The sequence below is a fragment of the Notolepis coatsorum genome (assembly GCF_963971535.1).
Source record: "Notolepis coatsorum genome assembly, chromosome: 20".
NCBI classification, from domain to species: domain Eukaryota; kingdom Metazoa; phylum Chordata; class Actinopteri; order Aulopiformes; family Paralepididae; genus Notolepis; species Notolepis coatsorum.
The window spans coordinates 74,489,704-74,561,792 of NC_140184.1; positions in this window are offsets into that span (position 1 = coordinate 74,489,704).

The window sequence follows — 72,089 nt, forward strand, 5'->3', positions numbered from 1 at the left end:
AGAAGGAGAGAGGGAGAGATCTGCCTGTGTTTGGAGACGGGCGAGTTTTGTTTCTAACTTTTCTATTTATATTGTGTTTCAAGTTGTGAATTAGAGTCTAGATCTAGACTATACTTTATTTGACTGGTTGTGTGTTGTTGTAGTAACAGCTGAGCGACTCGTTCATAAGAGCTGATTCATTGCCGTGAGCGTGAGTCGAATCGCTCACGTCTTGCCATGAGTCTTGCGTGGTACAGTACTGTACTGTACAAAATATTTGGTATAGCGCCCCTAGTGGCGAAGTACCCACCGGCCGCCACTGAGACAAGGTTGTCATTTCAAAGCACGTTGCTCTCTTTCATGACGACCCACAGCGGCCACTGGACAGAGATAATTGATGTAGTAGTGAAGTATATTCTTTGAGTGAGAGCGCTGGTTTCAGGAGAATTCAGACTGGAGATGGTTTTCAGAGGCAATGGCTCAGTTGGTGAAAAGGTGATTTATTCAGCATACAGGCATATAGGTTCCACAGCGCAGCAGCAACAGGTCCATCTTTGCCACAGCCTCGGTCAGACTGTGTCTCTTACCATGGTCAGACAGGGTTCTTATCTAAATTGTTGACCCCTACTCTCATCCAAAATGAGCTGCTCCAAATCACACGTATTACAAAGGCTTCTTTGATCAACAGGTTTTTTAACATTATTGGTCTTGTGATCAGGGGTGGGTCAGGGCCCCACCCTAGCTGGTTATCTGGGTTTCTGTGTGTGTGTGTGTGTGTGTGTGTGTGTGTGTGTGTGTGTGTGTGTGTGTGTGTGTGTGTGTGTGTGTGTGTGTGCGTGTGCGTGCGTGCGTGCGTGCGTGCGTGCGTGCGTGCGTGCGTGCGTGCGTGCGTGCGCGCGCGCGTGTGTGTGTGTGTGTGTGTGTGTGTGTGTGTGAGTGAGTGAGAGAGTGTCTGTCACATGAAACTAGTGTGTGATTGATTAGGTCAGTCTGGGGGATTATGTCCTCCGGCCCATGGGGTGTGGCAATTTAACAAAATAGTGTGTCTTTCTTAGGCTGGAGACAAATGTGTCTAAAGTCCACATATTAATATTATTTATATAACTATTTTTAATTTAATCTTAAATCAATTGCCCTATGAATCAAATGTGTTACTTCATTCCTCTCTTGTAAATTCCTACATGGGATTTACACAAAAATAAGTTCTTATGTTTTAACCTCATATCCTAATTTGTATTTTTCCATATTGATTACCGTTATTTTTAAGTTATTTTGATTGATTGATTGAATAGTTTATTGATTTAGAATGGAAAATCACACATATACATTTGATCACAATTATGAACAGGTATATATTTCTCCATTTACCAATAGGATTCCAATAAACACAATAAAGCCATAGGCTTGTTTCCATTGTGGTCCTTCATCATTGATGTCAGTGGATTTATGTACTGGTGTGTTGACGTGGGTGTTTGTAGTGTCTGTATGTCAGGTTGTGTGGTATAAAAACAAAAAAAAATACATACAATAATATTCCATTTTATAGACAATAAAAGAATAAAAAGGAATAACACTTATTAAAAACCCTTTGTTCACTACTCCCAGCTTCTGCTACTTATGATCCTGTGAGGATTGGTCCGATTCCGCACGCTTCAAGGTACCAATTACCTTCGCGCACCTGACGTGAGTTCTAATCAGCTCGGTGGAGCCCTTATATACTCTGGTGTTCCTAACGTTCTGTGTCGGGTCGTTTTGGATTACCACTGGCTGCTGCTTGTTTCCTCCCGTGTTGTACCTTGTCTGTTTTTCTCCAGGACGTCTATGGAAGTCGCTGCTGTTGCTTTTCTCTGCCATCCGTTGGATCTCTGACTCATTTGCGCAATTGCGCCTTGGTGAGTTTTGGAACATACTTTTTTTGGATACTCTGTTTTTCTCGCATTTTCCTGGACTCGGGACCTTTCTGTTTTTTGTGTGTTTGGGTAACACTGAAGAGGAGCCGCTTGTTGTTGTTACTGACTCAGCTAAACAATACTGGACTGCCTTATTCCGTTCGCTCGTCTTGTTGACATTATCTCTCTCTCTGTTTCCTTCCCGAGTGGATCGTCAAGTAGCTGCAGAGCCGCAGAGTCAGAGGCGCAACGCCACAGTGCCGTCTCTGCTCTGAAGACGAGCTGCAGAGCCGCAGACAACTCTGCCAATAACATTTCTCCCCTTGTGCTTTTTGTTGTTTTCGCTCATTTCTGTTTTGTAAATAAATACACCCTGGTTTTTGGCTAAGTCTGAACTACCTGTCTGTGCCGTGCTGTTGGGGTTGTTTACAAACCATAACAGATCCACCTCTTTATAGCTAATTTAAAAGTGGAGAAGGGGCTTATGGGCTTCAACTCCATTGGTAGGCTATTCCATTGTACTGCTGCTGAATATAGGAATGAGTTTTGGCCTATTTTTCTATTGCTTCTCACTGGGACAATGTCTGTAGGGCTCCCCCTGGTGGCGTGTCCATGTACATCCCTTACCATGTTAAAATATCCTCTAAGATATTGAGGGACAGTATTCCCGAGTATCCTGTGTGTCATGTTGAGTTTTAATTGAGAGACCCTCTCATCAACCCTGAGCCATTTGAGGCTGTTAAAATGTGTCTGTGTAAGGTGAGTCGTGGGATGGAGTTTTAAAATCATTCTAACTAATTTGTTCTGAGCTCTCTGTAGCCTACCTTTCAGTGCTACTGTGATGCCAGTGTACCAGGAGGAGCATGCATAGTTATAATGACATTGGATCAGTGCCCCTGCCAGGACTTCCATTGCTGACCTGTTAATATATTCCTATATTTAGCTTAACTAAATTCAACCATTAATATCTTTCAATGTATGTAGCCTATCATTAGTAAGATCAATTTGTATCTTCAATTTTCCTAGGCTTTTTTTTTTTTAAATGAAAATTAATATTAACCACAAGAGTAATTTATAAATTAGTAAAAGAAATACAAATAAAAAGAAGGAACTACCTATCAAGTTAATAATAATAATAATAATAATACTGGAAAAGATAATAAAGAAAAGAAATAAAGAAAGAATGTTAACATTATTAATACAAGAAATAATAATCCAAGAAATTAGTAAACGAATTATAGTCCATTTGTCATAAAATTGTGGTCGCTCTTTTGTCGTTCGTCTTCTGGTCATCCGTTGTTCATTTTGTAGTGTTTGTAGTCCATCTGTCCATCTCCTCTCTTTAAGAGAAATATAGCATTGTTTTTCTCTTACATTGTTTTTCGTCATGCAGGGCAATCAAACATCGTCTCATGGTACACAAACTTCTTCCTCTCTTGGGGCAGGTGGGAGAGGTTCGGTGCCTCTGTCTGATGCCAGCCTGATGTTTTGGGCGGGGCTCGGAACCCCGGTTGGATGGCAGCCTGTTGGTTTGGAGGAGTGGACCCTGACTCGATGACCGCAGGCCTCAGTGATGCCTCCCCCTGATTCCTCCGCCTGGTCAGTGTGTTGGCCGTAGCTCTCAATTCGTGGGAGCTGGGCTTATATATCAATATTTCTTTTGAAATATGAAATATGAAATGTCATAACAATATTTCTATATATTTTTTTATTATTTCTTTTGTATTTTTATTATTTTCAGATATGAAATATGAAATTTCATAACAATTATTATTCTTATTCTTCTTATTATTTTCTACCTTTCTTGAGAGGTGAATCTTACCCCACAATTAATAGGGATAGAGGCGTCCTTGATTTTTCTTCAAACCTCGCTGTATCTGCTTGGTCTGCCGCCCTCGATCTCCACCGTTGTCCTCCACCGTCTTTCTGGCTGAGGGCTGCTCCCAATGACAGCCTCTTTGCTGTCATCCGTCGTCTGGCGCCCTCCTGCAGTGGTGCCACCCGGAGTCACAAGGGGTGGTTTTTCCACCTATACGTTCAGTGTTTCCCGGATTACCTCCTGTGGCCCCTGCTGTCGTCTCGGCCACCCGGAGCTTCTGATGCGATGTGGTATATAGCTCCACCTCTGTCGACATTGGCTCCACCTCTCTCGACACTGGTTCCACCTCTCTTGACACACTTTTGTCGTCCCCTGTTGGCGTGTTGGGTCGTTGAACCTTTGTGCCTGGTCGGCTTCTGGTCGGATCGGCTTTGTGTAGTTTCCTTGTGGACCCACAACTTGTAGAGACTTCTTGGCCGTTAGTTGTTCCCTACTCTGTCTATCTACTCTCACTTCCTCTTCATAAAAAAAACAATACTTAACTAACTATATTACAGAGAATTTCATATTTCCCTACTCTATCTACTCTCACTCTATGTTCATAAAAACAATACTTAACTAACTAGATAATTTCATATTCTGATTCAACATTGTCTGTGCTTTTCCTTAATTTGTTTTTCCTTTCTTAAATATTCAGTTTTATAATTTCACTTTTTATTCCAGATTGTTTCTCTTATCCAACAACATACACTGAAAAATTGGATTTACTTGATTTTAATGTGTACATTGGTTCCACATGATCAGAATATGTCCAACTGACATACTTTTCCTCGTTCTCCTTACTTACTTATTGCTTGTGAACCCAACATATTGCATTCACATTAAGATTACTTAAAATAAACATGTTGATTCAACATATTTGTCGTTACAGTTAACACAATTTAATTGTGTAATGTTAACATACTTTAATGATGTTCAACACTAACTCCAACTTGATTTCTTAATGTAAATCTAACTTGATTTGTTCAAAACACAACTTGATTTCTTAATGTAAATCTAACTTGATTTGTTCAAAATACAACTTGATTTCTTAATGTAAATCTAACTTGATTTGTTCAAGTTCATACAATCTTACATGTTTTGGCATTGACAAAAAAGGCAAAGAGTCAGAGTTATGTACCAAAAATGTTAAACATTTTATTGAACATGAGGTAAACAACAGCAGTGGCTATAGTCAATATATAATAATAGATAGTCAATGTTTCTAAAACTGTTCGGGACCTTAAATGGGTGGCAGTTGTATGTTTTGTTTTAATTCTCTTTTAATTTAGTTGTTTAAGAACTCCTGGTACGTTAGTGTGATAGAAATATGTGTGTATTTTGCGTGTATGTGTCTTGGTGTGATCAAAATGTGTGCGTATGTTGCATGTATGTGTCTTGGTGTTATACAAATGTGTGTGTATGTTGTGTGTATGTGTCTTGGTGTGTTTGAAGCTCCGCAATGTAGTTTTGGGAACAAAAACATGACCTGTAGTATAATGTTTCAGTGGTTCTCTATAAAGTGCATATGCTCACTGTAAAAGGCAAATACAAAATACTGTGAACTGTTCCCCCAAACAAATGAAAATAAGGGAAAAAAACTACTGTTGATATACATCTGGTGTAAGATTAAGTAATGGATGAAGAGAAATACAAAATACAACAAGTAACTTGAACTTACTTGAACAACAAGTAAACCCTGCATCGACAGCATATAGGTAAATACTTCACCTACAAATAATAATAATAATAATTTAGGACCTGCTCCGAGGTCATCAATTGGCACACATGCGATGCATGCATGCAATTCGTATCTGCGATTAACCCATCCCGTCGTCCTTCCCCCCCAAGGGCAGCCGGGAGCAGACAGGCGTCAACGTGAGCCGCGCCAGGGGACCAATCCAAGTGCTCCTGTCCGTCTTCGTCAAGGACGCCACAGTGTTAGCGATCTTGTTGTTGTGCATGTTTTTCCATTGGGTTTATCTTATCGGGTGGGAAACCCTTGCGAGCACGGGGAGAACATGCAAACTCCACACAGAAAGGCCTGGGAGATACCCCACCTGGGTAACTGGCATCATGGAAACCTGGTCCCCAAGCGGGAATCGATCCCTGGACCTTTTTTCTGTGAGGCGACAGTGTTAACCACTACACCACCGTGCCGCAGAATAATAATACTGTTCTGACAGCACAATGATGTAATTGTTGGTGTAATGAAGAGATTTGCTGAAAAATAGAAAAACTTTAAGTGCGTATGTTTATAAAAAGCAATGAAATAAATTTTGTAATAACAACAGTTGGCGAGGTGGTGCAGGTTTGATTGAGACATTTTGATAGCAGGTGATCTTAAAGGAAAACTCAAACATTTTGGGAAATTAGCTTATTTAACATCTTCCCTCAAGTTAGACAAGAAGATATATACCTTTTTCGTCTCTCTGCATGCATTGGGCTTAGGGAACGCCTGGACCGTTAGCCTAGCTTAGCTTCATCACTGGAAGTGGGGCAGACATCTAGCCTAGTTCACTACAGTCAGGAAATATACTCCAAATACAATCAAAATACAACTCCCAAACGTTCCTGTAAACATGTTGTGACCTGTGTATTTACCACGTCTCCCAGTCACACTAGTCACACAAGTCTCCCAGTCACACAAGTCTCCAAGTCTCCAAGTCACACAAGTCTCCCAGTCACAAAGGTCTCCCAGTCACACAAGTCTCCCAGTCACACAAGTCTCCAAGTCACACAAGTCACATGAGTCTCCCAGTCACACAAGTCTCCAAGTCACACAAGTCACACAAGTCTCCAAGTCACACAAGTCTCCCAGTCACACAAGTCTCCAAGTCACACAAGTCACACAAGTCTCCCAGTCACACAAGTCTCCAAGTCACACAAGTCACACAAGTCTCCAAGTCACACAAGTCACACAAGTCTCCAAGTCACACAAGTCACACAAGTCTCCAAGTCACACAAGTCACACGAGTCTCCAAGTCACACAAGTCACACAAGTCTCCAAGTCACACAAGTCTCCCAGTCACACAAGTATCCCAGTCACACAAGTCTCCCAGTCACACAAGTCTCCAAGTCACACAAGTCACACGAGTCTCCCAGTCTCCAAGTCACACAAGTCACACGAGTCTCCCAGTTACACAAGTCTCCAAGTCACACAAGTCACACGAGTCTCCAAGTCACACAAGTCTCCAAGTCACACAAGTCTTCAAGTCACACAAGTCTCCCAGTCACACGAGTCTCCAAGTCACACAAGTCACACGAGTCTCCCAGTCACACAAGTCAAAAGGTCTACTGCACTAACAATTCAAAACATTATGGAAATGTACTAGTGCTATCAATTCATAAATAATGGATATATCTTTAAATACAAGGACAAACACTAACCAGCTAAATGTGTTTTAATGTGTTATGATGCTGTTAAAGAATGCCTTAATAGTGATGCAAAAGCTTGGGACCTACTTGATAATTTCTGTTACATTCCCAGTAGGGATGCACCGATATGAAAATTTGCCACCGATACCGATTGTTCAACTAACACAATCGGCCGATACCGATACCGATATTTGTAGCAAAATATTCTTTTTAAATATTTTTTAAATATTTTTTTTTTGTAATATCTTATTATTTTTTTATGACACTACTGTATATTTATCTTACAAATTGTGCTCACCGATATGAACATAGGCCTCTTTACTTACTTAAAAAAAGGAAACATCAAGAAATAGCACTATCTCTCTACCAGTATGTTCTGCAGGGCTGCAGCTAGATACTAGTTCTCCCAGCATGGTCTACCTGCCGGGCTGCAGCGAGATACTATTGTCTCAACCAATGACATTTTGATTGACAGTCGATTCTGCCAATTACGTCACACACCGCTTGCACCCGCCTCTGCTGTTACCACCAATCGGCAAGCGTGTTGCATTTTTTACTTCTGCTTTTGTCCGCCATTGATTTTGACGACAGAGGTTTTCTAGAACAACAACACGTTACACGGCGCGGCCGACGTTTAGCTTTTAGCTCCGCAGGATGACTTAAATGAGGCATAATGATTTTACTGCAACTAATGTTATAATAAAACAAAGCCTTTCTATACATGTGTCTGATTGAAAACGTTATTAACAGATTGCAGAATGGGTAAAACTCAGGGCTCTGTGAGCAACGGAAGGAACTGAGCTAGTATGAACGCTTGCTACGTTCGAGTAAATAATATGCTGATGTTATGAACGTGTAACACTAACTATATAATGTTAATGCCACAAAACGAATGGCTTGTTAATCATAAGTAGTAACTTTGATGCAGTAGCTTGTGTGTGTGTGTGTGGGGGGGACTAGTGGGGACGGCGTAGTGCAGGTCTCGAGTGAACTTTTTTTTGTCTTGACGCTACACAAATTGATGGATATTTATCAGCTACTGCCATCGGCACATTCGAGCTTATCGGCCGATAGGCCGATTGCAGTCAACAAGGCACTTATCGGCCGATACCGATACCCGACCGATACATCGGTGCACCCCTAATTCCCAGCACCTGTAACATAAATCAAGACCATCATTAGTTACATTATTAAAGCTCTGATTTCTAGGCCTAATTATAATAAAAAGGTCTACTGCACTAACAATTCAAAACATTATGGAAATGTACTAGTGCTATCAATTCATAAATAATGGATATAACTTTAAATACAAGGAGACAATTTGACCGTAGACAACATGAACCTGAAACAAACAATAATTTCACTGATCACTGCAGTGTTGAGCTTATTTCTATTCATCAATGGGACTTCATTTAGCTAGCTAGTAGTTAGACAATATAACACAGCTAAGTAACGTTAGGGCCCAGTCACACATTCACAAAATGATTGTGACCGGGCCCCTAATTAACCATAGCTAACGTTAGCTAGCTTAGAGCACTAACTAACGTTAGCTAGCTTGTCTATAGCTAACGTTAGCTAGCTACCCAGCTATAAGCATACCTTAGGCTTAGAGGGACTAACTAACGTTAGCTAGCTTGTCTATAGCTAACGTTAGCTAGCTTGTCTATTCTAGCTAACACAAGCTGTACGTGAGACAATATAACACAGTGAGCAAGTAATGTTAGGGCCCCAGGCAGTCACACATTCACAAAATTATTGCGGGAAGAAATGCGCCTCCCATTCTATTTTTCGCACATGTGTGACCGGGCCCTAATTAACCATAGCTAACGTTAGCTAGCTTGTCTATAGCTAACGTTAGCTAGCTACCCAGCTATAAGCATATAGAGGCACTAACTAATGTTAGCTAGCTTGTCTATAGCTAACGTTAGCTAGCTACCCAGCTATAATCATACCTTAGAGGTAGCTAACGTTAGCTAGCTTGTCTATAGCTAACGCGAGCTGTCCAAACATTTTATGCTGTGTAGCTAGCCAGTGGCTAACCCAACGCTTGTCTGATAGACAGACTAATAGAGGAAAGGTCACCCAGTGCCCACTTGAACACCAACATAAATCAATTTGATGAACTTACTTTCAATTCGGGAGTTCTTTCTCAAAAGACGAATTTTCAGTTCTTCTCTCAGAGTCCATCAGACTTTCTGGCGGTCAAATACTATTTCCGGTATACTATTTCCAGTTGGTGACTCTACTCAATTTAACTGAGTTGTCAGTTTTCAATCAACGCGAGAGAAACCAGTAAATTCAACATTCTCCATAAACAACGGAAGTTTTACTTGATTAAAACATGATCACAAAAGGATTATAAATTAATTAGTTGAATGCACTAACTGTATTCGTGTAAATTCAAAGACCTGCTCTTTCCCATTTTTTCAGTGTAGTTTCTCACATGATGAGGGGAGATGGGTTATATTGGATGCAGATTTGGAGGGACAGAGAACTACATTAGCTAATATCTATGCACCCAACATGATGTCCTCAGACTTTTTTTCATGAAGTGTGTGAGGTGATTAGGAAAATAGGGAATAGCAACGTAATCATAGGGGGGACTTCAACCTGGTTGGAGACACCTTGCTGGACAAATCATCTCAACCCAGGAACATTGACAACACAGGGAGACTGGCGGTCGGTGTATTGATAGATTAATTGGGCCTAGTGGATATTTGGAGGGTCCTGAACCCACAGGAAAGAGACTACACGTTTTACTCTCACCCACATGCCTCATACTCTAGAATAGACTATTGCCTGATCTCTAGCACACTGGTAGAACAAATAGCAGATAGTAGGATAGGGAACATTGTAATATCTGATCATGCTCCAGTTGAATTGATAATCACATCCGTAGAGGAGGGGCAGAGGTCCCTGAGATGGCGATTCAATAACCTAATGCTGAATGACGAGGTATCATGTGCATACATTAGAACTATATTTAAGGAATTCTGGGAACTGAATGAGGGATCAATAGATGATAGTGGCATAATGTGAGACACATGTAAAGCAAACATGAGAGGACGACTCATACAATACAGTGCAATACTAAAAAAGGCAGAGAAACAGAAAATGAGACAAAGAAATTAAAGCACTCTCGAAACAGCACAGCCAAAGACCAGACCCAGAAACATGGAGAAAACTGAACAAATCCAAATATGAATTGAACAACATATACCAGAAAAAGGCTGAATATGCTCTATTTAGGACCAACCAAAGATATTATGAACAAGGGGAGAGAGCGGGTAAAATACTAGCGAATCGGGTTAAACAAATGCAAAATCAAAATGTTATATCCTCAATTCATAATAAAGACGACGAAATTATTACAGACAAAAAGGAAATTAACAATGTTTTCAGGTGCTTCTACCAGGATTTGTATACCCCACAGGCGGCGGTGGATCAGGTAAAAATGGACGCGTTCTTCACCAAGATTAAATTACTATCGTTATCGAAACAACAAGTAAAGTCAATGGAGGGGGAGGTCTCGATAGAGGAAATACACGCAGCAATCAGTAGCCTTAAACTAGGTAAAGCGCCAGGAGACGATGGGTTTACTCCCGATTTCTACAAACAATTCAGTGATATGATTTCTCCAAGATTATTAAAAGTATATCAAGACTCGCTGTAAAAAGGGAGTTTGCCCACTAGCTTGAGGTCGGCCACTATTATAGTGTGGAAGGTTAGGAATGATGTAGAGCCTACAGTGGCCTTCTCATTAGACGCCGAAAAGGCCTTTGATAAAGTGGAGTTTGCATTTTTGTTTCACACACTAGAGCGCTTCGGAGTCGGACCATCGTTTACTGGGTGGGTAAAACTGTTGTACACAAGTCCGATGGCCTCTGTCTGGACTAACGGGATCATATCCTCGCCCTTTAACCTAGGACGGGGGATGAGGCAAGGTTCTCCGCTTTCTCCCCAAATGTTCGCGCTTTTCCTGGAACCACTTGCCATCTAACTAAGAACAAATCGAGACATTAAAGGGATAATGGCGGGACAGGTGGAACATAAACTATTTTTATATGCAGATGATATTTTATTGGTGTCCAGCAATCCCCAAACAGCAGCTGGGGTCATTGGAACTGTTATCGAGTCCTTCTCAGAAATATCTGGATACACAATCAACTGGAGCAAGTCAGAAGCAATGCCTCTCTCTAAGTGCTCTCAGGGTTGATATATCTAGGAATAAAGCTGATCCCAGGTCTGAAGGAGATAGTACAAGCTAATATTGCCCCTATAATCGAACACGTTAGTGCTCTGACCCAGAATTGGGCCAAGATGAATATGTCCCTTCTTGGTAAGATAAACTTAGTAAAAATTATATTGGCTCCCAAATTAAATTATATCCTATATATGCTTCCACTAACCCTCCCAACTCAGTTACTTAAACAATATGACAAGGTAATTAATGTATATTTGTGGGGGGGGCAAAAGGCCGCTATTCGGTCGGGCCAAAATGTATGCAGCTAAAGAAGATGGCGGCTTATCCCTGCCTAAGCTAGACTGGTATCACTACGCGTTCTCACTCTCCCAGCTCTCCAAAATAATTAAAAAATTAAATATAAAAAAGGACGTTTTTACTGTTTGGAAAAACTAAACTAGAAAATAAGTACAGTTCAAATTAAAGGGAAAACTTTGCAAATATGTTTAAAAAATACTTAGAAGATAATGAATAACTTAAGGACCCAAAATAGAATAAAACAGATATTCTTTTGTTGATCTTAGGACCAAAAGTAGATAAATTCAGGCATACTAAGTACTAGAGAAATCTGTAAAAGACTAATCTAAAGTTGGTTAATAAATCCAAAAGTAATATTCAAGTTTTAAGTTAATACAATCAAAGCAAAATGCATTATAAACTAACTTAAGTACATTGTTATTTGGTAAATCTAAAACAGGAGGACAGCCTCCTGTTTTTCAAATAAGCTCCTAATTTGGACATAGTCTAACTTCCAAAATGGCGGATCCACAAAATGGATGCTATCCAGAAAATTCAGCCAATCAGAAAAGGCCATACTTCTAGTTCCTACGTCATATGATAAACAGGACTAGACAACGGAACTGGAGAACAGAGATCCAGGACTGCAGACCAAACGACCGAACCAGAAAACTCCGATGCAGAGACGGAGATCCAGCCCAGAATACAAAGATCTTAGATAGAAATAATTCGAAAGTTTGTTGCCTCTCTTAGTGGACCATACCAGGGCCCTCATTTATAAATTTTTCTTAGAAAGTATTCTATTTTCATACGTAAGCACAGAATTTAGAATGTGTGCATGCACAAAAAAAACGGGATTTATCAACCGTGCGTACACAGGTCCTACGCTCCTCCGTGTTGATAAATACCTCTTTGTTCTACCGTCAATGCTCGTGAATGATTATCCATATATGGTCATGAAAGTGATGAAACACCCCCCATGGGATGTGAAATAATGGACTGACCCGAGCGGAACTCTGAGAAACTTCACGGGAGATTGTTCACTGAGGCGCTGCCGAACCAAGACACTGTTATGGTGATGTTATTACCCCACCTGCTGGTAATATGTAGGAACTGCCATCTAGGTCTGGAGACGACCGGATGGTACGTCATCATATGGCGCGGACTGGGGTGTGTCTGAGCGTGAGCTAGAGGCAAGCAGTTGGAATGTATTACTGAGAGCATAACAATAAAGTAATCTATTGAAACATGGTGATCAGAAGTGGTCTAGCCTAACACGCTAGAAAGTAAAGCAATTATGGCTGCTTTCTGAAATATCCCCGCTCCGGAGGGCATGCAGATGTCAGGAGATTCTTGCAAAAACTGGGAAATGTTCCGAGCAGAGTTTGAGGACTTTTCTCTAGCAACAGGTCTGACGGAGAAATCCGCGGAGATACAAGCTGCCACGCTGAGAAGAATAATGGGCAGTGAGTGTCGGCATATTTACATGCACAATCTTACACTGACTGTTGACCAGAAAAAGGACCCAGCTGCCATTCTGGACGCTTTGGAGGACTATTTTAAGCCCGCGAAAAACGTTATATACGAGAGGTACATTTTCGGCTGCTGCAAGCAGGAGACAGACGAGCCGATTGACGGTTTCATCACCCGGCTGCGAGAGAGAGCGGCTACGTGCAAGTACCGTGGGCTACGGGATGAGATGCTACGGGACTGGCTCGTATTGGGCATTTCAAGTGAAGGAACCAGACGCAGGTTGCTCCGGGAACAGGACTTGACATTGCCAGTAGCTGTGGAAATATGTCGCCTGGCTGAGGTGACTGAGAAACGTCTGAGGACGATAGACGGAATACAAATGGACACAATAAATGCAACGGACAAGCAGCGGCGATACAGAGCTCAGGAGAGCTCCACAACGAGACATGAGGTGACAAATTTGCTCATTGACTGTAAATACTGTGGTATTAATCACAAGAGAGGCAGATATCAGTGCCCAGCATATGGCAAAGCATGCAGGTCCTGTGGTGTTGCAAATCATTTTGCAAAAGTATGCCAGGCAGGGGGCAAAATGAGTAGAGTAAAAAAAGTGCATATCGTAGAGGATACACCACGAGGAGCAGAGGGCTCAGACAACGAAGAACTGATCTATACTGCTGAATGCATTAGCACAGTACAGTCCCAGGGCCTCAAATGGTTTGCAATGCTGCAACTGAATGGCATAAAACAAGCATGTCAGTTGGATTCGGGGGCTACATTTAATGTCATGGGCAGGACAGTAAAGGAGAGACTATCGCCAAATACCCCTTTGCGGCCAAGCACTACAGAACTAAAGCTGTACTCAGGGCAGCTGATGCGATCGCTGGGGCGATATCACACAGACTGTGTCATCAAAGGAGTTAAGCACAGCCTTGTGTTTGAAGTGGTGGAGTGGAGACTGAACAAAATCCACTGCTTTCTGGTTCTACATGTGTGTGTTTAGGGCTCATGACTGTCACTATTCCTGCAGAGCTCAACAAAGTTGATCAGTGCCTTAAGGGACCCTTAACCAAAGAGCAACTACTATGTTCATATGCTGATGTTTTCAACGGTGGAGTCAGTGCCGGGAGAAGTGCACTTTGAATTGGACCCGAGTGACCCCAGTTCAATGTGCACAGAGAAATGTGCCAGTGGCATTAAGGGCACGGGTGAAAACACAGCTGGAGAAATATGAGAGCGACGGACATATTGCTTGTGTCACTGAGCCGACACCCTGGATAAGCAACATGGTCGTGGTCAACAGAAAAGAAAAGATTCAACCATGCATTGACCCAAAGTTCCTCAATCAGGCACTGAAGAGATCACACTACCTCATGCCGACATCGGAGGACGTGCTCTACAAATTGCCCAAGGTGCGCATATTCACCCTGGTGGATGCCAGGCAGGCATTTCTCCAATGCAAGCTGGATGATGATAGCAGCTGGAAAACTACGTTCTGGACACCTTGGGGTAGAATGAGGTGGCTGAAACTCCCCTTCGGGGTGTCTGTGGCTCCAGAAGTCTACCAGCGTAAGCAACACGAGCTGCTCGGAGACCTCAGCGGCGTCGAGCCATTCGCCGACGATATCCTCGTCGTCGGATGTGGGGACTCTGATATCGAGGCAGAGCGTGACCACGACAGTAAGCTGCTCGCACTGATGGAACGGTGCAGAAAGGTAAAACTCAGGCTCAGCATACCAAAGCTACAGTTCAAACTGAAGGCGGTTCAGTTTCATGGACACATACTGTCCTCACAGGGACTGAGAATAGACCCAGAAAAGACCAGAGCAGTCCTGGACATGCCAACACCCACCGACGCCAAGGCTGTTCAGCGTTTCATCGGTTTCGTGACTTACATGGCTAAGTTCCTGCCACGGCTGTCTGAGGTGTGTGAGCCACTTCGCCGTCTCCTAGACAAGGACAGTGTGTGGCACTGGCTTCCTTAGCACGACCAAGCTGTACAGGAAATAAAGCGCTTGGTGTCCACCACACCTGTATTAAAATACTATGACATCACCAAACCAGTCACAGTGCAAAGTGACGCCAGCAAGAACGGCCTGGGGTGCTGCATAACGCAGGCGGGACAACCAGTGGCGTTTGCCTCACGTGCACTTACACCAACCGAGCAGAACTACGCTCAAATTGAGAAAGAATGTTTGAGCATTGTTTTTGCATGCCAACGATTCCACCACTACCTGTACGGTAGGGAGACAATCACAGCGGAAACAGATCATAAGCCGTTGATCTCAATCTTCAAGAAGCCGCTGCTCTGTGCCCCAAAACGGCTTCAAAGTATGTTGATGCAGCTCCAAAATTACAACCTGGAAGTCACTCACAAGCCGGGACCAGATATGTATATCAGTGACACTCTAAGCAGAGCAACAACACAGGACGCGTTTATGCACGTTGACCAGGCACAACACCTCAACGTTACTGACCACAGGTTCCGCCAGCTCCTGCAGTACACAGAGGTTGATGAGAACCTACAGGACTTGAAGTCGATTGTGCTGCGGGGGTGGCCAGATATGAAGGAGGACGCACCTCTGAGTGTGAGGGACTATTGGTCCTTCCGTGATGAAATCAACATGCAGAATGGAGTGCTTTACAGGGGGCAATGTGTTATCATACCTAGGGCACTGAGGTTGGAAATGCTGGGCAAAATTCATGCAAGCCACATTGGTGGGGAGGCAGGCTACAGGCAGGCTAGGGACACGCTATTCTGGCCAAATATGAGAGGGGAAATCAAGGACCACGTGTCCAACTGCCCAGCCTGCAATGAATATGCACGAGCACAGCAAAAGGAGTCAATGATGTCTCACAATATTCCAGAGCGCCCATGGCAGACAGTGAGCATGGACCTCTTTTCCTATGCAGGGAAAGACTTTTTGATAATGGTCGATCATTATTCTGATTTCTGGGAGGTTGAGCCACTCCCAGACGTGTCAGCTGACACAATCGTCACTCGTTGCAAAGTCCAGTTTGCTCATCATGGCCAACCAGACTGTGTGATTTCAGACAATGGGGCGTGCTTCGACTCTGCTAGGTTCAGGATGTTCGCAAAAAAATGGGGGTTCACCCATATCACTTCCTCCCCCCACCAACCACAGGTGAACGGGAAAGCGGAATCGGCAGTCAAGATAGCGAAAGCATTATGCAAGAGGGCCAAGCTAGATGGCACGGATGTATGGATGGCTATACTGCAGTGGCGCAACACGGCCACTGAGGGGATAGGCAGCAGCCCGGCGCAACGCCTCATGTCACGCAGGCTGAAGTCTTCGCTTCCGGTAGCGCCTGGTCTGCTGCATCCCTGTGTGACAGTTGGTGTCACTGAGAGACTCAGGCTGAAAAAAGGTGTGGCTAAATTACACTATGACAGGGCAGCCAGGGACCTCCCTGACTTGAACATTGGGGACCAAGTCAGAATGCGTCCGTTGCCTGGCGATCGTACAGGGCGGTGGCGGGTCGGCTCTTGTCTGAAGAGGGTCGCACCACAATCTTTCTTTGTTGATGTTGAGGGGACTCTCTACAGGCGTAACAGAGTAGACCTTCGGATGGCAGAACGGGCAGCACAGAGGCGGGAGGGAGTTTCAACTCCTCAGGATGAGACACTTGAGCAGAATCTGCCCATACCTGACTGTGCAGAAGGCATCACTGAGGCTGGGGAGGAGAGACTGATAGATTGTGGGGGGGGGCAGACAGGTGAGCCTCACAGCCCACAAACTCACCACTCACCTGCAGCACCGTCAAGCGCCGAGAGGCCCGCTGCCCGACTGCGTAGCGGCCGTTGGTCGCGACCACCTGTAAGACTCAATCTGTAGGCCGCAGGTTTCACCGACCCAAGGCTGAAGGCCTATGGACTTTTGGGACTTACTGTTATGTTAAAAAAAAAAAAAAAAAAAAAGGTCATTGTCATTATGTTGATGTTAAGGAGAAGGAAGGGAAGGAGTGAGTCGTTACACTACTGTTACTCTATCTGTTATATTACCAGCTGTTACATTACTGGTTGTTAAGGTGTAATGATTAAGTTCTTTGATTCGATTAAGGTCGTTCAGGTTATTGTGTTTGTTAACTTAACCATTTATAAGAAGGGAGATGTTATGGTGATGTTATTACCCCACCTGCTGGTAATATGTAGGAACTGCCATCTAGGTCTGGAGACGTCATCATATGGCGCGGACTGGGGTGTGTCTGAGCGCGAGCTAGAGGCAAGCAGTTGGAATGTATTACTGAGAGCATAACAATAAAGTAATCTATTGAAACAGACACAACACGTGTTATGGGATAAATAAATGGCTGACTTGTAAATGGTGATGTCAGATATCAACGGCTCCCTAAGACCATTGCTGCAATTCTGCCTGGACAGCTCAAAATACTAATAAAGACCGTTCGTTGACCACTGTTTGGCGTTGGTGGTTTGATTGATTGATTGAAAAGTTTATTAACAGATTGCAGAATGGGTACAGTACAGTACAGCTCAATACATACAATTGTTAAGGGGATGCAGACCAGAGAAAGACTTTCGTCTTGTTTACATCAGGGTCCCCCATTTTCAATTCATCATGTGTCTGTCATTATAACCGTGCTGTAATATGAATGCCTTTATTAGTTGTGTTCGATTGGCTATAATATGATTTTTAGAGGCATCTATTTTGAATGAATGAATGAATGAAAACTTTATTTAACAGATTGCAGAATGGGTACAATACAGTACGGCTCAATACACACAATTGTTAAGGGGATGCAGACCAGAGAAAGACGTTTGTCTTGTTTACATCAGGCCCCCCCCCCCCCATGTTGTTGTCGGTATTAGCCTAATACCGACAACCAAATAGATGCCTCTAAAAATCATATACTATTAGGTAGCCTATATGAATTACATATAATAGCAGCCATAGCATTATGCAACAGTAACTTGTGCATACCAGTGTATGCGACGGACCAGTGTATACCTTATATCATATCATATTCATATAATAGTTTACTCTATCAGCATACCAGCATGTAATATGTTCTGAGTGTGTATCTACCTCAACTCCTTATTATTTTGCGCATATATTGCAGAAATACGGGAATGTTTTGATTTATATTAAAAGGCTTTGACATTGTAAAACTAAATATGTGGAATTCTGTAAGCATAATACAAGTCATATCACCCACACGATATATGCTCTGCGTCCAGAGCATGTATGCTTTTCATTCATTTAAGACACATTTATTGCAAGGGTTTTGTAATACACATACACCCATAATTCATGCTATATTATGTTATTATGTTATTTGATACTATCTTGTCTAGCACAGTCTCTGGAGCGTAACAGTAAGAAGCATTTTGTATGAAAGTATTCTGTACTTCTGTATGACAACTATTAAAGAACTTGAACTTGAACTTGAACTTGGTCTCATTGCAATGTGTTTTTTATTCTTTCTTATACAGTAGGAAGGGGGAATAACACTATATCATGGGTGTTCATATGACTTGTATTCTGCTTACAGCTTCAAAATTCCACTTGTTTTGTTTAACGTAAAGCCTTTTAAATATAATCAAAACGTTCCCGTGTTTCTGCGGTCTGTGCGCAAAATAATAACGAGCACAGTCAGTCAGTACACCCCGTATATTCCGATAACGCTATATAAACCATGCTGCATTCATTCTGAGAGAAAATACCTTTTTTATAGGGTTTTGACCATAATTACACTACTGTTGCTATTTTACAATGAACTATAATGAATTACGGTTCATACAGAACATGCCAGTGTTGGAACCAGTAGCGGAGCCTATCAGGCCGGGGGGCGGGGCTACATGACCGGGCCCTAGCCAATAAAGCTTGACAATATATCGGGAGTCCGGGGTGGTAATCTGACAAAAGTCGCAAACAGTCTAAGATTACAATTTAAAATAATGTTTGAAAGAAAACTAACCAAAGAAAAGGTGTAATATTTAAGATTTCGTTTCTACAAAGGCTATAGAAAAGAAATATATACAGATAATGATATAACATGACATAAAGCCAACAAACTACAAGAACAACGAAAACATAGCCTAATAAAATTACTAAATTTCTCACACACCATTCACCACGGACCAAGAGAGCAGCTGGCGGCGATGTCCCGACTATGTGCTCTCCTGGGCAGCTTGGTGTAAACTCATCCTTTGCTTGCAGTAGTAGTGTGTTGGGGTGAATTGCCTCAAACATGTTCACAGTTGCATTTAAGTTGGTGAATCTTTGGGACAGTTGCTGGATGATTATATCGAGACATGCATTGAAACGTTCACCCAAAAGTTTCTCTCTGCGTCAGTGAGGCGGCTGTCTTCAGAAAGTTCATCAAAGTGATGCTTCCTGGCCCTGCGTTGTTTCAAACTGTGTTTGACTTCCCCATTTAGTAACCAGGGCAAGAGTGGCGGACTTTTGTCCCCTATATAGGCTACTCCACCAAAACACTGATGGCATTTTGCAGTAGAGTAGATGCTTTGAGAATATCCGCGTCTTTTGCAACAAGCGCATCATGGCGAGATGACCAGCGAGTGGGACATAGATGTTTTAATGTGATACTACACGAAGTAACAACAACCATATCAACATTTACCACAAACTCACATTTTCTTGTTGACAGTGTGTGTCCGTGATTGTAGCCTACCTGTACATCTGGCTCACCCCCACTAACGTTGTTGGCGGGCTGGGGCTCTTCAACAACTTAAGGTTCCTCCCGCAGGAGGAGAGTAGGGTGGAAAAAATATACATCTTTTTTGTATTTTATTTTTTTATTATTTTTTAAACAAACACATAAACAAACATGACAACACACGATAAGATACACAAGCATTAGTTGACAGTGCACATCCGATGAAATCACATTTTAGTTAATTGTCATATATAGGATATACCCTTAATACCTGTTATCTAAAAACCTACACACATATGCTCCAGCTCGTGCCCCCCCCTCCCGGACCCCCCATTGGATAATCCATCCATTTTCCCTCGCTCCTAACCAGACATTACCATTATATGCTAGCTTTTATTTTCTCCACCACTGCTAACCACAATGTAATTTTGGATTCATTGAGACCCAAAATTCTTGCTGTAGATATTTCTTGATAGATCACATCGAGATATGTAATAATCCAGACCTTTCGGCAAATTTTTTACGGTTGGAACCATCGTGATGCTATCAGCTTTTTAGCCACTGTGATACCCGATAAAACCAATCTCTTTAGCTGTGGATGTACTGCACACTCAAAAACATCATTCAGCAGTAATACAGAGGGGTGTACAGGTATATTCCAAGTTACGAGATTTGATAATTGCTGGGTCACCTCTTTCCAGAATATCTTAACTGGTGGGCAGTCCCAGTACATGTGCATAAACGTCCCCTCGTCCCCATTTGTACATAAAGAGCATTTGGAGTCTTGTATAAGACCCATTAAGATTGATTTGTTGATGGTCCGGGTTCCTTGATGTGAGTCGAACATTTGCCCAGGCTTCTTGCCAATCAAAATCACTTTCCAGGTCTGGTATATCCCTCCTCCAGACGGAGTCTAGGTGGAGGGTTTCATATGAGGACGTTAGTAATTGATGATAAAAATCTGAAACATAGAAGAATTTGCGGTATCTGTGGTGTTCAATTGGTTTCGTTAATGGAACACCTTGAGTCTTCAAACATAACAATAACTGTAAGTAAAAAAGATTTGTGGACTTGGTGAGATTAAATTTCTTCTGTATTTCTTCATAACTACAGAAACCCTGTTTGTTAAAAACATCCCCTAATGAGTGTATGCCTTGCTTTTCCCATATAGGGAATCTTATAGGTCGTTTTCCAATCATGAGTGCATTATTATTGAATAAGGGAGTATGATTGTGCCATTTATGTGGGTTAGGATATTTTTTTTGTGTTTCACGCCATATCCGGATCGCATGAGTAATTATGGGGCCAAATTTCCGTTCACAATGCTTGATTGGTAGTTTAGTGTATGCTATGTCCTTCAGTCTATGTGGGGCTACTATGTTTTCTTCTAATTTTCTCCAGGACACTAATGCTTGGGGATCAAACCATGTTGTCAATGGTCTTAATGTGCTTTATTTCTCTGTGCAGTGGATCTTTTTATACGTGATGGTTTGTTATTCCAAATAAATTTGTATGTGGAGGAGTGTAATCTTTTCCAGTAACCCTCTGGAGGGGGTAACGGTAGCATTGAACTGAAGAAGTTGATTCTAGGTAGTACGTCCATCTTAACTATTGATATCCGTGCCTGTACTGAGTTTTTAAGTTTTGCCCACCTATCAAGGTCGTCTTTGATTTTGTTTTGGATTTTTGTGTAATTGTGCTTCACCGTTTGTCTTATGGTGGGAAATATTTCCACTCCCAAGCATCTAAAATGTTTTACCATAGGTATCTCTCCTGGGAGGGTTATATCTTTTTTTGCAGGGGTGTTAAGTGGAAGGAAAGCCGACTTCGGCCAATTTATCTTGAATCCCGATAAATCTCCAAAGTTCTCAATCAACTTGAGCAGATGAGGCAGTGTGGTGTTGGGGTTTTGCATGAACAGTATTACGTCGTCCGCATATAAACTAATTTTATGTTGTGTGCCTTTGATTACGATTGGTTGTATGGATTGGGATTGTCTTATATATTGTGCTAAAGGTTCTAATGATAGATCGAATAGTCCGGGACTAAGAGGGCAACCCTGTCTAGCTGAGCGTGATACCGGAAATATTCCGGAGGTGATTATACCTGTAGTAATCATGGCCGATGGGTCTTTGTATACTACTTTAATCATATCAATGAAACCTTTACCTAACCCCATCTTCTCTAATACTGCCCATAGATACGACCATTCCAGCCTGTCAAAAGCTTTCATTGCATCCAGGGACAGCATCGCCTTAGGTATGGTGTCGTCCTTGTCGACATCTAGTACGTGCAGTATTCGTCTTATGTTATCAGTGATCAGGCAGCCTTTTATGAAGCCAGTTTGGTCCGGATGAACTAAAGACATCATATGCTTTTGTAATCTGATGGCTAATACCTTAGAGTACAGTTTGATATCGGTTCCGAGGAGGCTTAAGGGTCTGTAACTACCGCACTCGGTGGGGTCTTTGTCTTTTTTGAGAAGGACTGTTATGAGTGCAATATTGTCGTTTTTATGGAAGTTCCCCTCCTTGACTGAGTATAAGATCATATTTAGTAATAAGGGTCCAATTATGTCCCAACAAGAAAGGTACATTTCTGGTGGGATACTGTCTCTTCCAGGAGCCTTACCACTTTGCATTTCGGATATGGCCTTCTTGAGTTCCTCTAGTGTGATCGGTGTTTCTAACTGTTTAGCGTCCTCCTCTGAAAGTTTAGGGAGAATAATTTGATTAAGATATGTGTCCATTTTGTTTTGATCGAAGGTCGTTTCTGATTTATATAAGTCGGAGTAGAATTCTTTGAATGTATCGTATATCTTTTCTGGGTCTGTTTCAAGTACTTGTTGTGCTCTAATGGTAGTTATATCTGCAAATTTTGCATTAATTCTTAATCGCATGGCTAATAGGTGACTAGGTTTAGAACCTTGGGAGTACTGCTGTTGTCTTGTGCTACGTATTTGTATTTCCGATTGTTGTCTGTATATGGCATTGATCTCTTTTTTTAGTACCTTAACTTGATTTTCTAGTCGAGTTGAGTTGTTGTATTTTAAAGAATTAAATAACGTTGAGTAAAGCGTTTCCAGTTCAGCCAGTTTTGTGCATCGATTCTTGCGCATTTTGGAGGAAAAGCTATCAGTGAAATCCTTGATCATTCCCTTTACCGACATCCATCTTATTCTGGGGTCTTGCACCGAGTTTGCATTTTCCCGTAGGAATACTATAAGAGCTTATTTGAGTTGTGTAATGAATTCCTTGTTATTAAGCAGCATCGAATTAAATCGCCATCTTGGGGCTCGGGAAGATAGTATACCAAATGTTCCTTTTAGGAGTAAATAACAGTGATCTGATCTGCATTGGGTATCATTTCCACTTCATAGTTATCAAATAGTCTTGGGGATGCAAAGACATAATCTATTCTGGATAATGTGTTATGTCTCGCAGATCGACAAGAGTACTTTCGGGTCGTGGGATTAAGTGATCGCCATAAGTCATTTACACCTGTAATCTTCGACCAATCCTTTAATGCATTAGATGAATTCTTTTGTTCGCTGTAAAAGGCGAGGTAAGATTTGTCCATCCTTGGATTCCAAATGGCATTAAAATCCGCACCTATTATAAATGAGTAATCGGGAAGGTCTAACATTGCTTTGGTTAGTGTAGTGAAGAAACCCTCTTCGTACAAATTTGGGGCATATACCGCTGCCAATGCTATTTTCCTGTTCTTGTGTACAATCATAGCTATAGTTATACGACCATCTGCATCAGACCATACTCCCTTTAATTCAATATTCAACTTACGTCTAACGACTATGGCTACACCTCGAGTTCTCGTACAAAAAGAAGAGTGACTAATATTATGATATGTGTTGTCCGCTAACGTATCTATGTCTTTCTCTAGAATGTGCGTTTCACTTAGCAGAGCAACGTCCACCTGTTCTTTTTTCATCAGTGTGAGCACGCTTTTGCGTTTGTGTTGGTTATTTATAAAAATATACATCTATAGCTTGGACAAGTTGTCTTTTCCTTGGTCCTTTTTCTCCTTTTCTTTGCGTTTTGTCGCTCCACTCTTGTGTTTATAAGTACTCATGCTTAGGCAGTGGCAGACCGTCAGACGCTCTGTTGAATGACGAGTGATTGATGATGATTGACGTTGGTTTACGTGATGATGATTTTACCCAAAATACATTTGGATTCACTTATTTTTTTTTTATATATGTTTTAATGTTAAATGTGAGTGTGAAAATAGCAGCACAAGTTCAACTCATATTATAGGCTACAATGGTTTATTATACACCTAATATGACCACAAACGTCAGTGCATTCAGTGGATATCTCAGGATCTACCGGGGAGCCCCGCCCCTACAGTCCCCCCTGAAGCTCTATATACCGGGGAGCCCCGCCCCTACAGTCCCCCCTGATATACCGGGGAGCCCCGCCCCTACAGTCCCCCCTGAAGCTCTATATACCGGGGAGCCCCGCCCCTACAGTCCCCCCTGAAGCTCTATATACCGGGGAGCCCCGCCCCTACAGTCCCCCCTGAAGCTCTATATACCGGGGAGCCCCGCCCCTACAGTCCCCCCTGAAGCTCTGCCCCTGGTTGGAGCCCCGCCCCTACAGTCCCCCCTGAAGCTCTGCCCCTGGTTGGAACTGATGCACAGAAGCTTATTTCCTTGTTGTAATAATATATTCTACCAACGGGCGCCAACTACGCATGGTCCGACCTGTGCTTAAATATACGCACAAAGTCAAGCACAAGTTCAAATTGATAAATCCCACACTTTGCTTAGAAATGATCGTACGCACGGGTTACGCACATATCTGTGCGTACGCCACGTTGATAAATGAGGGCCCAGGACGTTCTTGTCAATAGCGGACGTCTCTGGAAGCCAACCATAGATAGAATGCAATAAAAAGCATATATTTTACAACTTGAGCACCTCGTCCGTATGAAGTACTTCATTCAAACTGCAAACTGGGTGAATATTCAAAGGTCTAAAAACGCAGAGTATCCACTAGGGACATATCATCGAACTAGGTCACTACTCAAGACCCTGTGACGATAATGGTTTTGTTGAACATTTGTATTTCACAGGAGAGAAACTGTATTCAAAGAAAGCTATTAAAATAGTCTTTGAATCTGAATATACTTTCTTTGTGTTGATTTTACATTAATTCCATGATTTTACTCAAGTAAATATCTGTTACAAGCTTCGGTCTTAAATAGAAAAATGCGATTTTTAATCTAGATTAATGACAGAAAATTGTGAGATTAATTAGTTTTTTTTTAATCTATTGACAGCACTAATACAAATACATACATACATATGCACATATATACATATCATACATAAATACATACACATACACACAGCCACACCATCACATTGGTACAATCACAAAGCGATATCTTCTCATCCAGTTTGAGATGTGATCTGCTCATACATAAAAGTAATCTAAGATCTTTACCAACTTTATTATCAATGGTCCAAAGTGTTCATTGAACCTTTTATTCATAATTATGTTGTATATTGTATGGCCGCCAGAGGGAGCTAGAAGTCAAGAAAACCATCCACCATCAAATCCATTCAGAAGCATTCCAGCATCAGAGATTATATGGACATAAGAACCCCACAGCTGTCGGGTAACGAGGGATATCACTTGTCTGATGAATCCGTTGTACTTGATGAATCACACATCTATCCTGTCAGTCAGTACTATCCATGGCTTGAAGCACACACAGCAGTAAGAGTAGACTCAATTATTCCATTAGAAGGCAGAATACAATAAAAAACATCCATTTTAACATGCAACCTGCTCATCCCCTGGAGCACAGTGTTGGCTTTCATCTGGTGCTTCCTCTTCAGAAATGTATTTCATATTCAACGTTATGTAGAGGAGGCACTATAGGCTCCAGACACACAGGATACAGTAGGCTGAATATTCAACGTTATGTAGAGGAGGCACTATAGGGTCCAGACACACAGGATACAGTAGGCTGAATATTCAACGTTATGTAGAGGAGGGACTATAGGCTCCAGACACACAGGATACAGTAGGCTGAATATTCAACGTTATGTAGAGGAGGGACTATAGGCTCCAGACACACAGGATACAGTAGGCTGAATATTCAACGTTATGTAGAGGAGGCACTATAGGCTCCAGACACACAGGATACAGTAGGCTGAATATTCAACGTTATGTAGAGGAGGCACTATAGGCTCCAGACACACAGGATACAGTAGGCTGAATATTCAACGTTATGTAGAGGAGGCACTATAGGGTCCAGACACACTGGATACAGTAGGATGAATATTCAACGTTATGTAGAGGAGGCACTATAGGGTCCAGACACACAGGATACAGTAGGCTGAATATTCAACGTTATGTAGAGGAGGCACTATAGGGTCCAGACACACAGGATACAGTAGGGTGAATATTCAACGTTATGTAGAGGAGGGACTATAGGGTCCAGACACACAGGATACAGTAGGCTGAATATTCAACGTTATGTAGAGGAGGGACTATAGGCTCCAGACACACAGGATACAGTAGGCTGAATATTCAACGTTATGTAGAGGAGGCACTATAGGGTCCAGACACACAGGATACAGTAGGCTGAATATTCAACGTTATGTAGAGGAGGCACTATAGGGTCCAGACACACAGGATACAGTAGGCTGAATATTCAACGTTATGTAGAGGAGGCACTATAGGCTCCAGACACACAGGATACAGTAGGCTGAATATTCAACGTTATGTAGAGGAGGGACTATAGGCTCCAGACACACAGGATACAGTAGGCTGAATATTCAACGTTATGTAGAGGAGGCACTATAGGGTCCAGACACACAGGATACAGTAGGCTGAATATTCAACGTTATGTAGAGGAGGCACTATAGGCTCCAGACACACAGGATACAGTAGGCTGAATATTCAACGTTATGTAGAGGCGGGACTATAGGGTCCAGACACACAGGATACAGTAGGCTGAATATTCAACGTTATGGAGGAGAGGCACTATAGGGTCCAGAGTCCAGACACACAGGATACAGTAGGCTGAAAAAGGCCTACAGTCAAAAAGGGATGAAGAAAAATTATAATAATACTTGTACCATAAAAACAAATCATTTCAAAGCTGTGAAATATTCATTAATTCATTCAATCTATTTAAACGGAACAAAGGAGACCAAAGTATTGGTTGGCTTCTTCGGAATGGCTTCTTTTAACTGTTAGCGAGGTGGTCTGCAATATGCCGACCCGGTAAACATCTAGTTAGCAACACAGCAGTGGTGACTCGCCAGTCCTTGTGATGTAGTGGCAAGTAACTATAGCTTTCGGTCGTTAGGGCAGTCCAGCCGAGCACCTGTATAAACACCTCTCTCACAAATAGTTTGCATGAATATACTCGTTATTGGCAGTCAATGCTGTCATAGCAGTGGACATAGTGGGCTATCGTTGATCTCTGAGGACATCTTAAGGCCAATCGGTGGTAGTTACCTGAACGGCCGTGTGTGGTGTGGGGGGCTAAAAGCAGACTTCCCAAATTCAGTACAAACTCGAGCCGCTTTAAGTGAGAGCCAGTCATTGGAACTAGGGATGCACCGATATGAAAATTTGCCACCGATACCGATACCGATTGTTCAACTAACACAATCGGCCGATACCGATATTTGTGGCAATTTTTTTTTTTTTAAATATTTTTAAAATATTTTTTATTTTTGTAATATTTTTATTTTTTGTAATATTTTTTATTTTATTTTCTGAAACTACTGTATATTTGTCTTACAAATTGTGCTCAACGATATGAACATAGGCCTCTTTACTTACTTAAAAAAGGAAACATCAAGAAATAGCACTATCTCTCTACCAGTATTAGTCTAGATGGAAATAGGGGTCCACGCACCCCCCCCGGAACTTTTTATGCCACCTGATTTTTCTTAATCCTTAAAGTGTCTACTTTCAGAATCTGCCAGGTGCCAAGCTGAAATAATGTCCGAAAGTCTCCATTTTTAACCCTTTATTGCACCTAACCCAAAACCCAAACATTAAAATTTGATGTAGCAAGAGGCATAACCTTTGAAGTAAACAACATACAGAGACAAATGAATACATTTTTCCATACAATTCTGACCCTAGGAATTCAATGGAATGGTTATTTTTGACATTTGACAACATTTTGACTGTATTTCTGGACAAAAACAGCAAAAAAATGCAAAATATGTGTGTCTGACCAACTACCTTTTTATTTTTAAAACGCATAGAGTGAATATTTGTTGACAATCAGTTTTTTTTTTCAATCCTCCAAGTGTTTATTTTAAGATTATATTGGGTACCAAGCTGAAATAATGTCCCAAAGGCTAGTTTTAACCCTTTATAGCACCTAACCCAAAAATCGAAAAATGTAAATAGAATGTAGAATAGGCATAACTTTTGAAGTAGACAACTTACAGAGCGAAATGTATACATTTTCCCACACAATTTTGATCCTAGGAATTCAATGGGATGGTTATTGTTGACATTTGACAACAGTTTGACTGTATTTCTGGACAAAAACAGCAAGAAATTGCCAAAAATGTGTGTATGACCAACTACCTTTTCAACACATAGGTAGTTGGTCATATGTTCACAATCAGTTTTTCTCTAATCCTTTAAATTAAATTAAATGATTAAATAAAATCTTGTTGGGTTTATTTTTAACTCTTTATTGCACCAAAATCAAACATGAAAGATTATGTAAGTGTGATATAATTACAACTTGAACAATGAATACATTTACTTTTTCATGTCACTACCAACTTGCTGACCTAAACTACTCATCCTCATCGTCACTGAAGAGATCTTCTAATTCAATTTCTTCCATCTCTAGCTCTTCATCCTCATGCTCGTACTCTCCATCCACTTCACCCACAGACAAGTTATTGTTGGTGTAATCGGTCACCTTGTCAAGAGCTGCATGCTCTTCTGACTCTGCTCTCTGAGCCAGTACCTCAACAAGATAAGGAGGGAGGATGGGTCCAATTGCCCAGACCGGTTCCAACACCTCTTCTCCTGTCTTCTCCCAGCCCATGCACATGCTTACTGAATTCCTCCTCGTACTTCCATACTATAGGACAGGCTTTCATGATGACTCCCAGGTCAAACGTGTTGATGGTGTATGGCTGTCCAACCTCCTCAGTTGCTGCCTCGGATCTCTTGAGTAGCTCATACACTACTGCGTAGTCTGTAATGGGCTGGTTGATGGGGGTGTAAAAGTCGATGGTAGATTTACTAGGAGGCACTTTCCCTGTGCTTGAAATAAAACCACCAAATCCAGGCACTTGCTGCTTGCCCTGGCTGCTCATCCATCTGCTGAGGAGGTGGGTGTTGTACTGCAACATTGAGGCATCATATGACACTTGGTTCTCAGCAGGAGGGGTAAAGTTGGCATTCTTGGGGAATTTGGGGCCAACTCTTTTGAATGCCAGCTCTGGCAGTGTCTCGGGAGGTGTGATCTTAAGGCTTCTCATCTTGGATGACCTGTCATAGAGAGGAAGGGTCCTTTTCTTGGTGCTCACATGGCTCTCCTTCACTTCTTGAATCATGATTCCCCCGGCGCTGTTTACCACATTTGAACCATGAACGTCGGTGGTGATTCTGTTCAGGTTGTCCCACTCGCTGTGAAAAACAGTGTTTCCCTCGCCAGTGATGATTTCAGGGGTCAGGTTGGTGGACATCTCATAAAAAGCCTTGGCCATGGCTGTCTCAAGTTCCATACTGAAGTCATAATGTCTCTGAGTGTCCTAGTCGTGAAAGGATGGTTGTGAGCTGTAAAGATAAACAAATGTTTTTTTTGATCAATATCAAATACCTGTATGAAGCATAGTTGAGCAATGACAATATAGGACCTCATAAGCAATACGTTAGCTGATCACTCATCTGTTTGCTTCGATAGAGGTGCCGAAGTGTGGCACACAGGAGGATTTGCTTTGGGAGTTTCCACTTGCTGTTAGTTGCTGCTCGACACACATCTTGTGTAATCGAATAGACCAGCCTCTGCGTCTTCTCACACTTTTCTTCATCAAGTGTCCCAGTCACCACTGAGCTCAGAGATTGCACAAGATGCTCTGGAAGCAGTTCATCCATTTTTACAGCATCCAGCTCCTGTGCAGTTGGGGGCCATGGTAGCTCCTTTGACTCTTTGAATGCCTTTTTAATGTGAGAATTGAGGGTGAGTGCTGCTTCTTGTAGCTGATCAGATGTTCCAAGTTTGTATGCACATTTAACTGCTTCATCTACAGTAATACTTGAGCTGTATATAAGATTCAACTCAAGACAACCATGGTGTGGTACCTGAGTACCTGAGTGGTACACGCACACACTCACTTAAACAAACAACACACTGCAGCACCCACTCTCCACACTTTAGATCACACAAACACACTTTATATTTATTGATAAAGGATTTGCACTACAACTCGTACACCTACTGTAAATTGTACCTAAATTGCACCTCATCCTATTTCTGCCTTGCACTATATAGTATTGTATATTAGTACACTACAGAGTATTGTATATTATATGGTAACTCAGTTACGTCTACTCTGCATCGAACATTGTACATATGTCTATACTGAACACTGTGACCTCATTTTTTTTACTTCTAATTTACATGCTATACTATGTTATTTTATTTCATACTTATCTTGTCTTGCACAGTCTCTGGAGCGTAACAGTAAGAAGCATTTTGTATAAAAGTATTCTGTACTTCTGTATGACAACTATTAAAGAAACTTGAAACTTGAAACTTGAACTTGAGAATGTGAGTTCCTGAGATATGTCTTTGTCTCCTTGTAAATGTCTTCCCAATTTCTCACTGCGGTATTCAGGATTAGGAAAACCTTCACCTTCCAGTGTCTTCCTGTACAAGTTGCACATGGATCTTAGCTGGACAACTTCTTTGTGTTCAACCACATTCCTAAGAATGTAATCCTTTACTACACAATACGACTTGACATGTGCTGCCATTTTCCGGGCCTGCGGGCTGTCAATGTTGTCTGCTGCCTTTTTCCCTCTCTTCATTCCACGCTCATGGTTCTGGTACTCATTTTTGAAGTTATTTCTGCATATTGGATGATACTGAGCTTCCATAGCAAAGAGGTCCTTGCCCTGCACCTTGCGATAAAGATCCTCTTTCTTCAATTCCTGTGCCCTAGGTTCGATAACTTTCCAGGCTGGTTCTTTGTGTTTCCAACTCTGAAACTTTTTTAGCTCTTCAGTCTTCCCCTTGAACTTGGTTGTTGTTTTGTCACAGAAGATACACTGATCTGGGAACAAGAAGGAACACCGAGCCCCTTCAGTTTGACTTGAGAGACATTTGAGATGGCGTAGGGAGTCCTTTATTGATGACGATGATTCACCAGATGTAGAAGCCTTTGACAACGATCCAATTTCCCTGTGAAGGTTTTGTAGCAGTTTTGATGATAGCCAGTTTTATCCAAAGGCAAGCCTTCTAATGTCAATGGTATTTGGACACAAATATCCTTCATGCGGCATGGTGAGGTGGCTGTTTCGCAGAGTCTCATATCACGAACACTGTGTAGATACGATAGCTTCTCGCTTGCCCCTCCCTTGCATTTGCTGAGCGTGATAAAATTACCATACTCAGAAGTTGAGACATGTAAAATACATGTTACATTCAAGCCTAAAGTATGGCTCGTGTAGGCCTTGCATGCAAAGTGGTGGACACAGGACAAGACAGGAGTTTATCAAAAATAACACTATTTATTGGAACAGCTATTTACATGGACAAAAAGGGTGAGAGCTGGGTGTTCCAGACTCCAAAGGTCAATAACAAAACCAAGGCACATAGGCCAAAATAGAACAATAGCAAAAATAGCAGCAGTGAGAGCAGATGAGACTCTGGTGAGCTGACATCTCTTGTGAAATGGGAGACACTGCAGCCTGCACTCTGCTCTCCTTTGTAGGGCGTGGTGCCTCATCACCACACCTGTGTCAATTAGAAGGGCGGCTATTTTAATAACATGGAACACCAAAAACAGGAAGAAACAGTTTATCAATCAAACCACCAATTAGTGACAACACACTACAACCACAATGTGAATATGCACCACAGACAGTAAGTATCCCTCCACCATGTGAAAGTAATACGTAACACCCCCACACAGAAGATTTATGTTCTTCTCCCAACTATAGCCCAAAGAAACCATCACCAAGAGAATGAACATAAATAAATAAGGGGATACTTACCAACCTTACCTATAAAAAAAAGGCAACCACACACTAACATGCGTAGTGCCTGTACGGTGTTGAGTGTGAGCCCCGGTCAAGAGTCACACTCAACTGTACACCAAAAAACTGTGACCCACGAATTTGGAATTACCGCGAGTCACTACCACAAAGTGATAATGGGTCGGCCCCTGTCGAACACAACCTTCAACTCAACCGAATGCTCCCCACTGGAGAACATTCGACAATGTTGTTCAACATAAACAACACTTCCCCGACTCTCTGGCAAATGAGACCTCACAAAAGGTTCCATCGCAGCAATTGGCTGGAAAATCCCACCCCACTCATCCTCTACTGAGGCGTAAGGCCTAGGATTCCATTCCCACACCAACAAATCACCATAAAACAAATGTTTAATTCGAACAGGCCTCTCCACTGATACAGACCTGTAAAACAGAGACAATGAACTGGAACCAGCATGAGAGCTAAGCTCACCGCTCTCAGGACAGAAAACAGGAAAACAAAAAGAAACACGTCCCGTGGCACCGCCACCGAGTCCGCCTCCCCCACTCCTGGCATCCCCAGTTCAGGAGATAGTAAAGCAGGATGAACCGCCACAGGCAGGTCGTCCTCACCGCTGGAACACAGTAAACCATCACTCACAGAAACCGACATGACATCCCCACCACTCAAAATGGTGGCACAAAAATCAACGTCATGACTCAAAATGGTGGCACAAAAGTTTGCACGGTCATAAGCCACAAACTCTACTTCAACAGGCCGCTCCACCGATACCGACCTGGTAAATAGAGACAACAAACCAAAGTTATTTTCTTGACAAAAGTCAAACTCATTGCGCTCAGGACAACCAACAGGAAAACCATCAGCATACTTCCCCAGGTACCATCACAGCGCTCATCTCCTCCCCACCTGGCACTGTCAGTACAGGAGACCGTACTGAGGGCTGTACCCCCGTTAGCTGTACAGGAGACTTTGATTCACGAACATCCAGAGCAGGATGTACCGCCTCAGGCACATCCTCACCGTCCCTGGAACATAGCAACACATCGGTCACAAAAGCACTTGGATCACCATTCAAAATGGTGTCACAAAAAATAACGTGGTCAGGATCCAAAATGGTGTCACCCAAATCAGAACTGTCATGAGCAACAATGGTGTCACACACAGCAACAGCGTCAGGATCCAACATGGTGGCACACACATCAACCTCGTCATGAAACAAAACGGTGTCAGAAAAATTTGTACTGTCACAAGCCAAAACGGTGGCACACACAGTAACAGTGTCATGACACAAAATGGTGGCACACACATCAACTTCGTCACGATCAAAATGGTTGCCACTCATTAGACTAGGTTGTGAAGACTGCTCCTGCTGTACAGGACACAGGTAACTAGATTGACTAGCATACCCAGTGCCTGGCAGAGAGTCAGTGTGGTCACATGAATCAATATCAGAACCACTAACCGACATACCGGGATCATCACCGCTGAAAAGTGACACATCACGAATGTTAGAGCCACTGTAGGAAGGCTGGCAGCCCAATTCCGGCCTTGTAGCCTCCTCAACCAGAATGGTGACACATGAAATGTCAGAAACGGTGCCACATGAAGTAGCAACATCCTTCCTTTTTCATCCTCCTCATTCTCCTCCTCCAATTCGTCTGTGGCCTCAGCCACTATAAAGGCTGGGAAGCCCCCGAGATACTGCTCCGCCACTTGAGTATCTGGCACGCATGTCACCTCCGGTTTCAGCACCGGGCCTGACACTAGGGCACAAACAGGAACAACATTATGCAGAGGTACATTCACAGTGTGCATTCCAAAATCCTCAATAACAACACCTGCACCTGCAATAACTAAACTATGCCGTGCCATCTCACAATCAAACGCAGCCACATCAATAGCTTCCCGGGCCACTTCAATAGCCTCTTGGGCCTCGCGCTCTCTCTTGGCAGTAGCCTCTCGGGCCTCGCGCTCTCTCTTGGCAGTAGCATACTGAGCCACTTCAATAGCCTCTTGGGCCTCGCGCTCCCGTTGTCTCTCAGCTCGCTCTGCCTTTGCAGCTAGCACTTTAACAGCTTCTATAGCCACTTTAATAGAGCGAAAGCGAGCGCTGAGAACCTGGGCCTCGCCCCCTCGTTTCCTCTCAGCGTGCCATCTATCAAAACACTCACCCATTGCTTGCAGCAATATCTGCTTCTGTTCCTCTAGGCAACAAGGATATGTCAAGATACATGACAAAATGCAAACATCCAAGCAACTGATACTGCAAGTACTCCTTCTCTAGGCTTGCATCAAACGTTAACATAGAATAATGAGCAGCTAATTGCACCAACTCATTGTCAGAACATGCTTTTACCTTTGCCACTGTCGGCCTCGCAACAAAATCCTCCATGTCCAACGTCATCCTCACTATCCACAGTAAATGACAAATGAATACAACAATTAACTGTGCACCACAATAAGGGATATAGTTCAATATCCTAAACACAAGCAACTCACCCACCGTTCCTACGACCTGGGGTTCAAACTCCAATTTGCCCTGTATCCACAAAAAGGTCAGCACGTAATTAAATCACAGTGATTTAAGATACACTGCATAACTTAGCACGCAATTAAACTCACAAGCAGTAGTTTAAAACACACTGCATTTCATGTCAGCACGCAAAACAAATCACACTGTATTTAAGACACACGGCATAACACATACTGGATCAAAAGGTCAAGCTCAATAATGCATACAGATCCTATACTAGAGAATCACTACTAACCACACACAGATCCTATACTAGATAATTACAGCAGACACTGCTACTGGACACTAGCTACAGGCCTCTGCTGAGATGAACCACCCACAAGACTAACCCTGTGGAGTCACATATATATACATTTATCCCAAAAATAATGGAACAAATGCTCTTCAGCAACACAAACAAAGTGAGGCAAAACCTCTTGTGTTACACTCAAGCAATATCCAATAAACAAACTCAAACAAATCCAAACAATTCAAACAGGTGCTCCTTACAATTTGATATGACTCACAAACAGCCTCTAAAACCTACACTGCAGTAAAAGAAGCACTGCTAGGCCCACCACATGTCTAATCTAACAAAAAATACTTACATCAGGTCCTAACACACTAACTATATTCTCTGGCCCCCTAACCTACCTATACTGAAAGCTAATGCACTGTAGACCTAGCTTTCTTCAACCACACCTGCTACCAGCCAAAGATCATATCGACCATATACCCGTCAAGTATATAGTATAGTACAAGACAAATATATGGTACTAATCCCTTCAATGACTGCCCCAGGATTACGTGGTACACAGGAAGCTAAACACAGCCAGAAAACAATGAAAGTACCTACTTGTGGTGTCCACTAAACTAAATATTTAAACAGCATATAAGTGGTCAAATCAAATTATAAATTAAGAGCATACTCACCTGTATGAAGACCGGACGAGCCCCCATGTTACATTCAAGCCTAAAGTATGGCTTGTGTAGGCCTTGAATGCAAAGTGGTGGACACAGGACAAGACAGGAGTTTATCAAAAATAACACTATTTATTGGAACAGCTATTTACATGGACAAAAAGTGTGAGAGCTGGGTGTTCCAGACTCCAAAGGTCAATAACAAAACCAAGGCACATAGGCCAAAATAGAACAATAGCAAAAATAGCAGGAGTGAGAGCAGATGAGACTCTGGTGAGCTGACATCTCTTGTGAAGTGGGAGACACTGCAGCCTGCACTCTGCTCTCCTTTGTAGGGCGTGGTGCCTCATCACCACACCTGTGTCAATTAGAAGGGCGGCCATTTTAATAACATGGAACACCAAAAACAGGAAGAAACAGTGTATCAATCAAACCACCAATTAGTGACAACACACTACAACCACAATGTGAATATGCACCACAGACAGTAAGTATCCCTCCACCATGTGAAAGTAATACGTAACAACATGTTATCGATCTAATCCTCTTTAGAGGCACTTCAGCTGTGTTACAATGTTTCCTTTTCCCCGTCAGCAGTTTATGAAGTAATCAGCCTGAATAAAGAAATTAGAAACATTAGATAGCTACCAACACTCTGAGGAGGACCAAATGATGAAGTATACAATGTTTCCGTTTTCCTATGGTTAGTATGAGTAATCAAACTGAAAATAAAGACAAACATTATCTAGCTACTAACTTAGCTAGCTACCAACACTATAGTCAAGAATACAATGTTTTTTCCCTTTTCCTATTGTTAGTAGTGAGTAATCAGCCTGAAAATGCTGAAAAACATTAGCTAGCTATCAACTCAGCTAGCTACCAACTTAGCTAGCTACCAACACTATAGTCAAGAATACAATGTTTTTTCCTTTTCCCTATTGTTAGTAGTGAGTAATCAGCCTGAAAATGCTGAAAAACATTAGCTAGCTATCAACTCAGCTAGCACCCAACTTAGCTAGCTACCAACACTATAGTCAAGAATACATTTTTTTTCCCTTTTCCCTATTGTTAGTAGTAAGTAATCAGCCTGAAAATGCTGAAAAACATTAGCTAGCTATCAACTCAGCTAGCTACAAACTTAGCTAGCTACCAATTTAGCTAGCTACCAACACTACTTAGTCAAGATTACAGATGTGATTTCTGTTGACCTTTTGTTGAAGAATGACTTGTATATGACTATTAGGTATATCTTAATAATAGTTAATAATAATAATAATTAATAATACTTACTAAGAAAATCCTTGAGATTGTTCCCAAAGAAAGCAGTGGGAGACTGCCATCTGCAGGTAACCAGGTACCAGGTAACCAACGGCAACCAACTGTACACTTCTAAAGTATTAGAAAAAACTGATTGTGAACGAATATTCACTATGCGCTTTAAACATTTAAAAGGTAGTTGGTCATACACATATTTTTGGCAATTTCTTGCGGTTTTTGTCCAGAAATACAGTCAAACTGTTGTCAAATGTCAACAATAACCATCCCATTGAATTCCTAGGATCAAAATTGTGTGGGAAAATGTATACATTTCACTCTGTAAGTTGTCTACTTCAAAAGTTATGCCTCTTCTACATTCTATTTACATTTTTCGATTTTTGGGTTAGGTGCTATAAAGGGTTAAAACTATCCTTTGGGACATTATTTCAGCTTGGTACCCAATATAATCTTAAAATAAACACTTGGAGGATTGAAAAAAAAAACTGATTGTCAACAAATATTCACTCTATGCGTTTGAAAAATTAAAAAGTAGTTGGTCAGACACACATCTTTTGCATCTTTTTGCTGTTTTTGTCCAGAAATACAGTCAAAATGTTGTCAAATGTCAAAAATAACCATTCCATTGAATTCCTAGGGTCAGAATTGTATGGAAAAATGTATTCATTTGTCTCTGTATGTTGTTTACTTCAAAGGTTATGCCTCTTGCTACATCAAATTTTAATGTTTGGGTTTTGGGTTAGGTGCAATAAAGGGTTAAAAATGTAGCCTTTCAGACATTATTTCAGCTTGGCACCTGGCAGATTCTGAAAGTAGACACTTTAAGGATTAAGAAAAATCAGGTGGCATAAAAAGTTCCGGGGGGTGCGCGTGGACCCCTATTTCCATCTAGACTATATGTTCTGCAGGGCTGCAGCTAGATACTAGTTCTCCCAGCATGGTCTAACTGCTGGGCTGCAGCGAGATACTATTGTCTCAACCAATGACATTTTGATTGACAGTCGATTCTGCCAATTACGTCACACACCGCTTGCACCCGCCTCTGCTGTTACCACCAATCGGCAAGCGTGTTGCATTTTTTACTTCTGCTTTTATCCGCCATTGATTTTGACGACAGAGGTTTTCTAGAACAACAACACGTTACACGGCGCGGCCGACGTTTAGCTCTTAGCTCCGCAGGATGACTTAAATGAGGCATAATGATTTTACTGCAACTAATGTTATAATAAAACAAAGCCTTTCTATACATGTGTGTGATTGAAAACGTTATTAACAGATTGCAGAATGGGTAAAACTCAGGGCTCTGTGAGCAACGGAAGGAACTGAGCTAGTATGAACGCTTGCTACGTTCGAGTAAATAATATGCTGATGTTATGAACGTGTAACACTAACTATATAATGTTAATGCCACAAAACGAATGCCTTGTTAATCATAAGTAGTAACTTTGATGCAGTAGCTTGTGTGTGTGTGTGTGGGGGGGACTAGTGGGGACGGCGTAGTGCAGGTCTCGAGTGAACTTTTTTTTGTCTTGACGCTACACAAATTGATGGATATTTATCGGCTACTGCCATCGGCACATTCGAGCTTATCGGCCGATAGGCCGATTGCAGTCAACAAGGCACTTATCGGCCGATACCGATACCCGACCGATACATCGGTGCACCCCTAATTGGAACGTGTACTATAGGGCCCAGACGTCCAATTCCTTTGTTTAAACGGCATTTTATCTCCTCTTCAATCTGGCTTTAGGAAGCATCATAGCACTGTGAGTGCAGCTGATGAAGTAGTTGATGATATCGTGGAGGCTTTGGAGAAGAAAAATCATTGTGCCGCACTTTTTATTGATCTGTCCAAAGCGTTTGATACCGTCAATCATGATATCTTCTGGCAGCGCCTGTTAGGTATTTATTGGTCTGTCTGCTCAAGCCACTGGTTGGTTTTCAAATTACCTCTCAAACTGAAAACCGTGTGAAATGTGGTGATCTCTCCTCCAGTGTCCTTGATGTCACACATGGTGTCCCACAGGGCTCTGTCCTAGAGCCGACCCTGTTTATCATTTATATAAACGATGGAGGTCGTAATATAAATGCCTCTGTCCATCTTTATGCGGACGACACCATTTTGTACTGCTGTGCGATCACTGTTGCCCTTGCTTTTGACTCCTTACAGTCTGCTTTTGATGTCTTAAAGTCACACCTGTATCATCTCAATCTTGTGTTAAAAAGCCATGTTCTTTTCTTTTAAGAAGGTGCCAGCTGTTCTCCAAACTTCTTATAAATATTTAGGTATTTTAATTGACAATGGCCTATTAGACTCCATATTGATTCGCTAGTAAGGAAATTAAGGTTGAAATTGGGTTTCTGTTTTTAGAAACAAATCTTGTTTCTCCTTAATGCAAGGAGACGATTGGTCGCTGCCACCTTCTTGCCGCTTCTGGATTATGGTGATATTCTGTATATGAATGCGTCTGTCTCCATCTGCTGGAGCCTGGTAAGAAGGCGTTCTCCTACTCTGCCCCCTCCACCTGGAACACGCTACAGCAGAGTATGTCTGCCCCCTCCACCTGGAACACGCTACAGCAGAGTCTGTCTGCCCCGTCCACCTGGAACACGCTACAGCAGAGTCTGTCTGCCCCCTCCACCTGGTACACGCTACAGCAGAGTCTGAAGCTGCCCTCTCCACCTGGAACACGCTACAGCAGAGTCTGTTTGCCCCCTCCACCTGGAACACGCTACAGCAGAGTCTGTCTGCCCCCTCCACCTGGAACACGCTACAGCAGAGTCTGTCTGCCCCCTCCACCTGGAACACGCTACAGCAGAGTCTGTCTGCCCCCTCCACCTGGAACACGCTACAGCAGAGTCTGTCTGCCCCCTCCACCTGGAACACGCTACAGCAGAGTCTGAAGCTGCCCCCTCCACCTGGAACACGCTACAGCAGAGTCTGTCTGCCCCCTCCACCTGGAACACGCTACAGCAGAGTCTGTCTGCCCCCTCCACCTGGAACACGCTACAGCAGAGTGTGAAGCTGCCCCCTCCACCTGGAACACGCTACAGCAGAGTGTGAATCTGCCCCCTCCACCTGGAACACGCTACAGTAGAGTGTGAAGCTGCCCCCTCCACCTGGAACACGCTACAGCAGAGTCTGTCTGCCCCCTCAACCTGGAACACGCTACAGCAGAGTCTGAAGCTGCCCCCTCCACCTGGAACACGCTACAGCAGAGTCTGTCTGCCCCCTCCACCTGGAACACGCTACAGCAGAGTCTGTCTGCCCCCTCCACCTGGAACACGCTACAGCAGAGTCTGTCTGCCCCCTCCACCTGGAACACGCTACAACAGAGTCTGTCTGCCCCCTCCACCTGGAACATGCTACAGCAGAGTCTGTCTGCCCCCTCCACCTGGAACAGGCTACAGCAGAGTCTGTCTGCCCCCTCCACCTGGAACACACTACAGCAGAGTCTGTCTGCCCCCTCCACCTGGAACACACTACAGCAGAGTCTGTCTGCCCCCTCCACCTGGAACACACTACAGCAGAGTCTGTCTGCCCCCTCCACCTGGAACACGCTACAGCAGAGTCTGAAGATGCCCCCTCCACCTGGAACACGCTACAGTAGAGTCTGTCTGCCCCCTCCACCTGGAACACGCTACAGCAGAGTCTGTCTGCCCCCTCCACCTGGAACACGCTACAGCAGAGTGTGAAGCTGCCCCCTCCACCTGGAACACGCTACAGCAGAGTCTGTCTGCCCCCTCCACCTGGAACACGCTACAGCAGAGTGTGAAGCTGCCCCCTCCACCTGGAACACGCTACATCAGAGTCTGTCTGCCCCCTCCACCTGGAACACGCTACAGCATAGTCTGTCTGCCCCCTCCACCTGGAACACGCTACAGCAGAGTCTGAAGCTGCCCCCTCCACCTGGAACACACTACAGCAGAGTCTGAAGCTGCCCCCTCCACCTGGAACACGCTACAGTAGAGTCTGTCTGCCCCCTCCACCTGGAACACACTACAGCAGAGTCTGTCTGCCCCCTCCACCTGGAACACGCTACAGCAGAGTCTGTCTGCCCCCTCCACCTGGAACACGCTACAGTAGAGTCTGTCTGCCCCCTCCACCTGGAACATGCTACAGCAGAGTCTGTCTGCCCCCTCCACCTGGAACACGCTACAGCAGAGTCTGTCTGCCCCCTCCACCTGGAACACGCTACAGTAGAGTCTGAAGCTGCCCCCTCCACCTGGAACACGCTACAGTAGAGTCTGTCTGCCCCCTCCACCTGGAACACGCTACAGCAGAGTCTGTCTGCCCCCTCCACCTGGAACACGCTACAGCAGAGTCTGTCTGCCCCCTCCACCTGGAACACGCTACAGCAGAGTGTGAAGCTGCCCCCTCCACCTGGAACACGCTACAGCAGAGTGTGAAGCTGCCCCCTCCACCTGGAACACGCTACAGTAGAGTGTGAAGCTGCCCCCTCCACCTGGAACACGCTACAGCAGAGTCTGTCTGCCCCCTCCACCTGGAACACGCTACAGCAGAGTCTGAAGCTGCCCCCTCCACCTGGAACACGCTACAGCAGAGTCTGTCTGCCCCCTCCACCTGGAACACGCTACAGCAGAGTCTGTCTGCCCCCTCCACCTGGAACACGCTACAGCAGAGTCTGTCTGCCCCCTCCACCTGGAACATGCTACAGCAGAGTCTGTCTGCCCCCTCCACCTGGAACATGCTACAGCAGAGTCTGTCTGCCCCCTCCACCTGGAACACGCTACAGCAGAGTCTGTCTGCCCCCTCCACCTGGAACACACTACAGCAGAGTCTGTCTGCCCCCTCCACCTGGAACACACTACAGCAGAGTCTGTCTGCCCCCTCCACCTGGAACACACTACAGCAGAGTCTGTCTGCCCCCTCCACCTGGAACACGCTACAGCAGAGTCTGAAGCTGCCCCCTCCACCTGGAACACGCTACAGTAGAGTCTGTCTGCCCCCTCCACCTGGAACACGCTACAGCAGAGTCTGTCTGCCCCCTCCACCTGGAACACGCTACAGCAGAGTGTGAAGCTGCCCCCTCCACCTGGAACACGCTACAGCAGAGTCTGTCTGCCCCCTCCACCTGGAACACGCTACAGCAGAGTGTGAAGCTGCCCCCTCCACCTGGAACACGCTACAGCAGAGTCTGTCTGCCCCCTCCACCTGGAACACGCTACAGCATAGTCTGTCTGCCCCCTCCACCTGGAACACGCTACAGCAGAGTCTGAAGCTGCCCCCTCCACCTGGAACACACTACAGCAGAGTCTGAAGCTGCCCCCTCCACCTGGAACACGCTACAGTAGAGTCTGTCTGCCCCCTCCACCTGGAACACACTACAGCAGAGTCTGTCTGCCCCCTCCACCTGGAACACGCTACAGCAGAGTCTGTCTGCCCCCTCCACCTGGAACACGCTACAGTAGAGTCTGTCTGCCCCCTCCACCTGGAACATGCTATAGCAGAGTCTGTCTGCCCCCTCCACCTGGAACACGCTACAGCAGAGTCTGTCTGCCCCCTCAACCTGGAACACGCTACAGTAGAGTCTGAAGCTGCCCCCTCCACCTGGAACACGCTACAGTAGAGTCTGTCTGCCCCCTCCACCTGGAACACGCTACAGCAGAGTCTGTCTGCCCCCTCCACCTGGAACACGCTACAGCAGAGTCTGTCTGCCCCCTCCACCTGGAACACGCTACAGCAGAGTCTGTCTGCCCCCTCCACCTGGAACACACTACAGCAGAGTCTGTCTGCCCCCTCCACCTGGAACACGCTACAGCAGAGTCTGTCTGCCCCCTCCACCTGGAACACGCTACAGCAGAGTCTGTCTGCCCCCTCCACCTGGAACACGCTACAGCAGAGTCTGTCTGCCCCCTCCACCTGGAACACGCTACAGCAGAGTCTGTCTGCCCCCTCCACCTGGAACACGCTACAGCAGAGTCTGAAGCTGCCCCCTCCACCTGGAACACGCTACAGCAGAGTCTGAAGCTGCCCCCTCCACCTGGAACACGCTACAGCAGAGTCTGTCTGCCCCCTCCACCTGGAACACGCTACAGCAGAGTCTGTCTGCCCCCTCCACCTGGAACACGCTACAGCAGAGTCTGTCTGCCCCCTCCACCTGGAACACGCTACAGCAGAGTCTGTCTGCCCCCTCCACCTGGAACACGCTACAGCAGAGTCTGTCTGCCCCCTCCACCTGGAACACGCTACAGCAGAGTCTGTCTGCCCCCTCCACCTGGAACACGCTACAGTAGAGTCTGAAGCTGCCCCCTCCACCTGGAACACGCTACAGCAGAGTCTGTCTGACCCTCCACCTGGAACACGCTACAGCAGAGTCTGTCTGCCCCCTCCACCTGGAACACGCTACAGCAGAGTGTGTCTGCCCCCTCCACCTGGAACACGCTACAGCAGAGTCTGTCTGCCCCCTCCACCTGGAACACGCTACAGCAGAGTGTGAGGCTGCCCCCTCCACCTGGAACACGCTACAGCAGAGTCTGTCTGCCCCCTCCACCTGGAACACGCTACAGCAGAGTCTGTCTGCCCCCTCCACCTGGAACACGCTACAGCAGAGTCTGTCTGCCCCCTCCACCTGGAACACGCTACATCAGAGTCTGTCTGCCCCCTCCACCTGGAACACGCTACAGCAGAGTCTGTCTGCCCCGTCCACCTGGAACACGCTACAGCAGAGTCTGAAGCTGCCCCCTCCACCTGGAACACGCTACAGCAGAGTCTGTCTGCCCCCTCCACCTGGAACACGCTACAGCAGAGTCTGTCTGCCCCCTCCACCTGGAACACGCTACAGCAGAGTCTGTCTGCCCCCTCCACCTGGAACACGCTACAGCAGAGTCTGTCTGCCCCCTCCACCTGGAACACGCTACAGCAGAGTCTGTCTGCCCCCTCCACCTGGAACACGCTACAGCAGAGTCTGTCTGCCCCCTCCACCTGGAACACGCTACAGCAGAGTCTGTCTGCCCCCTCCACCTGGAACACGCTACAGCAGAGTCTGTCTGCCCCCTCCACCTAGAACACGCTACAGCAGAGTCTGAAGCTGCCCCCTCCACCTGGAACACGCTACAGCAGAGTCTGTCTGCCCCCTCCACCTGGAACACGCTACAGCAGAGTCTGTCTGCCCCCTCCACCTGGAACACACTACAGCAGAGGCTGTCTGCCCCCTCCACCTGGAACACGCTACAGCAGAGTCTGTCTGCCCCCTCCACCTGGAACACGCTACAGCAGAGTCTGAAGCTGCCCCCTCCACCTGGAACATGCTACAGCAGAGTCTGTCTGCCCCCTCCACCTGGAACACGCTACAGCAGAGTCTGTCTGCCCCCTCCATCTGGAACACGCTACAGCAGAGTGTGAGGCTGCCCCCTCCACCTGGAACACGCTACAGCAGAGTCTGTCTGCCCCCTCCACCTGGAACACGCTACAGCAGAGTCTGTCTGCCCCCTCCACCTGGAACACACTACAGCAGAGTCTGTCTGCCCCCTCCACCTGGAACACGCTACAGCAGAGTCTGAAGCTGCCCCCTCCACCTGGAACACGCTACAGCAGAGTCTGTCTGCCCCCTCCACCTGGAACACGCTACAGCAGAGTCTGTCTGCCCCCTCCACCTGGAACACGCTACAGTAGAGTCTGTCTGCCCCCTCCACCTGGAACACGCTACAGCAGAGTCTGTCTGCCCCCTCCACCTGGAACATGCTACAGTAGAGTGTCTGCCCCCTCCACCTGGAACACACTACAGTAGAGTCTGTCTGCCCCCTCCACCTGGAACACGCTACAGTAGAGTCTGTCTGCCCCCTCCACCTGGAACACGCTACAGCAGAGTCTGTCTGCCCCCTCCACCTGGAACATGCTACAGTAGAGTCTGTCTGCCCCCTCCACCTGGAACACGCTACAGCAGAGTCTGTCTGCCCCCTCCACCTGGAACACGCTACAGCAGAGTCTGTCTGCCCCCTCCACCTGGAACACGCTACAGCAGAGTCTGTCTGCCCCCTCCACCTGGAACACGCTACAGCAGAGTCTGTCTGCCCCCTCCACCTGGAACACGCTACAGCAGAGTCTGTCTGCCCCCTCCACCTGAAACACGCTACAGCAGAGTCTGTCTGACCCCTCCACCTGGAACACGCTACAGCAGAGTCTGTCTGCCCCCTCCACCTGGAACACGCTACAGCAGAGTCTGTCTGCCCCCTCCACCTGGAACACGCTACAGTAGAGTCTGTCTGCCCCCTCCACCTGGAACACGCTACATCAGAGTCTGTCTGCCCCCTCCACCTGGAACACACTACAGCAGAGTCTGAAGCTGCCCCCTCCTCCTGGAACACACTACAGCAGAGTCTGTCTGCCCCCTCCACCTGGAACACACTACAGCAGAGTCTGAAGCTGCCCCCTCCACCTGGAACACACTACAGCAGAGTCTGTCTGCCCCCTCCACCTGGAACACGCTACAGCAGAGTCTGTCTGCCCCGTCCACCTGGAATACGCTACAGTAGAGTCTGTCTGCCCCCTCCACCTGGAACACGCTACAGCAGAGTCTGTCTGCGCCCTCCACCTGGAACACGCTACAGCAGAGTCTGTCTGCCCCCTCCACCTGGAACACGCTACAGCAGAGTCTGTCTGCCCCCTCCACCTGGAACACGCTACAGTATAGTCTGAAGCTGCCCCCTCCACCTGGAACACGCTACAGCAGAGTCTGTCTGCCCCCTCCACCTGGAACACGCTACAGTAGAGTGTGAAGCTGCCCCCTCCACCTGGAACACGCTACAGTAGAGTCTGTCTGCCCCCTCCCCCTGGAACACGCTACAGCAGAGTCTGAAGCTGCCCCCTCCACCTGGAACACGCTACAGCAGAGTCTGAAGCTGCCCCCTCCACCTGGAACACGCTACAGCAGAGTCTGTCTGCCCCCTCCACCTGGAACACGCTACATCAGAGTCTGTCTGCCCCCTCCACCTGGAACACGCTACAGTAGAGTCTGTCTGCCCCCTCAACCTGGAACACACTACAGCAGAGTCTGTCTGCCCCCTCCACCTGGAACACGCTACAGCAGAGTGTGAAGCTGCCCCCTCCACCTGGAACACGCTACAGCAGAGTCTGAAGCTGCCCCCTCCACCTGGAACACGCTACAGCAGAGTCTGTCTGCCCCCTCCACCTGGAACACGCTACAGCAGAGTCTGTCTGCCCCCTCCACCTGGAACACGCTACAGCAGAGTGTGAAGCTGCCCCCTCCACCTGGAACACGCTACAGCAGAGTGTGAATCTGCCCCCTCCACCTGGAACACGCTACAGTAGAGTGTGAAGCTGCCCCCTCCACCTGGAACACGCTACAGCAGAGTCTGTCTGCCCCCTCAACCTGGAACACGCTACAGCAGAGTCTGAAGCTGCCCCCTCCACCTGGAACACGCTACAGCAGAGTCTGTCTGCCCCCTCCACCTGGAACACGCTACAGCAGAGTCTGTCTGCCCCCTCCACCTGGAACACGCTACAGCAGAGTCTGTCTGCCCCCTCCACCTGGAACACGCTACAACAGAGTCTGTCTGCCCCCTCCACCTGGAACATGCTACAGCAGAGTCTGTCTGCCCCCTCCACCTGGAACAGGCTACAGCAGAGTCTGTCTGCCCCCTCCACCTGGAACACACTACAGCAGAGTCTGTCTGCCCCCTCCACCTGGAACACACTACAGCAGAGTCTGTCTGCCCCCTCCACCTGGAACACACTACAGCAGAGTCTGTCTGCCCCCTCCACCTGGAACACGCTACAGCAGAGTCTGAAGATGCCCCCTCCACCTGGAACACGCTACAGTAGAGTCTGTCTGCCCCCTCCACCTGGAACACGCTACAGCAGAGTCTGTCTGCCCCCTCCACCTGGAACACGCTACAGCAGAGTGTGAAGCTGCCCCCTCCACCTGGAACACGCTACAGCAGAGTCTGTCTGCCCCCTCCACCTGGAACACGCTACAGCAGAGTGTGAAGCTGCCCCCTCCACCTGGAACACGCTACATCAGAGTCTGTCTGCCCCCTCCACCTGGAACACGCTACAGCATAGTCTGTCTGCCCCCTCCACCTGGAACACGCTACAGCAGAGTCTGAAGCTGCCCCCTCCACCTGGAACACACTACAGCAGAGTCTGAAGCTGCCCCCTCCACCTGGAACACGCTACAGTAGAGTCTGTCTGCCCCCTCCACCTGGAACACACTACAGCAGAGTCTGTCTGCCCCCTCCACCTGGAACACGCTACAGCAGAGTCTGTCTGCCCCCTCCACCTGGAACACGCTACAGTAGAGTCTGTCTGCCCCCTCCACCTGGAACATGCTACAGCAGAGTCTGTCTGCCCCCTCCACCTGGAACACGCTACAGCAGAGTCTGTCTGCCCCCTCCACCTGGAACACGCTACAGTAGAGTCTGAAGCTGCCCCCTCCACCTGGAACACGCTACAGTAGAGTCTGTCTGCCCCCTCCACCTGGAACACGCTACAGCAGAGTCTGTCTGCCCCCTCCACCTGGAACACGCTACAGCAGAGTCTGTCTGCCCCCTCCACCTGGAACACGCTACAGCAGAGTGTGAAGCTGCCCCCTCCACCTGGAACACGCTACAGCAGAGTGTGAAGCTGCCCCCTCCACCTGGAACACGCTACAGTAGAGTGTGAAGCTGCCCCCTCCACCTGGAACACGCTACAGCAGAGTCTGTCTGCCCCCTCCACCTGGAACACGCTACAGCAGAGTCTGAAGCTGCCCCCTCCACCTGGAACACGCTACAGCAGAGTCTGTCTGCCCCCTCCACCTGGAACACGCTACAGCAGAGTCTGTCTGCCCCCTCCACCTGGAACACGCTACAGCAGAGTCTGTCTGCCCCCTCCACCTGGAACATGCTACAGCAGAGTCTGTCTGCCCCCTCCACCTGGAACATGCTACAGCAGAGTCTGTCTGCCCCCTCCACCTGGAACACGCTACAGCAGAGTCTGTCTGCCCCCTCCACCTGGAACACACTACAGCAGAGTCTGTCTGCCCCCTCCACCTGGAACACACTACAGCAGAGTCTGTCTGCCCCCTCCACCTGGAACACACTACAGCAGAGTCTGTCTGCCCCCTCCACCTGGAACACGCTACAGCAGAGTCTGAAGCTGCCCCCTCCACCTGGAACACGCTACAGTAGAGTCTGTCTGCCCCCTCCACCTGGAACACGCTACAGCAGAGTCTGTCTGCCCCCTCCACCTGGAACACGCTACAGCAGAGTGTGAAGCTGCCCCCTCCACCTGGAACACGCTACAGCAGAGTCTGTCTGCCCCCTCCACCTGGAACACGCTACAGCAGAGTGTGAAGCTGCCCCCTCCACCTGGAACACGCTACAGCAGAGTCTGTCTGCCCCCTCCACCTGGAACACGCTACAGCATAGTCTGTCTGCCCCCTCCACCTGGAACACGCTACAGCAGAGTCTGAAGCTGCCCCCTCCACCTGGAACACACTACAGCAGAGTCTGAAGCTGCCCCCTCCACCTGGAACACGCTACAGTAGAGTCTGTCTGCCCCCTCCACCTGGAACACACTACAGCAGAGTCTGTCTGCCCCCTCCACCTGGAACACGCTACAGCAGAGTCTGTCTGCCCCCTCCACCTGGAACACGCTACAGTAGAGTCTGTCTGCCCCCTCCACCTGGAACATGCTATAGCAGAGTCTGTCTGCCCCCTCCACCTGGAACACGCTACAGCAGAGTCTGTCTGCCCCCTCAACCTGGAACACGCTACAGTAGAGTCTGAAGCTGCCCCCTCCACCTGGAACACGCTACAGTAGAGTCTGTCTGCCCCCTCCACCTGGAACACGCTACAGCAGAGTCTGTCTGCCCCCTCCACCTGGAACACGCTACATCAGAGTCTGTCTGCCCCCTCCACCTGGAACACGCTACAGCAGAGTCTGTCTGCCCCCTCCACCTGGAACACACTACAGCAGAGTCTGTCTGCCCCCTCCACCTGGAACACGCTACAGCAGAGTCTGTCTGCCCCCTCCACCTGGAACACGCTACAGCAGAGTCTGTCTGCCCCCTCCACCTGGAACACGCTACAGCAGAGTCTGTCTGCCCCCTCCACCTGGAACACGCTACAGCAGAGTCTGTCTGCCCCCTCCACCTGGAACACGCTACAGCAGAGTCTGAAGCTGCCCCCTCCACCTGGAACACGCTACAGCAGAGTCTGAAGCTGCCCCCTCCACCTGGAACACGCTACAGCAGAGTCTGTCTGCCCCCTCCACCTGGAACACGCTACAGCAGAGTCTGTCTGCCCCCTCCACCTGGAACACGCTACAGCAGAGTCTGTCTGCCCCCTCCACCTGGAACACGCTACAGCAGAGTCTGTCTGCCCCCTCCACCTGGAACACGCTACAGCAGAGTCTGTCTGCCCCCTCCACCTGGAACACGCTACAGCAGAGTCTGTCTGCCCCCTCCACCTGGAACACGCTACAGTAGAGTCTGAAGCTGCCCCCTCCACCTGGAACACGCTACAGCAGAGTCTGTCTGACCCTCCACCTGGAACACGCTACAGCAGAGTCTGTCTGCCCCCTCCACCTGGAACACGCTACAGCAGAGTGTGTCTGCCCCCTCCACCTGGAACACGCTACAGCAGAGTCTGTCTGCCCCCTCCACCTGGAACACGCTACAGCAGAGTGTGAGGCTGCCCCCTCCACCTGGAACACGCTACAGCAGAGTCTGTCTGCCCCCTCCACCTGGAACACGCTACAGCAGAGTCTGTCTGCCCCCTCCACCTGGAACACGCTACAGCAGAGTCTGTCTGCCCCCTCCACCTGGAACACGCTACATCAGAGTCTGTCTGCCCCCTCCACCTGGAACACGCTACAGCAGAGTCTGTCTGCCCCGTCCACCTGGAACACGCTACAGCAGAGTCTGAAGCTGCCCCCTCCACCTGGAACACGCTACAGCAGAGTCTGTCTGCCCCCTCCACCTGGAACACGCTACAGCAGAGTCTGTCTGCCCCCTCCACCTGGAACACGCTACAGCAGAGTCTGTCTGCCCCCTCCACCTGGAACACGCTACAGCAGAGTCTGTCTGCCCCCTCCACCTGGAACACGCTACAGCAGAGTCTGTCTGCCCCCTCCACCTGGAACACGCTACAGCAGAGTCTGTCTGCCCCCTCCACCTGGAACACGCTACAGCAGAGTCTGTCTGCCCCCTCCACCTGGAACACGCTACAGCAGAGTCTGTCTGCCCCCTCCACCTAGAACACGCTACAGCAGAGTCTGAAGCTGCCCCCTCCACCTGGAACACGCTACAGCAGAGTCTGTCTGCCCCCTCCACCTGGAACACGCTACAGCAGAGTCTGTCTGCCCCCTCCACCTGGAACACACTACAGCAGAGGCTGTCTGCCCCCTCCACCTGGAACACGCTACAGCAGAGTCTGTCTGCCCCCTCCACCTGGAACACGCTACAGCAGAGTCTGAAGCTGCCCCCTCCACCTGGAACATGCTACAGCAGAGTCTGTCTGCCCCCTCCACCTGGAACACGCTACAGCAGAGTCTGTCTGCCCCCTCCATCTGGAACACGCTACAGCAGAGTGTGAGGCTGCCCCCTCCACCTGGAACACGCTACAGCAGAGTCTGTCTGCCCCCTCCACCTGGAACACGCTACAGCAGAGTCTGTCTGCCCCCTCCACCTGGAACACACTACAGCAGAGTCTGTCTGCCCCCTCCACCTGGAACACGCTACAGCAGAGTCTGAAGCTGCCCCCTCCACCTGGAACACGCTACAGCAGAGTCTGTCTGCCCCCTCCACCTGGAACACGCTACAGCAGAGTCTGTCTGCCCCCTCCACCTGGAACACGCTACAGTAGAGTCTGTCTGCCCCCTCCACCTGGAACACGCTACAGCAGAGTCTGTCTGCCCCCTCCACCTGGAACATGCTACAGTAGAGTGTCTGCCCCCTCCACCTGGAACACACTACAGTAGAGTCTGTCTGCCCCCTCCACCTGGAACACGCTACAGTAGAGTCTGTCTGCCCCCTCCACCTGGAACACGCTACAGCAGAGTCTGTCTGCCCCCTCCACCTGGAACATGCTACAGTAGAGTCTGTCTGCCCCCTCCACCTGGAACACGCTACAGCAGAGTCTGTCTGCCCCCTCCACCTGGAACACGCTACAGCAGAGTCTGTCTGCCCCCTCCACCTGGAACACGCTACAGCAGAGTCTGTCTGCCCCCTCCACCTGGAACACGCTACAGCAGAGTCTGTCTGCCCCCTCCACCTGGAACACGCTACAGCAGAGTCTGTCTGCCCCCTCCACCTGAAACACGCTACAGCAGAGTCTGTCTGACCCCTCCACCTGGAACACGCTACAGCAGAGTCTGTCTGCCCCCTCCACCTGGAACACGCTACAGCAGAGTCTGTCTGCCCCCTCCACCTGGAACACGCTACAGTAGAGTCTGTCTGCCCCCTCCACCTGGAACACGCTACATCAGAGTCTGTCTGCCCCCTCCACCTGGAACACACTACAGCAGAGTCTGAAGCTGCCCCCTCCTCCTGGAACACACTACAGCAGAGTCTGTCTGCCCCCTCCACCTGGAACACACTACAGCAGAGTCTGAAGCTGCCCCCTCCACCTGGAACACACTACAGCAGAGTCTGTCTGCCCCCTCCACCTGGAACACGCTACAGCAGAGTCTGTCTGCCCCGTCCACCTGGAATACGCTACAGTAGAGTCTGTCTGCCCCCTCCACCTGGAACACGCTACAGCAGAGTCTGTCTGCGCCCTCCACCTGGAACACGCTACAGCAGAGTCTGTCTGCCCCCTCCACCTGGAACACGCTACAGCAGAGTCTGTCTGCCCCCTCCACCTGGAACACGCTACAGTATAGTCTGAAGCTGCCCCCTCCACCTGGAACACGCTACAGCAGAGTCTGTCTGCCCCCTCCACCTGGAACACGCTACAGTAGAGTGTGAAGCTGCCCCCTCCACCTGGAACACGCTACAGTAGAGTCTGTCTGCCCCCTCCCCCTGGAACACGCTACAGCAGAGTCTGAAGCTGCCCCCTCCACCTGGAACACGCTACAGCAGAGTCTGAAGCTGCCCCCTCCACCTGGAACACGCTACAGCAGAGTCTGTCTGCCCCCTCCACCTGGAACACGCTACATCAGAGTCTGTCTGCCCCCTCCACCTGGAACACGCTACAGTAGAGTCTGTCTGCCCCCTCAACCTGGAACACACTACAGCAGAGTCTGTCTGCCCCCTCCACCTGGAACACGCTACAGCAGAGTGTGAAGCTGCCCCCTCCACCTGGAACACGCTACAGCTGAGTCTGTCTGCCCCCTCCACCTGGAACACGCTACAGTAGAGTCTGTCTACCCCCTCCACCTGGAACACGCTACAGCATAGTCTGTCTGCCCCCTCCACCTGGAACACGCTACAGCAGAGTCTGTCTGCCCCCTCCACCTGGAACACGCTACAGCAGAGTGTGAAGCTGCCCCCTCCACCTGGAACACGCTACAGCAGAGTCTGTCTGCCCCCTCCACCTGGAACACGCTACAGCAGAGTCTGTCTGCCCCCTCCACCTGGAACACGCTACAGCAGAGTCTGTCTGCCCCCTCCACCTGGAACACACTACAGCAGAGTCTGTCTGCCCCCTCCACCTGGAACACGCTACAGCAGAGTGTGAGGCTGCCCCCTCCACCTGGAACACACTACAGCAGAGTCTGTCTGCCCCCTCCACCTGGAACACGCTACAGCAGAGTGTGAGGCTGCCCCCTCCACCTGGAACACGCTACAGCAGAGTCTGTCTGCCCCCTCCACCTGGAACACACTACAGCAGAGTCTGTCTGCCCCATCCACCTGGAACACGCTACAGCAGAGTGTGAAGCTGCCCCCTCCACCTGGAACACGCTACAGCAGAGTCTGAAGCTGCCCCCTCCACCTGGAACACGCTACAGCAGAGTCTGTCTGCCCCCTCCACCTGGAACACACTACAGCAGAGTCTGAAGCTGCCCCCTCCACCTGGAACACGCTACAGAAGAGTCTGTCTGCCCCCTCCACCTGGAACACACTACAGTAGAGTGTGAAGCTGCCCCCTCCACCTGGAACACGCTACAGCAGAGTGTGAAGCTGCCCCCTCCACCTGGAACACGCTACAGCAGAGTCTGAAGCTGCCCCCTCCACCTGGAACACACTACAGCAGAGTCTGTCTGCCCCCTCCACCTGGAACACGCTACAGCAGAGTCTGTCTGCCCCCTCCACCTGGAACACGCTACAGCAGAGTGTGAAGCTGCCCCTTCCACCTGGAACACGCTACAGCAGAGTCTGTCTGCCCCCTCCACCTGGAACACACTACAGCAGAGTCTGAAGCTGCCCCCTCCACCTGGAACACGCTACAGAAGAGTCTGTCTGCCCCCTCCACCTGGAACACACTACAGTAGAGTGTGAAGCTGCCCCCTCCACCTGGAACACGCTACAGCAGAGTGTGAAGCTGCCCCCTCCACCTGGAACACGCTACAGCAGAGTCTGAAGCTGCCCCCTCCACCTGGAACACACTACAGCAGAGTCTGTCTGCCCCCTCCACCTGGAACACGCTACAGCAGAGTCTGTCTGCCCCCTCCACCTGGAACACGCTACAGCAGAGTGTGAAGCTGCCCCTTCCACCTGGAACACGCTACAGCAGAGTCTGTCTGCCCCCTCCACCTGGAACACGCTACAGCAGAGTCTGTCTGCCCCCTCCACCTGGAACACGCTACAGCAGAGTCTGTCTGCCCCCTCCACCTGGAACACACTACAGCAGAGTCTGTCTGCCCCCTCCACCTGGAACACGCTACAGCAGAGTGTGAGGCTGCCCCCTCCACCTGGAACACACTACAGCAGAGTCTGTCTGCCCCCTCCACCTGGAACACGCTACAGCAGAGTGTGAGGCTGCCCCCTCCACCTGGAACACGCTACAGCAGAGTCTGTCTGCCCCCTCCACCTGGAACACACTACAGCAGAGTCTGTCTGCCCCATCCACCTGGAACACGCTACAGCAGAGTGTGAAGCTGCCCCCTCCACCTGGAACACGCTACAGCAGAGTCTGAAGCTGCCCCCTCCACCTGGAACACGCTACAGCATAGTCTGTCTGCCCCCTCCACCTGGAACACACTACAGCAGAGTCTGAAGCTGCCCCCTCCACCTGGAACACGCTACAGAAGAGTCTGTCTGCCCCCTCCACCTGGAACACACTACAGTAGAGTGTGAAGCTGCCCCCTCCACCTGGAACAGGCTACAGCAGAGTGTGAAGCTGCCCCCTCCACCTGGAACACGCTACAGCAGAGTCTGAAGCTGCCCCCTCCACCTGGAACACGCTACAGCAGAGTCTGTCTGCCCCCTCCACCTGGAACACACTACAGCAGCGTCTGTCTGCCCCTCCACCTGGAACACGCTACAGCAGAGTCTGTCTGCCCCCTCCACCTGGAACACGCTACAGCAGAGTCTGTCTGACCCCTCCACCTGGAACACGCTACAGCAGAGTCTGTCTGCCCCCTCCACCTGGAACACGCTACAGCAGAGTCTGTCTGCCCCCTCCACCTGGAACACACTACAGCAGAGTCTGTCTGCCCCCTCCACCTGGAACACGCTACAGTAGAGTCTGTCTGCCCCCTCCACCTGGAACACGCTACAGCAGAGTCTGAAGCTGCCCCCTCCACCTGGAACACACTACAGCAGAGTCTGTCTGCCCCCTCCACCTGGAACACGCTACAGTAGAGTCTGTCTGCCCCCTCCACCTGGAACACGCTACAGCAGAGTCTGAAGCTGCCCCCTCCACCTGGAACACGCTACAGCAGAGTCTGTCTGCCCCCTCCACCTGGAACACGCTACAGTAGAGTCTGTCTGCCCCCTCCACCTGGAACACGCTACAGTAGAGTCTGTCTGCCCCCTCCACCTGGAACACGCTACAGTAGAGTCTGTCTGCCCCCTCCACCTGGAACACGCTACAGCAGAGTCTGTCTGCCCCTCCACCTGGAACACACTACAGCAGAGTCTGTCTGCCCCCTCCACCTGGAACACGCTACAGCAGAGTCTGTCTGCCCCCTCCACCTGGAACACGCTACAGCAGAGTCTGTCTGCCCCCTCCACCTGGAACACGCTACAGCAGAGTCTGTCTGACCCCTCCACCTGGAACACGCTACAGCAGAGTCTGTCTGCCCCCTCCACCTGGAACACGCTACAGCAGAGTCTGAAGCTGCCCCCTCCACCTGGAACACGCTACAGCAGAGTCTGAAGCTGCCCCCTCCACCTGGAACACGCTACAGCAGAGTCTGTCTGCCCCCTCCACCTGGAACACGCTACAGCAGAGTCTGTCTGCCCCCTCCACCTGGAACACGCTACAGCAGAGTCTGTCTGCCCCCTCCACCTGGAACACGCTACAGCAGAGTCTGTCTGCCCCCTCCACCTGGAACACGCTACAGCAGAGTCTGTCTGCCCCCTCCACCTGGAACACGCTACAGCAGAGTCTGTCTGCCCCCTCCACCTGGAACACGCTACAGTAGAGTCTGAAGCTGCCCCCTCCACCTGGAACACGCTACAGCAGAGTCTGTCTGACCCTCCACCTGGAACACGCTACAGCAGAGTCTGTCTGCCCCCTCCACCTGGAACACGCTACAGCAGAGTGTGTCTGCCCCCTCCACCTGGAACACGCTACAGCAGAGTCTGTCTGCCCCCTCCACCTGGAACACGCTACAGCAGAGTGTGAAGCTGCCCCCTCCACCTGGAACACGCTACAGCAGAGTCTGTCTGCCCCCTCCACCTGGAACACGCTACAGCAGAGTCTGTCTGCCCCCTCCACCTGGAACACGCTACAGCAGAGTCTGTCTGCCCCCTCCACCTGGAACACGCTACAGCAGAGTCTGTCTGCCCCCTCCACCTGGAACACGCTACAGCAGAGTCTGTCTGCCCCCTCCACCTGGAACACGCTACAGCAGAGTCTGTCTGCCCCCTCCACCTGGAACACGCTACATCAGAGTCTGTCTGCCCCCTCCACCTGGAACACGCTACAGCAGAGTCTGTCTGCCCCGTCCACCTGGAACACGCTACAGCAGAGTCTGAAGCTGCCCCCTCCACCTGGAACACGCTACAGCAGAGTCTGTCTGCCCCCTCCACCTGGAACACGCTACAGCAGAGTCTGTCTGCCCCCTCCACCTGGAACACGCTACAGCAGAGTCTGTCTGCCCCCTCCACCTGGAACACGCTACAGCAGAGTCTGTCTGCCCCCTCCACCTGGAACACGCTACAGCAGAGTCTGTCTGCCCCCTCCACCTGGAACACGCTACAGCAGAGTCTGTCTGCCCCCTCCACCTGGAACACGCTACAGCAGAGTCTGTCTGCCCCCTCCACCTGGAACACGCTACAGCAGAGTCTGTCTGCCCCCTCCACCTAGAACACGCTACAGCAGAGTCTGAAGCTGCCCCCTCCACCTGGAACACGCTACAGCAGAGTCTGTCTGCCCCCTCCACCTGGAACACGCTACAGCAGAGTCTGTCTGCCCCCTCCACCTGGAACACACTACAGCAGAGGCTGTCTGCCCCCTCCACCTGGAACACACTACAGCAGAGTCTGTCTGCCCCCTCCACCTGGAACACGCTACAGCAGAGTCTGAAGCTGCCCCCTCCACCTGGAACATGCTACAGCAGAGTCTGTCTGCCCCCTCCACCTGGAACACGCTACAGCAGAGTCAGTCTGCCCCCTCCATCTGGAACACGCTACAGCAGAGTGTGAGGCTGCCCCCTCCACCTGGAACACGCTACAGCAGAGTCTGTCTGCCCCCTCCACCTGGAACACGCTACAGCAGAGTCTGTCTGCCCCCTCCACCTGGAACACACTACAGCAGAGTCTGTCTGCCCCCTCCACCTGGAACACGCTACAGCAGAGTCTGAAGCTGCCCCCTCCACCTGGAACACGCTACAGCAGAGTCTGTCTGCCCCCTCCACCTGGAACACGCTACAGCAGAGTCTGTCTGCCCCCTCCACCTGGAACACGCTACAGTAGAGTCTGTCTGCCCCCTCCACCTGGAACACGCTACAGCAGAGTCTGTCTGCCCCCTCCACCTGGAACACGCTACAGTAGAGTGTCTGCCCCCTCCACCTGGAACACACTACAGTAGAGTCTGTCTGCCCCCTCCACCTGGAACACGCTACAGTAGAGTCTGTCTGCCCCCTCCACCTGGAACACGCTACAGCAGAGTCTGTCTGCCCCCTCCACCTGGAACATGCTACAGTAGAGTCTGTCTGCCCCCTCCACCTGGAACACGCTACAGCAGAGTCTGTCTGCCCCCTCCACCTGGAACACGCTACAGCAGAGTCTGTCTGCCCCCTCCACCTGGAACACGCTACAGCAGAGTCTGTCTGCCCCCTCCACCTGGAACACACTACAGCAGAGTCTGTCTGCCCCCTCCACCTGGAACACGCTACAGCAGAGTCTGTCTGACCCCTCCACCTGGAACACGCTACAGCAGAGTCTGTCTGCCCCCTCCACCTGGAACACGCTACAGCAGAGTCTGTCTGCCCCCTCCACCTGGAACACACTACAGCAGAGTCTGTCTGCCCCCTCCACCTGGAACACGCTACAGTAGAGTCTGTCTGCCCCCTCCACCTGGAACACACTACAGCAGAGTCTGTCTGCCCCCTCCACCTGGAACACGCTACAGCAGAGTCTGTCTGCCCCGTCCACCTGGAACACGCTACAGTAGAGTCTGTCTGCCCCCTCCACCTGGAACACGCTACAGCAGAGTCTGTCTGCCCCCTCCACCTGGAACACGCTACAGCAGAGTCTGTCTGCCCCCTCCACCTGGAACACGCTACAGCAGAGTCTGTCTGCCCCCTCCACCTGGAACACGCTACAGTAGAGTCTGAAGCTGCCCCCTCCACCTGGAACACGCTACAGCAGAGTCTGTCTGCCCCCTCCACCTGGAACACGCTACAGTAGAGTGTGAAGCTGCCCCCTCCACCTGGAACACGCTACAGTAGAGTCTGTCTGCCCCCTCCCCCTGGAACACGCTACAGCAGAGTCTGAAGCTGCCCCCTCCACCTGGAACACGCTACAGCAGAGTCTGAAGCTGCCCCCTCCACCTGGAACACGCTACAGCAGAGTCTGTCTGCCCCCTCCACCTGGAACACGCTACATCAGAGTCTGTCTGCCCCCTCCACCTGGAACACGCTACAGTAGAGTCTGTCTGCCCCCTCAACCTGGAACACACTACAGCAGAGTCTGTCTGCCCCCTCCACCTGGAACACGCTACAGCAGAGTGTGAAGCTGCCCCCTCCACCTGGAACACGCTACAGCAGAGTCTGTCTGCCCCCTCCACCTGGAACACGCTACAGTAGAGTCTGTCTACCCCCTCCACCTGGAACACGCTACAGCATAGTCTGTCTGCCCCTCCACCTAGAACACGCTACAGCAGAGTCTGTCTGCCCCCTCCACCTGGAACACGCTACAGCAGAGTGTGAAGCTGCCCCCTCCACCTGGAACACGCTACAGCAGAGTCTGTCTGCCCCCTCCACCTGGAACACGCTACAGCAGAGTCTGTCTGCCCCCTCCACCTGGAACACGCTACAGCAGAGTCTGTCTGCCCCCTCCACCTGGAACACACTACAGCAGAGTCTGTCTGCCCCCTCCACCTGGAACACGCTACAGCAGAGTGTGAGGCTGCCCCCTCCACCTGGAACACACTACAGCAGAGTCTGTCTGCCCCCTCCACCTGGAACACGCTACAGCAGAGTGTGAGGCTGCCCCCTCCACCTGGAACACGCTACAGCAGAGTCTGTCTGCCCCCTCCACCTGGAACACACTACAGCAGAGTCTGTCTGCCCCATCCACCTGGAACACGCTACAGCAGAGTGTGAAGCTGCCCCCTCCACCTGGAACACGCTACAGCAGAGTCTGAAGCTGCCCCCTCCACCTGGAACACGCTACAGCAGAGTCTGTCTGCCCCCTCCACCTGGAACACACTACAGCAGAGTCTGAAGCTGCCCCCTCCACCTGGAACACGCTACAGAAGAGTCTGTCTGCCCCCTCCACCTGGAACACACTACAGTAGAGTGTGAAGCTGCCCCCTCCACCTGGAACAGGCTACAGCAGAGTGTGAAGCTGCCCCCTCCACCTGGAACACGCTACAGCAGAGTCTGAAGCTGCCCCCTCCACCTGGAACACGCTACAGCAGAGTCTGTCTGCCCCCTCCACCTGGAACACACTACAGCAGCGTCTGTCTGCCCCTCCACCTGGAACACGCTACAGCAGAGTCTGTCTGCCCCCTCCACCTGGAACACACTACAGCAGAGTCTGTCTGCCCCTCCACCTGGAACACGCTACAGCAGAGTCTGTCTGCCCCCTCCACCTGGAACACGCTACAGCAGAGTCTGTCTGCCCCCTCCACCTGGAACACGCTACAGCAGAGTCTGTCTGACCCCTCCACCTGGAACACGCTACAGCAGAGTCTGTCTGCCCCCTCCACCTGGAACACGCTACAGCAGAGTCTGTCTGCCCCCTCCACCTGGAACACACTACAGCAGAGTCTGTCTGCCCCCTCCACCTGGAACACGCTACAGTAGAGTCTGTCTGCCCCCTCCACCTGGAACACGCTACAGCAGAGTCTGAAGCTGCCCCCTCCACCTGGAACACACTACAGCAGAGTCTGTCTGCCCCCTCCACCTGGAACACGCTACAGTAGAGTCTGTCTGCCCCCTCCACCTGGAACACGCTACAGCAGAGTCTGAAGCTGCCCCCTCCACCTGGAACATGCTACAGCAGAGTCTGTCTGCCCCCTCCACCTGGAACACGCTACAGTAGAGTCTGTCTGCCCCCTCCACCTGGAACACGCTACAGTAGAGTCTGTCTGCCCCCTCCACCTGGAACACGCTACAGTAGAGTCTGTCTGCCCCCTCCACCTGGAACACGCTACAGCAGAGTCTGTCTGCCCCTCCACCTGGAACACACTACAGCAGAGTCTGTCTGCCCCCTCCACCTGGAACACACTACAGCAGAGTCTGTCTGCCCCCTCCACCTGGAACACGCTACAGCAGAGTCTGTCTGCCCCCTCCACCTGGAACACACTACAGCAGAGTCTGTCTGCCCCCTCCACCTGGAACACGCTACAGCAGAGTCTGTCTGCCCCCTCCACCTGTAACACGCTACAGCAGAGTCTGTTTGCCCCCTCCACCTGGAACACGCTACAGCAGAGTCTGTCTTCCCCCTCCACCTGGAACACGCTACAGCAGAGTCTGAAGCTGCCCCCTCCACCTGGAACACGCTACAGCAGAGTCTGTCTGCCCCCTCCACCTGGAACACGATACAGCAGAGTGTGAAGCTGCCCCCTCCACCTGGAACACGCTACAGCAGTGTCTGTCTGCCCCCTCCACCTGGAACACGCTACAGCAGAGTCTGTCTGCCCCCTCCACCTGGAACACGCTACAGCAGAGTCTGTCTGCCCCCTCCACCTGGAACACGCTACAGCAGAGTCTGTCTGCCCCCTCCACCTGAAACACGCTACAGCAGAGTCTGTCTGCCCCCTCCACCTGGAACACGCTACAGCAGAGTCTGAAGCTGCCCCCTCCACCTGGAACACGCTACAGCAGAGTCTGTCTGCCCCCTCCACCTGGAACACGCTACAGCAGAGTCTGTCTGCCCCCTCCACCTGGAACACGCTACAGCAGAGTGTGAAGCTGCCCCCTCCACCTGGAACACGCTACAGCAGAGTCTGTCTGCCCCCTCCACCTGGAACACGCTACAGCAGAGTGTGAAGCTGCCCCCTCCACCTGGAACACGCTACAGCAGAGTCTGAAGCTGCCCCCTCCACCTGGAACACGCTACAGCAGAGTCTGTCTGCCCCCTCCACCTGGAACACACTACAGCAGAGTCTGAAGCTGCCCCCTCCACCTGGAACACGCTACAGAAGAGTCTGTCTGCCCCCTCCACCTGGAACACGCTACAGCAGAGTGTGAAGCTGCCCCCTCCACCTGGAACACGCTACAGCAGAGTCTGAAGCTGCCCCCTCCACCTGGAACACGCTACAGCAGAGTCTGTCTGCCCCCTCCACCTGGAACACGCTACAGCAGAGTCTGTCTGCCCCCTCCACCTGGAACACGCTACAGCAGAGTCTGTCTGCCCCGTCCACCTGGAACACGCTACAGCAGAGTCTGTCTGCCCCCTCCACCTGGAACACGCTACAGCAGAGTCTGTCTGCCCCCTCCACCTGGAACACGCTACAGCAGAGTCTGTCTGCCCCCTCCACCTGGAACACGCTACAGCAGAGTCTGTCTGCCCCCTCCACCTGGAACACGCTACAGCAGAGTCTGAAGCTGCCCCCTCCACCTGGAACACACTACAGCAGAGTCTGTCTGCCCCCTCCACCTGGAACACGCTACAGTAGAGTCTGTCTGCCCCCTCCACCTGGAACACGCTACAGCAGAGTCTGAAGCTGCCCCCTCCACCTGGAACATGCTACAGCAGAGTCTGTCTGCCCCCTCCACCTGGAACACGCTACAGTAGAGTCTGTCTGCCCCCTCCACCTGGAACACGCTACAGTAGAGTCTGTCTGCCCCCTCCACCTGGAACACGCTACAGTAGAGTCTGTCTGCCCCCTCCACCTGGAACACGCTACAGCAGAGTCTGTCTGCCCCTCCACCTGGAACACACTACAGCAGAGTCTGTCTGCCCCCTCCACCTGGAACACACTACAGCAGAGTCTGTCTGCCCCCTCCACCTGGAACACGCTACAGCAGAGTCTGTCTGCCCCCTCCACCTGGAACACACTACAGCAGAGTCTGTCTGCCCCCTCCACCTGGAACACGCTACAGCAGAGTCTGTCTGCCCCCTCCACCTGTAACACGCTACAGCAGAGTCTGTTTGCCCCCTCCACCTGGAACACGCTACAGCAGAGTCTGTCTTCCCCCTCCACCTGGAACACGCTACAGCAGAGTCTGAAGCTGCCCCCTCCACCTGGAACACGCTACAGCAGAGTCTGTCTGCCCCCTCCACCTGGAACACGATACAGCAGAGTGTGAAGCTGCCCCCTCCACCTGGAACACGCTACAGCAGTGTCTGTCTGCCCCCTCCACCTGGAACACGCTACAGCAGAGTCTGTCTGCCCCCTCCACCTGGAACACGCTACAGCAGAGTCTGTCTGCCCCCTCCACCTGGAACACGCTACAGCAGAGTCTGTCTGCCCCCTCCACCTGAAACACGCTACAGCAGAGTCTGTCTGCCCCCTCCACCTGGAACACGCTACAGCAGAGTCTGAAGCTGCCCCCTCCACCTGGAACACGCTACAGCAGAGTCTGTCTGCCCCCTCCACCTGGAACACGCTACAGCAGAGTCTGTCTGCCCCCTCCACCTGGAACACGCTACAGCAGAGTGTGAAGCTGCCCCCTCCACCTGGAACACGCTACAGCAGAGTCTGTCTGCCCCCTCCACCTGGAACACGCTACAGCAGAGTGTGAAGCTGCCCCCTCCACCTGGAACACGCTACAGCAGAGTCTGAAGCTGCCCCCTCCACCTGGAACACGCTACAGCAGAGTCTGTCTGCCCCCTCCACCTGGAACACACTACAGCAGAGTCTGAAGCTGCCCCCTCCACCTGGAACACGCTACAGAAGAGTCTGTCTGCCCCCTCCACCTGGAACACGCTACAGCAGAGTGTGAAGCTGCCCCCTCCACCTGGAACACGCTACAGCAGAGTCTGAAGCTGCCCCCTCCACCTGGAACACGCTACAGCAGAGTCTGTCTGCCCCCTCCACCTGGAACACGCTACAGCAGAGTCTGTCTGCCCCCTCCACCTGGAACACGCTACAGCAGAGTCTGTCTGCCCCGTCCACCTGGAACACGCTACAGCAGAGTCTGTCTGCCCCCTCCACCTGGAACACGCTACAGCAGAGTCTGTCTGCCCCCTCCACCTGGAACACGCTACAGCAGAGTCTGTCTGCCCCCTCCACCTGGAACACGCTACAGCAGAGTCTGTCTGCCCCCTCCACCTGGAACACGCTACAGCAGAGTCTGAAGCTGCCCCCTCCACCTGGAACACGCTACAGCAGAGTCTGTCTGCCCCCTCCACCTGGAACACGCTACAGCAGAGTCTGTCTGCCCCCTCCACCTGGAACACGCTACAGCAGAGTATGTCTGCCCCCTCCACCTGGAACACGCTACAGTAGAGTCTGTCTGCCCCCTCCACCTGGAACACACTACAGCAGAGTCTGTCTGCCCCCTCCACCTGGAACACGCTACAGTAGAGTCTGTCTGCCCCCTCCACCTGGAACACACTACAGCAGAGTCTGTCTGCCCCCTCCACCTGGAACACGCTACAGCAGAGTCTGTCTGCCCCCTCCACCTGGAACACACTACAGCAGAGTCTGTCTGCCCCCTCCACCTGGAACACGCTACAGCAGAGTCTGAAGCTGCCCCCTCCACCTGGAACACGCTACAGCAGAGTCTGTCTGCCCCCTCCACCTGGAACACACTACAGCAGAGTCTGTCTGCCCCCTCCACCTGGAACACGCTACAGTAGAGTCTGTCTGCCCCCTCCACCTGGAACACACTACAGCAGAGTCTGTCTGCCCCCTCCACCTGGAACACGCTACAGCAGAGTCTGTCTGCCCCCTCCACCTGTAACACGCTACAGCAGAGTCTGTCTGCCCCCTCCACCTGGAACACACTACAGCAGAGTCTGTCTGCCCCCTCCACCTGGAACACGCTACAGCAGAGTCTGTCTGCCCCCTCCACCTGGAACACACTACAGCAGAGTCTGTCTGCCCCCTCCACCTGGAACACGCTACAGCAGAGTCTGTCTGCCCCCTCCACCTGGAACACACTACAGCAGAGTCTGTCTGCCCCCTCCACCTGGAACACGCTACAGCAGAGTCTGTCTGCCCCCTCCACCTGTAACACGCTACAGCAGAGTCTGTCTGCCCCCTCCACCTGGAACACGCTACAGCAGAGTCTGTCTTCCCCCTCCACCTGGAACACGCTACAGCAGAGTCTGTCTTCCCCCTCCACCTGGAACACGCTACAGCAGAGTCTGAAGCTGCCCCCTCCACCTGGAACACGCTACAGCAGAGTCTGTCTGCCCCCTCCACCTGGAACACGCTACAGCAGAGTGTGAAGCTGCCCCCTCCACCTGGAACACGCTACAGCAGAGTCTGAAGCTGCCCCCTCCACCTGGAACACGCTACAGCAGAGTATGTCTGCCCCCTCCACCTGGAACACGCTACAGTAGAGTCTGTCTGCCCCCTCCACCTGGAACACACTACAGTAGAGTGTCTGCCCCCTCCACCTGGAACACGCTACAGTAGAGTATGTCTGCCCCCTCCACCTGGAACACACTACAGCAGAGTCTGTCTGCCCCCTCCACCTGGAACACGCTACAGCAGAGTCTGAAGCTGCCCCCTCCACCTGGAACACGCTACAGCAGAGTCTGTCTGCCCCCTCCACCTGGAACACACTACAGCAGAGTCTGTCTGCCCCCTCCACCTGGAACACGCTACAGTAGAGTCTGTCTGCCCCCTCCACCTGGAACACACTACAGCAGAGTCTGTCTGCCCCCTCCACCTGGAACACGCTACAGCAGAGTCTGTCTGCCCCCTCCACCTGTAACACGCTACAGCAGAGTCTGTCTGCCCCCTCCACCTGGAACACGCTACAGCAGAGTCTGTCTTCCCCCTCCACCTGGAACACGCTACAGCAGAGTCTGAAGCTGCCCCCTCCACCTGGAACACGCTACAGCAGAGTCTGTCTGCCCCCTCCACCTGGAACACGCTACAGCAGAGTCTGAAGCTGCCCCCTCCACCTGGAACACGCTACAGCAGAGTCTGTCTGCCCCCTCCACCTGGAACACGCTACAGCAGAGTCTGAAGCTGCCCCCTCCACCTGGAACACGCTACAGCAGAGTCTGTCTGCCCCCTCCACATGGAATACGCTACAGCAGAGTCTGTCTGCCCCCTCCACCTGGAACACGATACAGCAGAGTGTGAAGCTGCCCCCTCCACCTGGAACACGCTACAGCAGTGTCTGTCTGCCCCCTCCACCTGGAACACGCTACAGCAGAGTCTGTCTGCCCCCTCCACCTGGAACACGCTACAGCAGAGTGTGAAGCTGCCCCCTCCACCTGGAACACGCTACAGCAGAGTCTGTCTGCCCCCTCCACCTGGAACACGCTACAGCAGAGTGTGAAGCTGCCCCCTCCACCTGGAACACGCTACAGCAGAGTCTGAAGCTGCCCCCTCCACCTGGAACACGCTACAGCAGAGTATGTCTGCCCCCTCCACCTGGAACACGCTACAGTAGAGTCTGTCTGCCCCCTCCACCTGGAACACACTACAGTAGAGTGTCTGCCCCCTCCACCTGGAACACGCTACAGTAGAGTATGTCTGCCCCCTCCACCTGGAACACACTACAGCAGAGTCTGTCTGCCCCCTCCACCTGGAACACGCTACAGCAGAGTCTGTCTGCCCCCTCCACCTGGAACACACTACAGCAGAGTCTGTCTGCCCCCTCCACCTGGAACACGCTACAGCAGAGTCTGAAGCTGCCCCCTCCACCTGGAACACGCTACAGCAGAGTCTGTCTGCCCCCTCCACCTGGAACACACTACAGCAGAGTCTGTCTGCCCCCTCCACCTGGAACACGCTACAGTAGAGTCTGTCTGCCCCCTCCACCTGGAACACACTACAGCAGAGTCTGTCTGCCCCCTCCACCTGGAACACGCTACAGCAGAGTCTGTCTGCCCCCTCCACCTGTAACACGCTACAGCAGAGTCTGTCTGCCCCCTCCACCTGGAACACGCTACAGCAGAGTCTGTCTTCCCCCTCCACCTGGAACACGCTACAGCAGAGTCTGAAGCTGCCCCCTCCACCTGGAACACGCTACAGCAGAGTCTGTCTGCCCCCTCCACCTGGAACACGCTACAGCAGAGTCTGAAGCTGCCCCCTCCACCTGGAACACGCTACAGCAGAGTCTGTCTGCCCCCTCCACCTGGAACACGCTACAGCAGAGTCTGAAGCTGCCCCCTCCACCTGGAACACGCTACAGCAGAGTCTGTCTGCCCCCTCCACCTGGAACACGCTACAGCAGAGTCTGAAGCTGCCCCCTCCACCTGGAACATGCTACAGCAGAGTCTGTCTGCCCCCTCCACCTGGAACACGCTACAGTAGAGTCTGTCTGCCCCCTCCACCTGGAACACGCTACAGTAGAGTCTGTCTGCCCCCTCCACCTGGAACACGCTACAGTAGAGTCTGTCTGCCCCCTCCACCTGGAACACGCTACAGCAGAGTCTGTCTGCCCCTCCACCTGGAACACACTACAGCAGAGTCTGTCTGCCCCCTCCACCTGGAACACACTACAGCAGAGTCTGTCTGCCCCCTCCACCTGGAACACGCTACAGCAGAGTCTGTCTGCCCCCTCCACCTGGAACACACTACAGCAGAGTCTGTCTGCCCCCTCCACCTGGAACACGCTACAGCAGAGTCTGTCTGCCCCCTCCACCTGTAACACGCTACAGCAGAGTCTGTCTGCCCCCTCCACCTGGAACACGCTACAGCAGAGTCTGTCTTCCCCCTCCACCTGGAACACGCTACAGCAGAGTCTGAAGCTGCCCCCTCCACCTGGAACACGCTACAGCAGAGTCTGTCTGCCCCCTCCACCTGGAACACGATACAGCAGAGTGTGAAGCTGCCCCCTCCACCTGGAACACGCTACAGCAGTGTCTGTCTGCCCCCTCCACCTGGAACACGCTACAGCAGAGTCTGTCTGCCCCCTCCACCTGGAACACGCTACAGCAGAGTCTGTCTGCCCCCTCCACCTGGAACACGCTACAGCAGAGTCTGTCTGCCCCCTCCACCTGAAACACGCTACAGCAGAGTCTGTCTGCCCCCTCCACCTGGAACACGCTACAGCAGAGTCTGAAGCTGCCCCCTCCACCTGGAACACGCTACAGCAGAGTCTGTCTGCCCCCTCCACCTGGAACACGCTACAGCAGAGTCTGTCTGCCCCCTCCACCTGGAACACGCTACAGCAGAGTGTGAAGCTGCCCCCTCCACCTGGAACACGCTACAGCAGAGTCTGTCTGCCCCCTCCACCTGGAACACGCTACAGCAGAGTGTGAAGCTGCCCCCTCCACCTGGAACACGCTACAGCAGAGTCTGAAGCTGCCCCCTCCACCTGGAACACGCTACAGCAGAGTCTGTCTGCCCCCTCCACCTGGAACACACTACAGCAGAGTCTGAAGCTGCCCCCTCCACCTGGAACACGCTACAGAAGAGTCTGTCTGCCCCCTCCACCTGGAACACGCTACAGCAGAGTGTGAAGCTGCCCCCTCCACCTGGAACACGCTACAGCAGAGTCTGAAGCTGCCCCCTCCACCTGGAACACGCTACAGCAGAGTCTGTCTGCCCCCTCCACCTGGAACACGCTACAGCAGAGTCTGTCTGCCCCCTCCACCTGGAACACGCTACAGCAGAGTCTGTCTGCCCCGTCCACCTGGAACACGCTACAGCAGAGTCTGTCTGCCCCCTCCACCTGGAACACGCTACAGCAGAGTCTGTCTGCCCCCTCCACCTGGAACACGCTACAGCAGAGTCTGTCTGCCCCCTCCACCTGGAACACGCTACAGCAGAGTCTGAAGCTGCCCCCTCCACCTGGAACACGCTACAGCAGAGTCTGTCTGCCCCCTCCACCTGGAACACGCTACAGCAGAGTCTGTCTGCCCCCTCCACCTGGAACACGCTACAGCAGAGTATGTCTGCCCCCTCCACCTGGAACACGCTACAGTAGAGTCTGTCTGCCCCCTCCACCTGGAACACACTACAGCAGAGTCTGTCTGCCCCCTCCACCTGGAACACGCTACAGTAGAGTCTGTCTGCCCCCTCCACCTGGAACACACTACAGCAGAGTCTGTCTGCCCCCTCCACCTGGAACACGCTACAGCAGAGTCTGTCTGCCCCCTCCACCTGGAACACACTACAGCAGAGTCTGTCTGCCCCCTCCACCTGGAACACGCTACAGCAGAGTCTGTCTGCCCCATCCACCTGTAACACGCTACAGCAGAGTCTGTCTGCCCCCTCCACCTGGAACACGCTACAGCAGAGTCTGTCTTCCCCCTCCACCTGGAACACGCTACAGCAGAGTCTGTCTTCCCCCTCCACCTGGAACACGCTACAGCAGAGTCTGAAGCTGCCCCCTCCACCTGGAACACGCTACAGCAGAGTCTGTCTGCCCCCTCCACCTGGAACACGCTACAGCAGAGTGTGAAGCTGCCCCCTCCACCTGGAACACGCTACAGCAGAGTCTGAAGCTGCCCCCTCCACCTGGAACACACTACAGCAGAGTATGTCTGCCCCCTCCACCTGGAACACGCTACAGTAGAGTCTGTCTGCCCCCTCCACCTGGAACACACTACAGTAGAGTGTCTGCCCCCTCCACCTGGAACACGCTACAGTAGAGTATGTCTGCCCCCTCCACCTGGAACACACTACAGCAGAGTCTGTCTGCCCCCTCCACCTGGAACACGCTACAGCAGAGTCTGTCTGCCCCCTCCACCTGGAACACACTACAGCAGAGTCTGTCTGCCCCCTCCACCTGGAACACGCTACAGCAGAGTCTGAAGCTGCCCCCTCCACCTGGAACACGCTACAGCAGAGTCTGTCTGCCCCCTCCACCTGGAACACACTACAGCAGAGTCTGTCTGCCCCCTCCACCTGGAACACGCTACAGTAGAGTCTGTCTGCCCCCTCCACCTGGAACACACTACAGCAGAGTCTGTCTGCCCCCTCCACCTGGAACACGCTACAGCAGAGTCTGTCTGCCCCCTCCACCTGTAACACGCTACAGCAGAGTCTGTCTGCCCCCTCCACCTGGAACACGCTACAGCAGAGTCTGTCTTCCCCCTCCACCTGGAACACGCTACAGCAGAGTCTGAAGCTGCCCCCTCCACCTGGAACACGCTACAGCAGAGTCTGTCTGCCCCCTCCACCTGGAACACGCTACAGCAGAGTCTGAAGCTGCCCCCTCCACCTGGAACACGCTACAGCAGAGTCTGTCTGCCCCCTCCACCTGGAACACGCTACAGCAGAGTCTGAAGCTGCCCCCTCCACCTGGAACACGCTACAGCAGAGTCTGTCTGCCCCCTCCACATGGAATACGCTACAGCAGAGTCTGTCTGCCCCCTCCACCTGGAACACGATACAGCAGAGTGTGAAGCTGCCCCCTCCACCTGGAACACGCTACAGCAGTGTCTGTCTGCCCCCTCCACCTGGAACACGCTACAGCAGAGTCTGTCTGCCCCCTCCACCTGGAACACGCTACAGCAGAGTGTGAAGCTGCCCCCTCCACCTGGAACACGCTACAGCAGAGTCTGTCTGCCCCCTCCACCTGGAACACGCTACAGCAGAGTGTGAAGCTGCCCCCTCCACCTGGAACACGCTACAGCAGAGTCTGAAGCTGCCCCCTCCACCTGGAACACGCTACAGCAGAGTATGTCTGCCCCCTCCACCTGGAACACGCTACAGTAGAGTCTGTCTGCCCCCTCCACCTGGAACACACTACAGTAGAGTGTCTGCCCCCTCCACCTGGAACACGCTACAGTAGAGTATGTCTGCCCCCTCCACCTGGAACACACTACAGCAGAGTCTGTCTGCCCCCTCCACCTGGAACACGCTACAGCAGAGTCTGTCTGCCCCCTCCACCTGGAACACACTACAGCAGAGTCTGTCTGCCCCCTCCACCTGGAACACGCTACAGCAGAGTCTGAAGCTGCCCCCTCCACCTGGAACACGCTACAGCAGAGTCTGTCTGCCCCCTCCACCTGGAACACACTACAGCAGAGTCTGTCTGCCCCCTCCACCTGGAACACGCTACAGTAGAGTCTGTCTGCCCCCTCCACCTGGAACACACTACAGCAGAGTCTGTCTGCCCCCTCCACCTGGAACACGCTACAGCAGAGTCTGTCTGCCCCCTCCACCTGTAACACGCTACAGCAGAGTCTGTCTGCCCCCTCCACCTGGAACACGCTACAGCAGAGTCTGTCTTCCCCCTCCACCTGGAACACGCTACAGCAGAGTCTGAAGCTGCCCCCTCCACCTGGAACACGCTACAGCAGAGTCTGTCTGCCCCCTCCACCTGGAACACGCTACAGCAGAGTCTGAAGCTGCCCCCTCCACCTGGAACACGCTACAGCAGAGTCTGTCTGCCCCCTCCACCTGGAACACGCTACAGCAGAGTCTGAAGCTGCCCCCTCCACCTGGAACACGCTACAGCAGAGTCTGTCTGCCCCCTCCACCTGGAACACGCTACAGCAGAGTCTGTCTGCCCCCTCCACATGGAATACGCTACAGCAGAGTCTGTCTGCCCCCTCCACCTGGAACACGATACAGCAGAGTGTGAAGCTGCCCCCTCCACCTGGAACACGCTACAGCAGTGTCTGTCTGCCCCCTCCACCTGGAACACGCTACAGCAGAGTCTGTCTGCCCCCTCCACCTGGAACACGCTACAGCAGTGTCTGTCTGCCCCCTCCACCTGGAACACGCTACAGCAGAGTCTGTCTGCCCCCTCCACCTGGAACACGCTACAGCAGAGTCTGTCTGCCCCCTCCACCTGGAACACGCTACAGCAGAGTCTGTCTGCCCCCTCCACCTGAAACACGCTACAGCAGAGTCTGTCTGCCCCCTCCACCTGGAACACGCTACAGCAGAGTCTGAAGCTGCCCCCTCCACCTGGAACACGCTACAGCAGAGTCTGTCTGCCCCCTCCACCTGGAACACGCTACAGCAGAGTCTGTCTGCCCCCTCCACCTGGAACACGCTACAGCAGAGTGTGAAGCTGCCCCCTCCACCTGGAACACGCTACAGCAGAGTCTGTCTGCCCCCTCCACCTGGAACACGCTACAGCAGAGTGTGAAGCTGCCCCCTCCACCTGGAACACGCTACAGCAGAGTCTGAAGCTGCCCCCTCCACCTGGAACACGCTACAGTAGAGTCTGTCTGCCCCCTCCACCTGGAACACACTACAGTAGAGTGTCTGCCCCCTCCACCTGGAACACGCTACAGTAGAGTCTGTCTGCCCCCTCCACCTGGAACACACTACAGTAGAGTGTCTGCCCCCTCCACCTGGAACACGCTACAGTAGAGTATGTCTGCCCCCTCCACCTGGAACACACTACAGCAGAGTCTGTCTGCCCCCTCCACCTGGAACACGCTACAGCAGAGTCTGTCTGCCCCCTCCACCTGGAACACACTACAGCAGAGTCTGTCTGCCCCCTCCACCTGGAACACGCTACAGCAGAGTCTGAAGCTGCCCCCTCCACCTGGAACACGCTACAGCAGAGTCTGTCTGCCCCCTCCACCTGGAACACACTACAGCAGAGTCTGTCTGCCCCCTCCACCTGGAACACGCTACAGTAGAGTCTGTCTGCCCCCTCCACCTGGAACACACTACAGCAGAGTCTGTCTGCCCCCTCCACCTGGAACACGCTACAGCAGAGTCTGTCTGCCCCCTCCACCTGGAACACGCTACAGCAGAGTCTGTCTTCCCCCTCCACCTGGAACACGCTACAGCAGAGTCTGAAGCTGCCCCCTCCACCTGGAACACGCTACAGCAGAGTCTGTCTGCCCCCTCCACCTGGAACACGCTACAGCAGAGTCTGAAGCTGCCCCCTCCACCTGGAACACGCTACAGCAGAGTCTGTCTGCCCCCTCCACCTGGAACACGCTACAGCAGAGTCTGAAGCTGCCCCCTCCACCTGGAACACGCTACAGCAGAGTCTGTCTGCCCCCTCCACCTGGAACACGCTACAGCAGAGTCTGTCTGCCCCCTCCACATGGAATACGCTACAGCAGAGTCTGTCTGCCCCCTCCACCTGGAACACGATACAGCAGAGTGTGAAGCTGCCCCCTCCACCTGGAACACGCTACAGCAGTGTCTGTCTGCCCCCTCCACCTGGAACACGCTACAGCAGAGTCTGTCTGCCCCCTCCACCTGGAACACGCTACAGCAGTGTCTGTCTGCCCCCTCCACCTGGAACACGCTACAGCAGAGTCTGTCTGCCCCCTCCACCTGGAACACGCTACAGCAGAGTCTGTCTGCCCCCTCCACCTGGAACACGCTACAGCAGAGTCTGTCTGCCCCCTCCACCTGAAACACGCTACAGCAGAGTCTGTCTGCCCCCTCCACCTGGAACACGCTACAGCAGAGTCTGAAGCTGCCCCCTCCACCTGGAACACGCTACAGCAGAGTCTGTCTGCCCCCTCCACCTGGAACACGCTACAGCAGAGTCTGTCTGCCCCCTCCACCTGGAACACGCTACAGCAGAGTGTGAAGCTGCCCCCTCCACCTGGAACACGCTACAGCAGAGTCTGTCTGCCCCCTCCACCTGGAACACGCTACAGCAGAGTGTGAAGCTGCCCCCTCCACCTGGAACACGCTACAGCAGAGTCTGAAG